The 70,076-nt window shown below is 39.1% G+C and overlaps 1 protein-coding gene across 1 annotated transcript; it reads left to right on the top strand.

The window, feature by feature from the left end:
- Positions 1-24,607: 24,607 nt before the first annotated feature.
- On the top strand, positions 24,608-69,396 carry CCN4 (cellular communication network factor 4). Its single transcript, XM_007488362.3, has 5 exons — positions 24,608-24,878; positions 51,445-51,724; positions 56,361-56,618; positions 63,180-63,373; positions 66,993-69,396. The coding sequence occupies exons 1-5, from the start codon at positions 24,804-24,806 to the stop codon at positions 67,290-67,292; spliced, it is 1,107 nt and encodes a 368-aa protein (XP_007488424.2). The 5' UTR covers positions 24,608-24,803; the 3' UTR covers positions 67,293-69,396.
- The last annotated feature ends 680 nt before the right edge of the window (positions 69,397-70,076 follow it).

Genomic DNA, 70,076 nt, shown 5'->3' with positions numbered 1-70,076 from the left:
TACCGATCATTCACTATTCCTGAAATCGATTCCTCATTGCTCCCTCAAAGCATCTTATATCCTGGGAGACTCAGCTAGAGGACCACCTTCCTCCTGAACCCTTTCTGCCACATACTGCTCACTCCCACGTCTTCCTTCTCTGAACTACAAGTTTCTTTCCATATCTCTGGCACAGTGCCTCCACAACACAAAAACCCACCTAAAATGTTTAGCCTTCCCTTTTTACACCAGAGAAGAAATCTGAGTATTTTCTTTTTTCTTTTATAAGGTGTTTACGATAAGACAAATTGTGCATGTTTGTGGTATTAAAAGACAAAATGTGTTGATATTATCTAATAGTTTGTATATATTTTATGCATTTCTGGATTTTCTAAAGTTTTCTATGTCATCTGCTGGTCTTTGAGTGTCATCTGAGATTTCCATAAAACTCCCCCCAAATTCCTTATTCCAACACACAACAAAATTGTAATGGGGAAAATTGTGATATGAAAAATATATATTTATATTTTAATTATTTTGTATATATTTATGGTGTTTTTTTCTTTTTTCTGTGTATCCTCAGTTAGCATGTTTGTGGGCACATGGGGGATGCAGTTTAAATGTTTGCTGATGATCTAGAGCTAGATGGTGCAATGGCTATGGCTATGGCTAGAGTAGTGGAATTAAATTCAGGACAACTTAAGTTCAAATCCTCCCTCAGTTTTATGACCCTGAGAAAACCCTTAACTTCTATTTTCCTCAGTTTCCTCTTCTCTAAAATGAGGAAAATAAAAGCACCTACCTTATAGCATCTACTGTGTTGTGAGGATAAAATGAAATAATATTCATAAAGGGTTTTGCAAACCTTAAAATGTTATGTAAATGCTATTATTATTATTATTATATGAGACAGCTAGGTGGCACAGTGGATAGAGTTTTAGGACTAGAGTCAGGAAGTTCTGAGTTCAAGTCCAGTCCCAGACATTTACTAGCTGTGTGATCCTGGACAACTCACTTAACCCTATTTGCCTCAGTTTCCTCATCTATAAAATGAGCCATAGTGGGACACAACCAAACAATTTATTACATGGGTTATTTCCCCTTTATAGAATGTGACCTCATTTAGAGCAGCAACTGTTTTATTTTGGTCTTTGTATCTCAGTTCCATATTATTGAAAACATATTATTATTGAATACATATTGTTAGGAATTGATCAATGTTTATATTGGTGACCTGACCATATTGGTTGATTTGGAGATTACTGCAGTTAAAATACATACATATATATATGTATATACATATATATATATGGAGAGAGAGAGAGAGAGAGAGAGAGAGAGAGAGAGAGAGAGAGAGAGAGAGAAACAGAAACAGAGAGAGACAGAGAGAGAGAGAGAGAGAGAGAGAGAGAGAGAGAGAGAGAGAGAGCACTGAGTTTTAAGCAATGGAATTAGAACTGATTGGATTGTATAGCATTGAATTGAATTGAATTTTTCAGGGTCTGAAGAAGCAAGCAGAAAGAATGTTCCAACAAAATTCCCCCAGGTTATGAGCCATTTTTAGATGTTCCAGACATATAAAATACAGAAATGCTCAAGAGAGATTAGCTTTCTTTGATTCCCTCATCGTCGCTCATGGTGAAAGCTGCTATTTTGACCAACTTCCCAAAGCACTGGGATGAAAATCTCAAGAAGACTTGAGGAAGGAGTGAAGCAAATTACCATTTTTTGCTTCCTTAGTTTCTCATGAAGACTGCTATGACTGTGCAGCAATTCACAGGGAGACCCCATCTACTTAGGACTCAGTAATGTCTTTGTATTTAATAGTCTCTGGAATTCTCCCTACATCTGGTTCTAGTCAAATAATAATAATTATTTGACTTTAATGTCCTGTCTTTTTCTCTTATCATCCCATCTCCCTCCTTCTCTTTGGGGTGTATTTATAACTTTGCAAGCATGTCTATCTGCAAAGGGAATGGTTGATCATTTCTCCTCAGGATGATGTCCAGGGCTTCCTACAGTCTGAGTCCAGAGACAGATTAACCCCAAGGATGATCAAAGGACTAACTAGAGAGATGGAGGGGATGGTTACCTCACCCTTAAGAAAGAAAATGCTATATAATTTCATTTGATTCCATCATTAGAGCTTGACTCCTAGGGATATTGAAGGTTTCCCTGGCTCTTAGAGTAACCTCTGGGAGGAATAAAATCACTAGTTATCTAGTAGGCATCCTAGTGGGAGGCAAATATGGTATAATAGGAAAAAAAGCAAGACCTGAAATAAGAGTCAGGAGAATTCAGTCCAATCCCATGTCTGCTTTAAACTTACTGTGTGACTTCCTGGCAAGTTATTTAACCTTTTGGGGTCTGTTCCACAGAATCCAGAGACAAGAAGAAAGGACTTCAGAAGTCAGCTAGCCCAACCTCCTTGCTTTATATTTGAGGAAATTGAGGCCTTGATAGGGAAGAGGAAGAATATAAGCATTTTTAAAGCACCTGCTACATGCCAGGGACCGGGCTAAGTGCTGTGGGAAAACATCATGGCATTGTTTGAACTTAGCCCCATGTGGCTGAGAAACTGGACCTTTTGCTTAGAGACCACATTCATTTAGTGCTTAACTCAAGACCCAGCTGATCAGAAGCCCAATCATTTCTGAAGACTGATGTAAGGAATGAAAGGAGTTTTCTCCTTTTATATAGCTCAAGCAACCCAGAAGTGTCTCATCTGGAAATTGTCTCCATGCTGGCCAATTAGCTACTGTTGAGGCTATTCTTCATGCCTTTGTTAAATCTTATATAGAACTGACACTCAGGAGTTGGGGACCACCCTTTTTTTCTGGTTCTCCCCTCTACTAGACAACTTAATCCTCTTCTTTCTTTTTTTTAAACCCTTACCTTCCTTCTCAGAATCAATACTGTCTATTGGTTCTAAGGCAGAAAAGTGGTAAGGGCTAGGCAATGGGGGTTAAGTGACTTGCCCAGGGTCACACAGCTGGGAAGTGTCTGAGGTGAGATTTGAACCTATGATCTCCCATCTTTGGGCTTAGCTCTCAATCCACTGTGCTATCTCCTAATAATCTTCTTTTTTAATTATTCTTGTTATGGATTTCTTTTTCAAATAAAAGTACTTTATACATGTTATCATATTTGATCCTGGCAGTGATATTAATTATCTAAGACCACACAGGTAGTAAGCAACAAAAGTGGAATTTGAACAGAGGTTCTCTGACTTTAGAATTGGTGTTCTTTCTAGTGTTTTAATGTTTGCTTCAAGTCATTTACCATGAAATAAATTTTTTAGGCTTTTATATGAATATGTTATCAAGTTTACTTTGAAACATCTTGCTTGATAAATTTAATTAGCATTTTCACACAAAGAACAGCAGAGTTTATTATCTATTTTTTCATTATCTATATTTATAAAAACAGTGGAGTAGATAATCTTGAAGTTAACTTCCGATTTTAAAATTTGTTATTATCTCAAGGTTTCGCTTAACGCCCAACAAATTGACAAAGATGATACCAGATGGGAGTGGTCTGTTGTTGGAGAGATTAGGGAAAGAGAAGCATACTAATGCATTTTATACATACATATATATATAAACATGACCTGTCAAAGTATCAATTCTAAGACAGAAGAGCAGCAAGGGCTAGGCAATTGGAGGTAAGGGACTTGTCCAGGGTCACACAACTAAGAAGTGTCTGTAGTCAGATTTGAGCCCAGGTCCTCTTGACTCCAGGCCTGATGCTCTATTCATTGTGCTACTGTGAGAATTTAATATTGTTATTTCTCTCGATACCCTAAAATCAACCTTGGATTTTTAAAGGGAAAGTTTCATATTGAATTTGAAAATAGCTTGTTCTCTGAATCCTATCCTTTGATTGAATTAAGAATGAAGGCTGATGCTTAAGACAAGGGTGAACTCTGAGGGGATGCCATTGAACTAGGGGGAAGATGCTTGCCTCTTGCCCCAGGTGACTTTTTGGGAAGACCAGCCTCTGATCCAGACTGAGGTAAGAGCACACCAAATCAGAGGGACTCCAAAAAGTGGAATCACTGCAAAATCTGGGTCCAGGAAGGAAGGAAGTCTCTTTGGCTAGCATTTTCAGAGCAAGACAGCAGCATTCTTGGGAACAGCTCCAGAGCCTAGTAGAGGTTTAGTAAGGGAACAGCCAGCCACACTGGCCAGAGGCTTTTTCTTTCTCTGACCAGTTCTTTTAATTTATTTAATAGATAATCATAAATTAAGATACAGTCCCCGGAGAATTTTAATCTTAAAACTATCTAGATGTCCTACATTAATGCATTCATACTGGAGCTGTGAATCAGTATAACTATTCTATAAAGCAATTTAAAATTATGTAAATAAAGTTAGTTAGCCAACAAACATTAATTAGGCACCTACTACGTGCCAGGCACTGTGCTAAGTGTTGAAGAAAACAAAAAAGAAGCAAAAGACTGTCTGTGATCTCAAAGAGATCACTATCTAATGAGGGAGACAAGAAGCAAACAAATATGTATAAATGAGCTATTGCAGGATTAATCAGATATAAATGAGAATAGGGAGGCATTCAAATTAAGAGGACTGGGAGAGGATTCTTGTAGAAGACAGAATTTTAGTTAGAAGCCAGGGAAGCCAGGAAATAGAGATGAAGAGGGAGAGCATTCCAGGCATATAGAACAGTTTGTTGCTCAGCAGTTTCAGTTATTTCTTACTCTTTGTGACCCCATTTGGGGGTTTCTTAGAAGAGATACTGGAATAATTTGCCATTTTCTTTTCTAGCTTGTTTGAGAGATGAGGAAACTGAGACAAACAGGATTAAGTGACTTGTCCAGAGTTGCACAGCTAGTAAGCATCTAAGACTAGATTTGAACTGGAGAAAATGAGTCTTTTTGGCTCTAGGACCCATGCCCTATGCTCTGTCCTTTGTGCCACCTAGCTGACTTAGGGGACAGTCAGTGAGTGTTTATTTTGAAGAACAACCAGAAGGCCACTGTCTCTGGATCTAAAAGTTCATGGTAAGGAGCAAGCCCTAAGAAGACTGGAAAAGTGGGGTTGAAAAAGGCTATGTCAGTGATGGTGAACCTTTTAGAGAATAATTGACTAAACTATCCCCTCATGTGGCATTTGAACCACAACCTTACCCTAAACGGGGGAGGGAGGAAATGCTCCCATTAGGCTTCTGGGCAGAGGAGTGGATGATACAAAAAAATGTCCTCAGGTGTGGTGGAGAGGGGGGAGGGAGCAGCCCCCTCCAGCAGGCATGTCATAGGTTCCCCAACAAGGGGATTGGTTGTGAAGGGCTTTGAATACAAAACAGAGGATTTCATATTTGATTCTTGGAACTGTAGAAAGTCATTAGAACATATTGATTTTGGGGAGGAGGGATGATATGGTTGCACCTACACTTTAGGAAAATTACTTTGTAGACTGAATGGAAGATGGAATGGAGTGGGAAAATACCTGAGGCATGTCTTAAAAAAATAAAAAAGAAAAGGAAAGGGAATGTACCCTGAAAGGAGATCTGGGCTTTTGGTATGGAGAGGGGGAAAGAGAACAGGGAGAAGAAATCCCTTCTCCACAAAGCGGGGTTCAAGGGAGACAATAGATGTAATGGGTTGGCTCAGAGAGAGGAGAGGGGGTTTGAAGATTTTTCCCCCTTCTGCCTTCCCTCCTTAGCTAAAGCTGCTCTCCCCAATCCATTCTTGTCCCTCTTGTCCCCCCTCCACTACTCAAGACCGAAAAGGTCTCCCCTTGATCTGTTCACTCACACTCCGTTTGGGGAACAGATAACTTTAATGTTAACTCAATCAGATAATACAAAAGGAATAATGGGCGGGGAAGAATGGGAAAAGGAAAGTGGGAAAAGGGGGTCCCTGTCTCTATCTAAACCCTTTTCCTCTCTCCTCAAGTTTGGGGGGAACTCAGACCTTGGCATCCTGAACCCCCTGAGAGAAAGTCAGGTTGACTCACCCCTGGGCAACAGGAGCTGAGGTAAAGGCTGCTCAGGTTTCTCTTCAGAAAGTCTCTTCAATTGGGAAATGTTGGGGGAAAGATCTCCAGTTACCAGCAGGAAAAGTGGGTAACCCTCAGGAGAAAGTCTTTATCCACCTTCTCTCTTTGATGTCTCAAGATGGAGAGAGGCTCACTACTTTCCTCACCAGAGTCTTCTCTCCTCAGGATATCCACTCCTGGGGTCCCTCCCCCGTCGAGTTGATCAATTTAATATACTCTTCAGTCTGGCACTTTTTCTTTAGTGCCAGCTTCTATCCCACCAGCAGACTCTTAAAATAGTCCAGGTGTAGGATCTGCACCAGAATGATGACAGTATCAAAAGAGATAATGAAATATATTTGAGAGATATTGCAAAGGAAAAAATCTTGGGTTTTAGTAACAAATTAGATTAGTGGGGAGAGATAATGAAGAGTCAAGAATGACACCTAGATTCAGAGGCTGAGGGATGGGAAGAAGATCATGCCCTCAATAGTAATAAGGAACTTAGTGAGAGTTTAGGGGAAGGATAATGAGTTATGATCTAGATGTGTTGTGTTTAAGATATTTACTGGACATCCATTTTATGATGTCTGAAAAGCAGTTGGAGATGTGAGATTGGAAGTCAGCAGAGACATGAGGACAGGATATGAAAAACATCAGCATAGAGATACTTAAATTCATGGGAATTGATGAGATCAGCAAGTACAGTAATATAAAGGGAGAAGAAGAGAGCCCCATGGAGCTTCTGTAGTTCACAAGACTGATCTGGATGAGTATCTAGCAAAAGAGATAAAGGTGGAGTGGTCAGATAGATAGAAGAAGAACCAGGAAAGAGGAGTATCTCAAAATCCTAGAGATGTGAGAGTATAAAGGAGAAGAGGGTGTCCAACAGTTCCAAAGGATAGAGAAGTTGAGAAGAATGAGGATTGCGAAAAGGCTTGTAAATTTAGCAATTAAGAGTTCATTGCTAACACTGGTAAATAAAGTGGCCAAGCTATACATCAGTTTTGAGGCAGAGATTTCATTTCTAGTCATATATTCCAAGGAGGAAAGTTGCTATACATGTGAAAATATTTATAGCCTGACTTTTTGTGGTAGCAAAGAATTGGAAACAAGTGGATGTCCATCAGTTAGGGGATGGCTAAATAAAGTGTGATACAAGAATGTAAACTTAATTTAAAATTTTTAATAAATTTCAATTTTTTGATTAATAAACAAAAAATAAGTAGGATGAATGCAGAAGTGTACATTCATCACATGAACTGATGAAAACTGAAGTGAACAGAGACAAAAAGAAAAAAATATATATGTACAATTATTAGAACATTGTAAATGGAAAGAGCAACCACCACAGAAGAACTGAAAGTTAATACTGCAGAATTAGGGAAAAAAAAAACAATCTTGGCTCCTTAGAAGAGATAAGGTATGACACCTTCCCCCATGATTTTGCAGAGGTGGAAGGTTCATGAGAGTCAAACAATGCATATGCTTTCAGATTTTTTTTCTATATATTGATAAATTTTGCTGTTTTTTTCTCTTCTTCCTGTTTTTCTTTTTTTTCCTTTCTCTCTCTCTCTCAAAAGAATACTTTTGCTCTCTGACATCACTCTCAGAGAAGGGGAAGAGGAAGACCAGAGGGTGGAAATTTAGGTGATGCAAATGTGAAATATAGCAATTAAATTTTATTTTTTTAATGGAAAGAACAACCACAAACCAATTGAAAATGAATGTTGCAAAAAATGCAAAGAACACTCTTGATTCCAAAAATGAAATGTGAGAAGATATCTACTTCTATTCCTTCATAGAGGCAGATAATCTAAGGGTTTAACATTACATATAATATGAAAAATATGCATTTATTAATGTACTAATTTTGTTTTCTTATAACCCTCTTTTTTTCTCTTAAAAATGTTCTTGGGGTGATTTTCTAAGAGAGAGGGACATCAAACTGATTTTAAAAGATATCAATTAAAATAAATTAGACAGATTGGATGGATGGATGGATGGATGGATGGATGGATGGATGGATGGATGGATAGACTGATTGATTGATTAGATAGATTAGATAGACCAGCAAACAAACAAATGGAATATTTTACAGGGTACAAAAAGGCAATAATGGACAATCACAGACCTCAAAATCCTCTGGTTCAAGTAGTATCTGAACAAAAACCTTCTTTACAATGTACCCAACAAGTTATTGATGCTTTATAATATGATGTCACTCTATTACTCCCTTCATATTTGTTCTGTTCCATTCAAATAAAATATAAAAATCCACAGGCATATTCCAATTATAAATTTAATTTCATCAAAGCCAATGTATAGCTATTAAATCACATTTTCCTCCTAGAATTAGGATTTCCTTTTCACCCTACTTATTACCTGTATTTTGTGTATAAACATAAGATCAAAGAGTAGATCTGGAAGATACATCAGAGGTTAAACTAATCCAATTCTCTCATTTTATAGATGAAGAAACTGAGAGTGAGGGATGAAGGAAATTGTTCAGGATAACTCAAATAGTAAATGGCATAGGTAGATTTTGAAATCGGGTCTTCTGATCCCCAATTCAATATTTTCCTACTTCATGTGCCTCTATTATCTGATGTATAAAAGTTCATTTTTTTTTTCTACCTGAATTTTGAGATTTTGTCTCTTGTGAATTCTTGGATTTTAAACTACCATTCTTTTTCCTATATTGTAACTACTATTCTATGTGGTATCTGATTTGGCAAACATACATAGATAATTTCCTTCCTCACCATTCTTTTTCAATTTAAATATTTATTGGTGATATGTATAAAACCATAAGAGAATATATTTTTATTAGCCCCCATCAGGGGCACTCTATCCCTATCCAAAAATCTATCATTTCAATATTCTAAGAGTGGACAAAAATGGAAATCCTATTCTCAGATACCATCTTAACCAAGGCACCTTGAGGGTAGAGACTATGTCATATTTACTTTTTTATCCTTTTTTATCAGCACTTTATACACCAAAGAACCGTAGAATATTAGAATTAGAAAAAAAATCTGCAATCATCAAGGCTATTTGTTGTGGTGGTTCAGTCGTTTTCAGTTCTGTCTGAACCTACATGACCCGATTTGAGGTATTCTTGTCAAAGATATTGGAGTGATTTGCCCTTTCCTTCTCCAGATCATTTTACAGATATGGAAACTGAGACAAACAGAGGAGGGGACTTGTCCAGGGTCACAGGGCTATTGTCTGAATCCATGTCTGAGTCATCTTTCTGATTCTAGACTCCGCACTCTATCCACTGTGCCACCTATCTGGCCCAAGGCATCAAGGCTAATCCCTAATGAAATAATGAATAATGAATTTCAGCATTTCAGCATTCCTTGAGCTACTTGAGCAACAGAGAATTTCCCATATCCCTAGGGATCTTCCATTTCTGAACAATTGTAGTTGTCAGAGAGTTCTCCCTTTTTTGTGTGGAAATTCATCTTTTTATTTTAAGCTACTACTATATCTTCTTATGATTAGGCTAAAAATTCCTAGTTCCTTGTACCATTCCTTGAATAGAATAATTTCCTGACTCCTCACTATCTAGTTTGCCTTTCTCTGGATACATTCCTCCTTTGTTAATATCCATTCTAGTCTATGTACTTGGTACTGAATACCATATTCCAGCTAAAGTCTGTTGTGGGCAGAACAAAGCAGGGTTCTTAAATCATCATCAGAGAAAAGGAACAAGCATTTTTAAGTACCTGCTCTGTGCCAGTTACTATGCTAAATACTTTACAAATATTATGCTATTTGTTCTTCACCATAATCCTGTGAGAGAAGTGATTTATTATCCCCATTTTCTAGTAGAGCAAACTGAGACAAGCAAAATTTAATGACTTGCCCTAGAGTCACAGACTAGTAAATGTCTAAGATTGGATTTGAACTCAGGTCTTCTGAACTCCATGCCTAGCACTCTGTTGAATGCACTACCTAACTGATGTTAATTTTATTTTGGTTGGACTTGAATATTTAAGTTTTTGGTCATCGGGGATTTAATTTTTAAAACCCAAAATGAATAACTAAAATAAAATGTAATTTATGGTAGTTTATTGACTATAGAGGGAAAATATTAAATAAGAGAGAAAAGGGGAGAGAGAGAGAGAGCTCTGCTTCCTCAGAGCCAGGTAGAAATTCTGAGCCCCATCCAGGGAAAAGGAGTCTCAAGACAATGGGCCTTTCCCAGAAGTTCACACCTCCAGAAAGGCAAGGAAACTAGGTCAGCCTTTCACTCACCAAGGTGACAGTCTAAAAGGAAAGCAGTCTGAGGACTCCTGCATGAGCTCCTCCAGGGGTCCAGTTCCACAGCCAAATGTCTTCACTCCAAGTCTGAGTGTCTGTCTTCCAGTCTTTCCTCAAGTGTCTGTCTTCCAGTCCAACTTCAAGTGACTTAATTCTTGATTGATCCTTGTGTGCCTCTGTTTCCTCTATTTAAAGACCTTTTTCTCCTGTGTCACCTCCCCTAAATTTTTACATCTACCAATCACAGCAGACCCTCCTCTCCAGGACTGCCCACTCAATGTATGAAATGGGTGTTTTGTAGTTAGATTGCGCCTTTTTGTAGTTAGTTCATACCTTTTGTGATTAAAATGGGTAGATCTACTTTAAATACTGGGTTAACACTTTGGGGATTAAAATCTAAAAACAGACTGGGGATTACAATTTAATCTTCACAATAAAGGAAGAGCTAAGTACCTTCATTGTTACAATCAGGAGATAGCTAAATCCAATCTTCACAACTCCCCCTTGATGATCATTGGGAGACTAGTCTCCCCATTGATCATTTAACAGAATCATCTTGTAGCCCTAAAAACTTCTAACTATAGATGTAAACAATAATTCACTTTCTAAGAGGAAATTACAATAGTTAGAGAGAAATTGAAAAGAGAGAAAGCAAAACCAATGTTTTGCTAGGTGCATTGACAAAAAAACAAATTAGGGAGCAGTCTCTTTTGGCATAAAGTGTATATTTACAATAAATGTCCATTCCCCTTTTGTTCAATCGATTGCACCCAAACGTTCATTCTGGATCTTCTTGATGAAGTGTAGGTTTCTGCAAGCATTTTTCTTCAAAGAGTTCATTCTCTAGATTCAAGGAATTATCAAACTTCTTTTCCTGAAATTCTTCTCAAACAAAATTTTAAATCTTGGAAATTTTTTAAATAAAAAATACAATCCCCCCTGAAGAGGGTGTTTATCAACACCCAAATCAACTCAAAGTGGTTGAGTTATGAGTGTATGAGTCAATTATCAAAATAAAAAAACATAAAAGAAAAATAGAGGAAAAAATTAAGCTTTTGAGAGCCATAAAAATTCAAAATCAGAATCCAAATATCAAAATCTATGTACATAAAATTTCTGAATAAAAGAATATTCATAACAGTCTTTTGTATTAGGGTCCAATTAAAGTAAATTTCTGTCCTACAAATCTATAGGGGAAATAATTGCAGTCATGTTGTATTTACCCATTATAAGTCAGGACTACAGGAAGTTGCCATATCTTAAGAGAGAGAAAAAAAGAAACTAGATTTTCATGTAAAAAATCATTTCCTGGTCTGATATCTCATCATTTATCAGGGATAGGGGAACCAGACTAGCCAATTGTTAGGTACTTTCATAGAAAATATTTTTAAAAGAGTGTGGTTCAAGGAGTCCTGTATCTTAACATATGTCAAGTGCCACAACCTCAAATCTCACACTAGTTTCAAGTCCTTTCATATTGGCATAGAAGTTCATCAATCCCACATGGATTGGTTTCATTTTGACCTGTGTGCTCTTTTGACACTTTTTCAGGTTAAATCTGTGCTTCTATGGCACTATGTACATAAAGTATGTGCTCCTTTTATTAAAATACCATTTCCTAAAATCAGACACAATCATAAATCACAGTTCCATAATATTTATCAATAAATGGCAGGTTTCCATAATCTAAAGCTTTTTGTGCATGCATTTTTCTTCTAAGCAAATGGATATCTTAGCTTATTGCAAAAATCAAAAATAGTTAAAAGAAAAACTTTTCAATACAATTGCATGTGCTTAAATGCAAAAAAATAATGAAAGAAAAATTCTGTATGGCACAAATAAAGTACAATGAAATAGTACAGATCCATCAATAAGGAAGTCTTATCATAATAAATAGTTAAATACAACCAATATAATCAATTATTCATTATCAACAGAAGATATAATCTGTCACAGATGCATTGTATTCAAAAAATTCATTTCTTCTTTGCTACTATTTTGAGGGGAGACAAAACTAAAAAGGGTTAGTAATAACAAAATCAATCAAGTCTAAGAGGCACCACCTTCTGCCCCATGTGGAGGGGTAATAGCACCCTGAGTATTTTTTGGATGAGCTCCACTTAAGTTATACTGTTGTGGAGTTAGTTGGTTTGAGTTATCATTTTCCCAATTTCTATTTCTATAATTTTGATTTCTATAATTTTGATTCCTATAGTCATTATAGTTATTTCTATCAGTTCTAAAGTTGTGATTTATATGATCATTATTATAGTCATTTCTATAATTATTATTTCTAAAGTTATTATTTTTTCCCTTAGCCAGTTCTTACAGACCATCATTACATGACCTCTTTTTCCTCAGTAAAGGCATGTTATTTATCTATGGACTTATCTATGGATTCCTGTAAAGGGGTTATAGTATCTCCCTGATTTTTCAGTTTTCTTTTTAACATTTCAATTTCTTTCTGGAGTCTTCCACTGATTTACTGTTTTCCTCACATCTTTTTGTATGGCCCTTAAATGTAGACTGCTACTCTCTTCAATTCTTCAAGGTCCATAGTTTGGGTCCCAGTTTGGGCAGCTAGATTTAATGTAATCTTTTACCATTGAACAACAATTCTTAATGAATTGTCTATGTAGTTGTCTAATATCTCTTTTGCTTTAAAAAATCCTTGTTTATTAATTCAATGAGTTTTTTGTTTCAATTTCATTAATATCTTCTTTGATTTTCAGTATTTCTATTTGGATATTAATTGGGGCTTTTTAATTTGTTGATTTTCTAGTATTTTTAGTTGCAATTTGAATTCATTGACCTGTTCTTTCAATCTTTTGTTAGCAATAGTTTTTAATGATATAACTTTCCCCCCATGAGATCTGCTTTGGTGGCTTCTCAAAAATTTTGTTGTCTTTATATTTAATTATTGTTAAATAGAAAATATAAAAATAATTGTCATATTTAATGAAATTATCTTTTCTATGATTTCTTCCTTGATCCACAAAATCTTTTACTTAATGCAATTTTATTGCATTGTGGTGATTAAAGGATGTGTGTAGTACTACAACTTTTTTTTACATATTTTTGAGATACATGATCAAAAAATGTATAATCCTTTCTGTTTGATTTAATAATTACCAGGAGATTCTCAATACTATTTTTTCTAAAATTCTTTTCAGATCTTTAACAGTATTCTTAATTATTTTTATTAGATCTGTATGGGGATGATGGAGATAAACAGAGATTCTCTAAAATTCTAATTTCACTAATTCTCCTTATAATTAATTTAGCTTTTTTCCTTTAAGTATTAAGAAACTATACCATTTGACAGATATACAAGTATTAAAATTATTGTCTACCATATCTTTTAGAAAATTGCAGTTTCCCTCTTTATCTCTTTTAATTTTAAAGTTTATTTTTGTTGTTGCCTTGTCTGAAGTCAAAACTGTTTCTGCTGCTTTTTTGTGTTCAATTGAAGTCTAACAGATCGTCTAACTACTTAGTTCTGTATGAAATTTTATGTTTTGAGTATATTTATCAAAAAAATGGGATTTTTCCTTCTAATCTGTTCTACTGACTTCTTCCATTTTATGAGTGAATTTATCCCAGTTACATTCATAGTTATGATAGTTAATTATTTCTTTTCCCTCTGTTTTACTTTTTTGCATCTTTTTCTATATTTGATTCCTGTTTATTTCAAGTTACCCTTTTGTCTCCTTTTAATCTTTTCTCCAGTATCCCCTCACCAAACTTGAACTTTAAAACAAGTTTTAATTATGAATAATTCCTTCCTTATACTATCTTTTGTTCTTTTACTGTTCCTTTTTGTATCTCTGTGGATTATAATGTATTCCTACACCAATCTGTTTATGCATTTTGCCCTCTAACCATTTTAGATGAAAGTAAAACTCAAGTGATACCCACTCCCTGAACTTCTTCCATGTTCGTATATAGTTCAAGTATATATACTTGTACACTCAATTATGTGTGTTAATAACTTCCCTCATATTTCTTTCCATTTTCCCCTAATGCATGCTCCCCCTATCTCTCTTATTTTTGTTTTCAGTATCTTCAAAAATAACAGATTTACAAAGCTTTAGTGACAATTGACTACCTATAGGACTCATTATAGTATAAGGATTCTTAAATAAACCTTTTAACATTCCCCTTCCACTAGAGCATAAGCAGTTTATTCTTCAAAGTCCCTTTTGATATTTTATTTGTATTTATCTGTTTGTTCTTCCTCTTTTCAGCTTCAATTTTTTCATCAAGAATATTTGAAATTTTTTCATATTTCACTGGATGTCCACCTAGTTTAAATCAAATACCTCATTTGAACCTCACAATGATACTGTTAAATACATATTATTGATTTATTGTTCCATTTCACAGATGGGGATGCTCAGCTCAGAGAAGTTACATGACTTGCCCATCACCAAAAGTAGAATTTGAACCTATGTCCTTTTGATTTTAATAAGCCCTTTATCCACCACCTCTTAAATTCCAAGCACCCTCTGGGCTACTTACCCCATTAGTATCTCTGATCTTCTACTACTACTACTACTGCTCCTACTATTACTATTACTACTACTACTATTACTACTACTACTACTACTACTACTGCTACTACATACACACACACACACACACACACACACACACACACACACACACATTACTTTTCTGGATCTTCTTTACTGCTGGGCCTCTGATTAATTGTTCTTTCTTTTCTCCAACATTGCTTTGGTCCAGACAGAATGCTGGGCTCAGCAAGATTCTTAAAGAAGTGGCTGACAGCTGGTTTTCTACTCAAGGGAGACTTTGGGATTCCCTTCTCCAGTAAGAGATAATTACTACCAAGAGCTGAAATGGAAAACTTGCATTTTTCTTTGAGTAGAGTAATGGTTGAATGCTCTCCAAAACTCTACATGACCCAGAGCTGTATATGAGATTCATTAACTTCTCTGAAAAAAAAACTGAAGGAATATATTTTTTTTTGAGGATTGAAAAGAAGAAAGACATTACACCATTTTACGATGTTGTGAGACAGTGACTTTATTTGGAGGACCATGATTTGACCCAGAACTTTCACAAACATGTGGAATAATTGAAATAATGCACATTTCTAGTGCTTTATAGTTTACAAAGTACTTTTCATTCAGCGACTTATGAAAATAGACAGTATCAGTCCTGTTACATTCCAATTTTATAGATGAGGAATCTGAGTTTGAGAAGGGAAGTGATGCCAAAGAGGTGAGATTAAAAGTTTTCTGATGTCCTTTTAAATAATTATATTGTCGTTCAGTTGTTTCAGACATGGTTCACTCTGCATGACCCCATTCTGGGTTTTCTTGGCAGAAATATTGGAATGCTTTCCTATTTCCTTTTCTAGCTCACTTTACAGATGAGGGAACTGAGGCAAACAGGATGAAGTGACTTTCCCAGTCTAGTAAGTGTCTAAAACCACATTTGAACTAACCCTAACCCTTCTAAAGACCAGTTTTTAACTATAATATAATCATGAATAGAAGAAGCCACAATTTGATAAAGTACACTGGCATCCTTGTGAACCATAGTCAGGTCTTTCTGACTCCAGGTCTACCACTTTATCCCCTGAGCCATCTAGCTGCCCCAAATAACACTAATACATTTCATTTGCATAATCTTTAAGGTGAAAATCTTATAGCTTTCAAAATGCCTTCCCATCCATTTGGTCTTTGCAATAACCCCAAGAGATGAGTAAGGCATTTCCCATTTGATTGATGCAGTAGTCTGGCATAATGGACTTGGACTCAGAAAGATCTAGATTTGAATCCTACCCTTGGGACCGCCTATGTAACCTGGGCAAGTCATAACCTCCCTGAGACTCAGGTCCTTCTCCTACTAAATGAAAGGGTTGGATTAGCTCTCTCCTAAGATCCCTTTCTAGCTCTCAACCCATAATTCTATAACTGGATAGCCATGAGTGGCTGTGGAGTCTTTTACAAACAGGAGATTCTTCTATCTGTCTTGAAGTCTGAGGGATTGAGGAAAGGTTCTCTCATTACCCCATCTCTGAGAATTTCAGTCAATTCTCACTGGTCTCTCCTATTCTTAGCAGCTTGTGTTTCTACAAACCCAAAGTTGTCCTCAAAACAGCTCTGGACGCTTCGCAACTATTCCAATTTGACAAGAAAAGAGAAGCACCACTCAGAGTGCATAAGTGATTTGCCCACAGTCCCACAGCAATAAATAGTAGAGCCAGAACTATGGAGGCTCTTGCCTTAAATTCTGGAGTTCTTCAAGCTCTCTCCAAATAGAGAAGTAAGATTATTTCACCAAATGTCATCATGATGCTGGATAACCTTTCTTTGAAGGTGAGTTTTCTCTTTGCCCCACAACAAAAACAACAAAAAAACAAAAACCAATATGGCCCGGTCATAAAGCACTGAGCTTTGTTAGACAGCCTTGAAAGAGCCTCTGTTCACAACCCCAGTGAGCCAGTAATAGAGGTACCTGCTCTCATGGAGCCCACAAATGCTTCCCCACCTCTGTCTTCTTCAAACTATTTTGTGCCAGTGTTCACTAGGGAAGATTTGCTGTACGATCATAAGATCATAAGAAGATCATAAGATCATAAGAAGAAAGATCATAAGAAGAAAAATCTTCAAGAAAGGAAATTCATCTCATTCTTTGTATCACAGACATTTCTCTTCCCTCTTTTTGTCAGGGACCAGTCTTTTTTAATCTTTGTATCCTTCATAGATGGTCAGCAGGTAGAATGCCCAACTTGAAGTCAGGTAGACTCTTCTTCCTGAGTTCAAATTCTGCCTCAGACACATACTAGCTGTGTGCCTCTAGGTAAGTCTCTTGCCTCTATTTTATTTGTCTTGGTTTCTTCAACTGTAAAATAAGGAAGAGAAGAAAATGGCAAACTGCTCCAGCATCCTTGTTGAGAAAACCCCAAGGGGTGGGGGAGCAGTTGAGTGGCTCAGGGAATTGATAGCCAGGTCTAGAGACAGGAGGTCCTGGGTTCAAATCTAACCTCAGACACTTCCTAGCTATGTGACCCTGGGCAAGTCACTTAACCCCCAATTGCCTAGCCCTTACCACTCTTCTGCCTTGGAGTCAATACACAAGATGGAAGATAAGGGTTTGAAAGAAAAAAAAGAAAACCCCAAGATATGATAAGGGATGTAGACTCTAAACAATCACTCTCGGGAAATTATTAATAATATGGAAATAGGGATTGATCAATGACACATGTAAAACACAGTGGAATTGCTCATCAGCTATAGGGGGAGGGGAGGAAAAGAACATGAATCATGGAACCATGGAAAAAACATACTTAAATAATTTTTTTTCAATTAAAAAAAAAAACTCAAATGGGGCCACAAAGAGTCAGACATAACTGAAGAATGAGTCAACAAAAACATGGTAAGTGTCTGAGACTGAATTTGAACTCAGGTCTTCCTAACTCCAGGCTCTGTGCTCCATCTATGTGGTTATAATATATTATAATAAATAATAACTTTAAATGCTAATTATTATTATTATAATTAGGACATTTCCTGTCGACTGTGGGTATGCAAAGGTGGGTAAGTGTCTGTATGAATACCTATGTGTGAGTATATATTTAGATACATATTAAGGCTTAATGACTTAAGATTGCACTAAGACATTTGGGGCACCTTGCATAGACATGACAAAATCTCTGAATGTTCCTTTTGAAAGAAACCTTAGACATGGTCTAGAAGAAGCATTCATTTTACAGAAAGAGAAACTAAAGTCTAGGGAGGCCAATGAGTGGTAGAGTAGGGATTTGAACTCAGATCTTCTAACTTTATTAGAATGGCTCTTTCCACTCTTTGTTCATGTTAGTACTATTGGGTTTCTTGGTGTAATAAAGCAAGTTCATGATAATAAGTTTATGTATATAACTAGCTATACACACACACATATGTACAAATATATGTACACACATATGTGCATCTGTATAAACCAAGTAAAATATATTGAAATTTCTAAATAATACTCTAAAATTAATCATCAAAGTTAGTAACATTCAAAAAACCAAGCCCTGCCATTTTGTTGTTCAATGGTTTTCAATCTTGTCTGGCTCTTTGTGGTCCCACAGGGTTCCACTGGCCAAGATGCTAGAGTGGTTTACCATTTCCTTCTCAAGCTCATTTGACATATGAGGACACTGAGGCAGAATTAAGTGACTTGCTCAGGGTCATACAGTTAATGTCCGAGACCAGATTTAAACTCAGGGAAATGAGTTCTATCTGTTGCTCCACTGGTTGTATGGTCCTGGACAAATCATTTCATTTCTATTTGCCTCACATTCCTCATCTGTGAAATGGTGAAATCTTAACAGCTACCTCCCATAGTTCTTGTGAGGATCAAATGAGATGATAATTGTAAAGTGCTTTACACAGTGGCTTGCACATAGAAAGCATTTTATAAATATTATCCTCATCTCTGAATACAGGTGGCAGCAGTTGTAATTTAGGAAATAACATAGCTGTACTATTGTAAAGACACCTGATTTAAGGTAGTGTTGTTTCCATTACAAGAAAGACTGAAATGAAGAGAAACTATGAACAAATCTCATCAATCAGGATCCACAGAGGCAGCCTTCTGCCATGGGCAAAGGGGGCAACCATCCTGGTGACATTGCTGCAAAATGAAGAGGAAGGACTCCTTAGCTGCTTGCTTTCTGATGCTTCTTTTAAACTGGGATTGAGCTTTCTCCTGGAGAAAAGGATAAATGGAAAAATTCCTCAGAGAGCCCCAGGCTCAGAATTAGAGCACCTGGGCCCTAGTTTCTGGCATCAAGGCATACTTACATGGAGTGAGGCAGTCCACCTCCATGAAGACTCAATTTCCTGATCTGTAAAATGGGAATAAAGATAGTAATACCACTTACCTACCTCATGGGGTTGCTGTAAAAAATTAAATGATATATTGAATGTGAAAGGATTTGGTATACTATTAAGTACTCCATAAATGTATAAAAATGATTAGTATTAGACAAGCACTACCATCTAGTGGAAAGAGCAGTAGATTGAGGAGCCAAAGACCTAGTTTTGAGTATGTGGTTACTTACTAGAAGGTTAACAGACAAGTCATTTTAAACCTCTCTAAATTCAATTTCTATTTCAAAGTGATACAGGAGAAAGAGTATTGGATGGGGAGAGAAGGGTTCTGGATTCAAATTCTCTGCTCCTTACTCCCTGCATGGCTTTAGATTGGACCTTTTGCCTCTCAAGGCCACCATTTCCTCAATTAGGTGCTAAGGCACTGAAGGCAAATCTTTTAGATACCTTGTGTTGTTCCCCCTCCCCACAAGACCACATGCCATGCCCTGCCCTACCATCAACTGCATGCCTTTCCCTGCTCCTTACCCCAGACAGGGGAGGGGTGAAGTCCTCCCTTCAGGCTGCTGAGCAGAGAGGTGGGTGAAGCAAAACACTATCCTCATGCATGGTGGAGAGGGGGAGGGGAGCAGGTCCCCCAAGTTCTTTCTTCTCCCCCAGAAGAACACTTCCCTCAAGGCTTTTTAGTAACAAACTCTAGTGGGCAACAGTGTCTGTGCCAAGGGTCCTGCATGTCCTCTCTGTCATGTGTGCCATAGGTTCATCACCATGGCGCTAAGTTTAACACTAGATGTTAATTTTGAAAATATGAACTATTCCTAGTCAGTGTCTAGAAAACAGGAGTCAAAAGTCAACTAGATAACAAGCATATATTAAACTCTTTTGACCAGTCAGCACTTTGGTAATCTCAGGAATATAAATACAAGCTGTAAACCTCAAAATTTCTTAGACTTATAAATGTTGGAAATTTCCCCATTGGGAAATTTCATACTTGAAAAATTTCCTATTGATAGTGGGTCTTGGCTATTGGAATGTGAACCCCATTGGCATGGGAGGTTCCTTCTCCTCCCTTCTTAAGATTACTTTAGGACAGAAACCTTTTGCTGAACAATGGAAAGGACTTTGACCTATGCTTAAGCATAGAACAGGAATTTCTTTGAGTCATGATTGATTTTAGAATTGATACAATGGAGATACTTGGAATCAATCTCCACCCTATTCAGTCCTAACAGGATTGAGTAAGGGCTGCAGCCTAGATCAAAATTTAATTATTCCAATCTCTACCCTACTCAGGTTAACAGGATTTAGAAAGGGCTGTAGCAAAGGATCAAAGATTTAATTATTTGAAAATATGACCTTCAACAGACATGTGCAAAGCCAGAGACATCTGGGCGGTCCTGGGTTAAGCTAGAGCCTCCATTGGCACAGGGAAATTGATGGACAGGTGATTGGTAGATGTGAGGACTGAGGGGAGGGAACTTGGAGGGTTTCCTTAAGGATAGGGGGGTCTGAAGACTCAGGAGGGTTGAGGGGTTGGTCGGAGTGGTTGCGGTGTGCTCTGAGAAGCTTGCGCTGAAGGAAGCTGAAGGTGGGGGCCCCGGAGACTGTTTCTCCATTTTTGGTCACGTGAGTAATAGGGACTGATCTCCTTTCATTGCCCCAGCTATCTAAGGGCTTGGGCCTTTTGGCCCAGCCTAAACAGAAGGGGTATTTAAGCCCTATTCCCTTCTCTCCCCTTTCTCTCTCCCTCTATCTCTCTATCTCTAATTCCTTTCTTCCTCCTGTTTGTAATTAAAACTCCATAAAAGGTTGACGGCTGACTTGAGTTTTCATTAAGGAATTACATAGCTGAATTCCTTGGCGACCTTAAATTAATATATATCAGTCTTTTAAAAGTGATTTCCTTGTCACAAAGCCCAAAGAGAGACAATCCCTGTGCTCCAGGATCTTACATTCTAATGGGAAAAATGACATATTAAAAAAAAAAAAGATATTAGGGGTGGGGTCAGCAGAGCACCAGATATGGTAGAGGAAATCTTTGGTGCAGCCTAGAGTTTCTTCCAGCTCTAAATCTTTTGGAATTAATAAAACAGGGATAACTTATCCTTGTCATGAGGAGGAAATCTTACAAAATATGGGTAGACCAGAGCTCCAACTAGCATAGGACAACCTAGGATTTTGTTAGATTTAAAATAGTTTTGAGCGTTAAATAGTTGTAGACAAGAGAGTGGGAGCCATAAAATGTGATAATTAAAATGTTTGGAAGCAAGGGAAATATATAACAATTATGACTGCTGAAATATGTTTTCTACTGTGTCTTGGTTTTATATAAATATAAGATGGTCGCCAGGGAATATATTCCCAATTTATGAATATGCCCAAGCCAACTGGGTTTTATAGAGAAATTTAATTTATAATATACTGATTAATGAATAGAAAAAGAGAGAAAGGAAGAAAGGAATAAGAATGAAGGGCCTCAAGCCAATAAGGCCTAGACCTCAGTCCTAAGAGATAAATCAGTCAGTTGGTTTTATCACTCACCCAAGATCTCTCTAGGTAAGGCTTCTCATGCCAACCTCAGGCTCCACCTTCAAGAGAGCCTCCTTTCAAGAAATGTTTCCAGAGAATTCTCCTCCTGACTCCTCCTGAGTTCTCCTTCCACAGCCTCCTTCAAGACCTCTTCAGGAGCTCTCCCTCCAGGACCTCTCTCCTCTCAGACCTCCTTCAGAGCATCAACCTCTCTCAGTACTCAGACTCCACTATCTTTAAGCCAAAAATCTAAGTTCCCTCCCCTCAGTTCTCCCATCTACCAATCACTGTCGATCTCTCCCCTCTGCCAATGGTGGCTCTAGCTTAACCCAGGACCACCCAGAGGTCTGTCCCCTTTGCACATGTCTGTTGAAGGTCATATTCTCAAATAATTAAATCTTGATCTTTGCTGCAGCCCTTCCTAAATCCTGTTACTCTGAGTAGGGTGGAGATTGTAGTTTCCAAGACCTGGTTCTGTCATTCCAAGTATCTCTATTGTATCAATTCTAAAATCAATCATGACTCAAAGAACTTCCTGTTCTATGCTTAAGCATAGCTCAAAGCCCTTTCCATTGTTTAGCAAAAGGTTTCTGTCCTAAAGTAGTCTTAAGTAGGGAGGAGAAGGATCCTCCCATGCCAAGGGGTTTCATATTCCAATAGAGTTCTTACTATCAGTAGGAAATTTGTTCAAGTATGAAATTTCCCAATGGGGAAATTTCCAACATTCATAAGTCTAAGAAATTTTAAGGTTTACAATTTGTCCCAGTTTAGCCACTGAGGCAGAGTACTGAATCTTCTCAGCAGTACTGAATCATATCAGAGTACTGATATGATGGACCATATCAGAGCAATGGAAGATCTTGAGCTTTAGAATCATATCAACCAGGGGTAACCAAGTGCCTCAGTGGAGAGAGAGCTAGGTTTGTAGATGGGAAGTCTTGGGTTTCAATCTGACCTCACATACTTCCTGGTTCTGACATTGTACTTAACCCCAGTTTCCTAGCCCTAACTGCTCTTCTGCCTTGGAATCAATACTTAGTATGGATTTTAAAAAAGAATTCTGCAAGAGTTAAAAAAAATTCAACCCCATATGTTAGCTATCTTGTGGGCTGGAGTTGGGAAGAAAGAACTGCAAGATCCCTTCTTCTGCCCAACCCAAAACACATACAGCTGATTTATTTCCCCCAACTGCTGGAATTCTCATTTATGGCTGGCATGTAGTGCTTTATGAGATTTTTTAAGTGATATATAGTATACATAAAAGTTAAATGAATAGTATTTTCTTTTAAGAGGATAAGTTTTAATAGTGAAGAGGAAACAAGTTGGATGGAAATAGGATTGGCTCAAACCCTACACCTGTAATTGCACCATGGAGTGCTTTCCAGTGCTTGGGATAGTGCCTGACACATAGTAGGTACTTAATAAATGTTTATTGAAGGGCAACTTTCTCTGTGAACCTAAAGTGTGGCAATAAAAACCAAATTGGAGCCAGGTTTCATTGTCAAGGTGTTCTAGATTCTTCGTAGGGGAGACATTTTCTGGATATCAGACATTTTTTGTAGTCATTGAAAATTTACAAAGAGAAGCTTTGTAGAGTAGAGGATAAAGGACTAATCTGGGATTCAGGACAACCTGGATTCTTAGGATCATTCATTTAGAACTCAAAGGGGATCTTAAAAGCCACCAAGTCCAACTTTACAATTAAGGAAATCAGATTTGCCAAAGGTCACTTCAACCCAGGTCTTTCTGACTCCACAATAATCTTCTCTCCCCAATCCCTCTTCTGACACTTGCTTAGCTTCCTGACCCTGAGCAAATCACTAAACACCTCAGTGTCCCAAGCCACTCTCTAAAACCATAATTTGCAAAGCAATTAGCTATTGATCAGTATTGATAAATGGTATTTCCTCAAATAGAGTTCCCTGAAATGATGAAATTAGAAGATCCAATAAAGAAAAAAAAAGGAGTATCTGAGTCTCAATTTAAACTCAGGTCTTACTGACTCCAGGGCTAGTGCACTGCAATGTTTTTTGCACTTAAAATGTTTTACAAAATGGCTCCAGTAGATGTTAACAAGTTTATTATACTTTTTTCTTTTTTACATATTCTATATTCTGCCAAGTTAACATATTTGCTGCTCCCTGTGCATTATATTCAATAGGAGGAGGTGTAGGAGGAGGACTAGGGAGAGGGAGGAGGAAGGAAAGAAGGAAGAAATGAGGGAGGGAAGGAAGAAAAGAGGGAGGAAGGGAGGGAGGGAGAGAGGTAAGAAGAGAGGAAAGGAAGGAGGGAGGGAGGGAAGAAAAGAGAAGAAAAAGTTTGTAAAGTACTTTCCTCACAACTACTCTGTGAGATAGATAATACAAATATGATTGTCCCCATTTTACAAATGAGCAAACTGGGACTTAAGGAGGGACAGTGACAATGTCACATAGCTAGTAGAATGTGGAAGCCAAGACATGAAATTAGGTATCTTACTGGCTTCAGGTCTAGCATTTTCCAAGACCGGTTCAGTCTCTCCTGAATCCTGGTTGCCCTAAGCTGTTTCTCTGCTCTAGGGAATTCCTGTCATTTTCTTTGTTGGTGGGAAAGGTCTGTTTCATTCTCTCTCAAAGGCTATGCAGAATGAAGGATGACAAATGAAAACCAGAAGTGGGAAAAGATCTAAGGAATGAGGACGATTTCATTCGCTAACAAGGAGCTATTTGAAATGATTCCTGGCAATCCTATCTTCTATCTCCTCCCCCTCTCCATGGTTGCTCTTGTCACCTTGTTGGCAAGACCCAGAATCAAGAGATGAGGGAATCTCCTTTCCTGGGCATTTAAGCCCAAACTGTAAAATTATAGCCCTGTAACTTTCCCTTTAAGAACTGTCAGGCCAAAAAGGGGGAGTTAAGGAGGAGGGGACAGAAAGAGAGGGAGGGAAAAAGAGAGAGAGAGAGAGAAAGAAGGCAGGAAAAGTTTCTTCAGAGGAAAATGCGGGGCTTGTCCTTCACCCTGACGTCAGATCTGTCTTTAATAAAAACCCCCAAAGGGCCAGGGGGAAAAGGCATATCTGGCTATGTGTATCCGCCAGTCCAAGACTGGTCCCAACTTCCCCAAGAGGTGTTTCTCTTCGGAGCTGGGCTCAGAGTCTGGGTTCAATCAATGTATCTAATTCTGGCTTTCAGGGATGAGGTGGCTTCTGCCCTGGTTTATAGCGGCAGCAGCGGTGGTGACGGCGGCGGCAGGGAGCAACCTCTCCAAGGTGAGTGGGAGGCTGGGAGCAGGAGGGGAGGCAGTCAAAGCTAGAGGGAGCCTCGGATTCCAGGCTCTGAGCCGCCAAGTTCAACTGCAGGGGTGATGTGAGGGACGAGCTAGGAAGAGGTAGAGGAGAGGCCACCAGGGGTGAGGTGTGAAGAAAGATGGAGAGGGGCTGGGGCAGGTTGGAGGTGGAAACAAAACAAAAGGATCTGGACTGGAATCCCACCTCTAATGATTTCCAGCTACTATATTATAAATCATTTTATTTCTCTTTGCTTCCACTGTAAATAGGAGGATGGGGAAAAAAAAGAAATAAAGTCATTGTTTGAAGAAAAATACTTTGGGCACCTTTGAATTCAGTAGAAATGTTAGGGAGAAGTGAAAAAAGGAAGAAAAGGGGAAAGGGTATTTGAGGGGGAAGGAAATCAAGTTGCTTAAATGTTCTGAGCCTCAGTGTCCCCATTTGTAAAACAAAAATGCCTCTACATTGCACTAGAAGGAATTTGGTGTAATGAAAATCAGACTTCCCTGGGAATCAGAAGACCTGAATTTGGTACTTAAGAGATATGGGGGCCAAGTTGTTTAAATGTTCTAAGCCTCAGTTTCCTCAAACACCAACTAGTTTGCACTAGAAGAAACTTGGTGTAATGAAAATAAGACTGCTGTGGGAGTCGGAAGACCTGTATTCAAGTTTGGCTCTGATGCTAATTAGTTGTGTGACCTTGGACAAGTTCAATAAACTTGAAGTCTCAGTTTCCTCAATTGTAGGAACATTTCCAGGAATGTGTTTTGTAAATTTTAAAGTGCTATAGAAAATTTGAGCCCAAACTATTACCCATCTCTCAGAGGAAAATACTTTTGAAAATGCTAAAAAATGTGAATTATGATTATCATGGTCCAGGTTGAAGAGAGACTAAAATATGGAAAGGGATATAGGAGAAGAGATGGGAAGTAAGTCTAAAGTAGGAATAATAATATACTCACCACCTACCTCACTGGGCAATCGCAACCTAGGAATCTGATGAAATACTGCCTTGTTGTGTGAACTTGTATGCCAGATCCTTCCTTCATGGCAACATAGGTCTACAGCTGGATAGGACATTCACTAAATGCCATCTAGTCCAACCCTCTCATTTGACATATGAGAAAACAGGCTCAGGAGTTAAGGGACTTAGCTAAGATCACATAGGTAATAGGCATCAGAGGTAGGCTTTGAACCAAGGTCTTCTGATTCCAGAGTTCTTCCCACTTTACCTTTCTTAGCCTTGAACTTATTTTCTTCAACAGTAAACATGATTTCTCCTAGTCGTAATAGCTCCCATTCCAGGCATGATGGATGGCAATGAGGCTGGAAGCCAGGGACATGGGACAGCAATGCAAAAATAAAATGCAAACTTTTCCATTCAGCCTTTTTGCATTTAGAGGGTCTTCTCTAATTTAGTTAGGAAAGCTTCCTAAGGAAAAGGCACTGAGGATACATGGTAGAACAGAAAAGCTTAAGGGAAATCCTACTGGGAAAACATCCAAAGTCAAATACTAAAGGATACATTAAGATAAGGTGGATACACGTGGCAGGGGTTCATCAGTCACTTTACAGCAAAGGGAAGTCCTGGATAGGAAGGCAGTGAAATGGGAAAAGTCAGCAACAGACAGCCTGTGGTTCTGCCCATCTCTCCTTGGCAGGGAAAAGAGCCTGAATGAGCAAGGAGGCTTAAAGATACAATATCAAATGGAAATGAAAGGAGGAATAGGAGAAACAAAAGGAGAGGGAGAGGGAAGGAGGGAGGAGGGGAGGATAGAAGAACAAGGGAGAAAAGAAGGGGAAGAACCTTGGGCAAGGAGGGGAAGGGAGGGACCCATCACAAGATTAAGAGATAAAGACAAGAGAAAGACAGGCAAACAGAGACAAAACACAGAGAGAAAAAAGGGAGAGGGAAGAAAGAAAGAAAGAGAGAGAGAGAGAGAGAGAGAGCGAGAGAGAGAGAGAGAGAGAGAGAGAGAGAGAGAGAGAAAGAAAGAAAGAAAGAAAGAAAGAAAGAAAGAAAGAAAGAAAGAAAGAAAGAAAGAAAGAAAGAAAGAAAGAAAGAAAGAAAGAAAGAAAGAAAGAAAGAAAGAAAGAAAGAAAGAAAGAAAGAAAGAAAGAAAGAAAGAAAGAAAGAAAGAAAGAAGGAAGGAAGGAAGGAAGGAAGGAAAGAAAGAAGGAAGGAAAGAAGGAAGGAAAGAAAGAAAGAGAGAGAGGAAGGAAGGAAGGAAGGAAGGAAGGAAGGAAGGAAGGAAGGAAGGAAGGAAGGAAGGAAGGAAGGAAGGAAGGAAGGAAGGAAGGAAGAGAGACAGAGAAAGAAAGAAGAGAAAAAGAAAAGAAGGATCTGGGTGAACTCTCATTTTACAGATAGAAGAACTTAGGCTCAGCATAGTAAAGTGACCTGACCAGTTCACACAACTTGTGAGCCACAGGGAATCCCAGCCCAATTTCTCAGACTGCATATCCAAAGCACTTTTTCTCACATCACACTAGAATGAAGGTCTTTCCCTGGGGTCCCAGCTGAACTGGAGCTAAAGAAGGCAGTTTGAGACAGCTGAAAGGAAGTCTGTCTTTATATTTCACAGCTTGGGACTAAGTTTTCATTGACTCACGTAGGCTGCCAGCAAGAGGTCAATGTTGGGGGAGAAGAAGGGTGAATTAGGTGTGAGAAGAAGGGGAAAGGAGCAGGAATACCATCTCCCTTCAAGGAAAAAGAACAGGGTAGGCTCCAGGCTGCTGAGAGTCTCCCTGTCTTCTTTAAAAAAAAAAAAAGTAAAAAGGAATCTATTAAACTCCAGCAAAATCTAGAGAGAAGATCAAGGATCTGTTAGGACAGCACTGTGAGATGCTATGCTTAGAGTAAAGGATGGGAAGCATGCTGGACAGGGAAAGTCTGCACCCTTCCTCTTGCTGAGTCCCTCACTACCCTCTTCCTGGAAAGATGGAAGCATAGACCTCTGATTTCGTTTTATCCTCCCAACAATTCAGCAAAGTAGGCCGGACAGATTTTTTTCTCCATTATATAAATGAAGAATCTGACCTCAGAGAGATGAAGTCCTCAAGGACACCCCTAGGCTTTCCGACTCAAAGGTCTACGGAGCTCTACTTCTCCCACTGTTTGTATCTTGTATCTTTAAGGCTCTCCACTGGAGTGTGCACAGCATACAGCCCTTTGCCACAATTGGGCTGTGGAGGAGAGTTCCCCACTTGGGGTGAGAAGACTTGAGAGCAACTTATCCTGTCTAAAGATTGTTTGTACATAGTTCTTTGCATATTGATTCCCCCATTAGTCTGAGTTCCTTGAGAGTGGAGACTTTTCCCCCCTTTCTTTATATCCTCCAGTGCTTGGCCCAATGCCTAGCACATAGTAGGAGCTTAATAAATATTTGACAACTGACTGTGTTCAAGCTTATCAACTGTGAGACCTTTGGCAATACTATTATTATTATTAATGTTTATATAGTGCCTATTATGTGCCAGAGATATCCTCCTCATTTTACAAATGAGGATGCTAAGGCCAGAGATGTGACTTGTCTAAGATCATACAGGTAACTGAATTCACAGCTGAGATTTAAACCCAGGTCTTCTGACTCCAAATCAAGCATTCTTTTTCTGTCACATTTGTTATTTAGTTTTCAGTTATGTCTACTCTTCATGATTTCCTTTGGGGTTTTCTTGGCCCAGATATTGGAATGGTTTTCCATTTCCTACTCCAGCTCCTTTTACAGATCAGGTAATTGAAGCCAACAGGATGAAGTGACTTATTCAGGGTCACATAGCTAGTAAGTGTTTGATGGTGGATTTGAACTCAGGACATGATTCTTCCTGGCTCCAAACAAGGCAGTCTATCTATTGTGCCAGCTAACCACTAAATTGCCTCTAAGATGATTTGTAAATTCCCTTCCACAGCTGCTATTCTGTGACTTTGATGATAAAGCAATGGCAGCGATTCTAAAAGTTCCCCAAAATATTCATTTTATTGCTCTAGGGTCACATCATGAAACCTAACTGTGCCAGAAGCTGAAGTGGAACCAGACCAAAGGGTGCATGCCCTAGGTGCTTCCTTCCCTTGTCTCTGCCCCTTCTCCCCTTAGCTCTTCCCTTGATAGAACACCTGCCCTAGAGTCCCCCTTAGAAAGGGCCCCTTTCTCCAATGTTGGCATAACTGTTTTCTTGTTCACACTGTCCCCTGCATACCTCCACTCCACCCCCAAACCTAAAGAAATTCGCCTCGTGCACTTTCCAGGTTCTTTATTATTCTGTGATTTTTCCCTTGGAGGGATAACCAAGATAAGAGGGCAAGGGAGGAAGTGTCTGTTCTTCTTTGTATACGTCATGGGTAGAAGGGGAGAAAGTGTCTGTTCCACCATGTATACATATACATGTATACATGCATGAATGTGTCCACACACATGTTTTAGAAATCATTGTCTCTGGCTCACTCATGGGCCAATATGGATTCTGGTATGTAGTGAAACATCTGATATTTTATTCTTTGATGGATTTTCAATAACAATAGCAATAGCTGCTTATTCAATACTAATAATAGTTTGGGGGAAGGTTTATAGGTAGCACAATAGATAGCACTCCAAGCCTGGAGTCAGGAGGACCTGGTTTCAAATTGACTTCACAAACTTCCTCACTGTGTGACCTTGAGCAAGTCACTTAGCCTTAGCTGCTCTTCTGTCTTAGAATTGTGCCTAAGATAGAAGGTAAGAGTTTACAATAATAATGATGATGATGATAGCTTTTATTCTTTGAGAGATGTATAAATAAGAGGAATAATAACAGCTTCTTTTTAGTCCTGGATGTATTATAGTACTAATAATAGGTTGTTGTTTTTTTTAATTCCTTGATGGATGTATGCATCTAGGTGGTAGAGTGGATGGATGCACTGTGCCTCGAGTCCGAAAGACCTGATTTTAAATCTAGCTCAGACACTTATTGCATAACTCTAGACAAGCCATTTAATTCTTTTTGCCTCAGTTTCCTCATCTATAAAATGAGCTGGAAAAGGAAATGGCCAACCACTGCAGTATCTTTGCCAAGAAAACTCCAAATGAGGTCATGAAAAGTCACACACAACTGAAACAGCTGAACGGCTATCTTCAAAGATAGGTTAAGGACTTCCATGATCTCCATGGGGGAAGTGACTGTCTTTTACCTCACTGTATCCCCAGTACTTAAGACACAGTGCCATGTATTTAGTGGGCACTTAACAAATGTTTATTGATTTATTGATTGGTGTAATGAGTTTCACATCAATGAAATCATAGGACTTTGAAGTATTATTATACTAAAGGGTGATTCTTCACAACACAAAGTAATTGACTTTAGAAAGTGTTGCATTTGTAGCCAGCTGGGTGGCTCAGTGAATAGAGAGCCAGGCCTGGACATGGGAGGTCCTGGGTTCAAATTTGAACTCATAGCCTTCCTAGCCATGTGACCCTAGGCAACCCATTTAACATTATCTACCTACCGTTTAACCCTCTTCTGCCTTGATTGATTAATAAGACAGAAGGTAAGTGGGGGGGGAGGGGTTGAAGTATTGGTTTTTGGAGTCAGAGGACCTTGAATCAAATCCTTGGTGACTTTGGGCAAATTATTTAACCTCTGTGAGCCTTAGTTTACACATCTGTCCAGGTAAGAAATTGAACTAGATCACCTTTAAGGTCCTTCCAAGTCAGTGTCTACAATGCTTTCATTCCCCAGTGGATTTGAATTAGTATTCATTTTAGATAATTTGATTGGCAAACATATGTTTCCTAAATTGAAGGGATGCTTCTATTATAAAACTTGAACAAATAAATTCAAGTTAATGAGCAAATTCCAAGCACCTACTATGCACTAGGCTTGAATATACTAGGCAGAATTGATTGTTGGTTAATTTAGGAGACACCTGGCTTCCAAAGTCAGGGACTTCCTGGAGATGCCCACCCCATGGACAAAGAAGAGTCACGAAATCTTGGAGATGGAAAATATCTCTGAACTTTTCTGGTCATTGATTCATCTAAATATCAAAGTATAACAGGGCCAGAGAGGAGATGGGACTTGCTTAAAGTGTTGCAATGAAGTAGTGGCAAAAGAACTAAAACTTTGTCTTAGGATCCTGAATGTGAGATGAAGGGATCCAAACTCTTTCTACCTTGTCCCTTCATAGTTCTTTCGTAAAGTTCCCTAGTTTATTACCTTTCAGATCTCACAGGGGTGTTGTGAGGAAATTGTTTTATTGGTTGTAAGTTAAAATGAGAGTGTCTTGCTGTCTACTTGAATACCTCTGAAATGATGGGGAACTCACTGCCTCAAAGCCAGTCCATTCCATTGCTAAGTGCTTCTAAAGTATTTGAAAGGTGTTTTTTTTTTTAACTTCTAAGGACATATAGGTGATAGATGATCTCTTAGATCTCTTTTAGATGCAAAGTTCTATGAATTTGTTATTCTATTATTGAATATTAGGGAAAGTTTGAAATGTCTGGAACTAAATTCTTAATCTTTGAAATTAATTTGAGTTAAAGATTCTGGAGGCAGAGTCCTGAGTTAGAGAGGTCATAGAAAACATTTGACATTTGGGATGTTTTGCTTTTATTAATGGTTACTTTAACAATTTCAGTACAGTAAGATATTGTTTTATGCAATCAACATTTTCCTAGACCCTTTGGGTAAGCTGAAAATTATACATAATAGTGAACCCCATTATTTAATATTTCTTATACAAACATGCCTAGGCACTTTATGACTTTTCTTAGGCTCATCAGATCTACCAACATCACCATTCTTGTACTCCAGGGTCATTATTAATAATTAAATAGTATTAATGAAAAAAGAGAAGCACCGCTCTGACTCAGACACAACTTGTTACGAGCCAGAACTCGGGACAAAGACTAATGTGGGAACTAATGTTGGATGCAAAACAATGTAATGACACACTAATACTTCTCTCTCAGAGTGAGAATGAGCAGAATTGGGAGAACTGCTGTGAGACTTGGGAAAATAGTGTGTATTTAGAGCATAATTAATTTTTTTTATTTTACATGTTTTTCTGCCATTTCCAATCACATATACCTGAATTCATGTGTGTTGAGTTTGTGTAAAAAGAGATCCTACAATAAATAGAGAGATAGAGAGATAGATGAATGAATAAATAGATAATTGGATGGATAAACAAATAAACAAATGACTAGAGAGACAGACAGACAGATGAAAAATCTTCTGCTATATGGAACTTAGAGCTATCTTTAGGGTATAGTGGCTCTGAGCAATCATCCCACATATCAGAGTTAGGGGAATCTCTGAAATGTTATAGGGACTGGATAATGGAATTGCCCAGTGACTGGGATAGGTATCCAATGAGATGAAGAGAAGGAAGAAAGACTATCAATGGTAACAGGAAAGAGGGATCAGAGGTAGGGAGAAGAAGTAGCTACCTAAGTGACACAGTTGATAGAGTACTGGATTTGGAGTGGAAGATGTGAGTTCAAATCCAAGCTCAGACATTTATTAGTAGTAACCCTGGGAAATTCACTAAACCTTTGTCTTCCTCAGTTTCCTTGTCTATAAAAGGAGGCTAATGATAGCACCTACCTCCCACCATTTCTGTGAGGCTCAAATGAAATAAAATTTGTAAAGTGTTTTACAGACTTTAAAGTGCTATATAAATGTTAATTTTTAGTATCTAAAAATCACTGAATTTTAAAATATTTAAATTGGAAGTGACCTTAGAATGTAGACTTTATTTTGCTAAAGTATGTGATATAAATTATTAGTTATAAGGGACATTTGAATAGAGAATATAATATTGAATGCCAGCACTAGTAGGGACCTTGGAGAATATCTAGATTAGTTTTACAAGAGAAATAACAAAGCCCAAAGATAGAAAGAACATTTCATAGTTGGGAAGTATAAGAACGCAGGACTAGAGCTCATCTTTAGACTGCTGATCCAATATTCTTTCTGAGTTTCCTCTCTACATCTTCTTGAGACAAATGAGACAAATTTTTCATAAAATTCCACTCCCCATCCAACCTTTTCACATCATCAGGACTGAATCAGACCATTCACCAAAAATAACACTTTTATCTCCACCCTTCCTTCCATGTATAACCCTGAGGTTGTCTTCTTGCCTTCTGGAGTATCTCTTTCCCTTCTCGTAAGTCAACTCAATATTATTCTGAAGACATTTACTAAATTACTCCCTACATGCAAGGAATGGTGCTTGACCTGAGAATACAAAGATAGATCTGACACAAACTTGCTCTCAAAGACCTTACAATGTAATTGGAAGGAAGATGTGTGAGCACAAATCACTATGGTATAAGCAATGATGTCTCTGGGAAATTGTTACAATAAAACACCCAGTGTACACCTCTAGGAGAGATTTAAGAAATTAAAGATCAGTTTTAGTTGAAGTGCAATTTCCCTAAAAGATTTGATTTTATAGATTGGGGGGAAACCTGAAGTATGTCTTAGGTTATATTTATTGTTGAGTTGTTTCAACTATGCCCAATTCTTGGTGACCCTATTTAGGGTTTTCTAATCAAAGATACTAGAGTGGTTTTGTCATTTCCTTCTCCAATTCATTTTACTGATGAGGAAACTGAGGCAAACAGGGTTGGGTGATTTGACCAGGATCCCATACTTAGCAAATGTCTGAGACTGCATGTGAACTCAAGAAGATGAGTCTTCCTGATTCCAAGCCCAGGACTCTATCCTCTTCCTCACCTAGCTCCTCAGAGGCTACATTGTGGGAGTTGGGGTGCAGTATCCCTATGATTTGGAAAAATGTATGTAAAATTTTTTTGTTCCTCCTTTTGTACCAGAGAAGAAATTTGAATTTTTTTCTTTTTCTTTTTGGTATATTTACAGTAAAAGAAATTTACAAAATATATTGATATTATACAATCATATATATATATACATATATATATACACACACACATATATATAATGCACTTCTGAGTTACACAACTTTTTCTGTGTTGTCTGTTGACCTTAGCATGTTGTCTTCAGCTTCCACAAAACTTCCAAAAAGTTCCTATTTAATTTCTCATGCCAGCCCACGCTACGGCGAAACCACGATGGAGAAAGTCACACTGCACTGCATTTGGCAAAGCTGCTCCTCTAATTCCATTCTTTTGATCTCAAATCGAAGGTCCCTCCCTAAAGCTCTCTACAAAATCAAAGATACTCCAAAGCCTAGGATTAAAAACAGGACCCTAGCATGAATTATGGCCCATTCTCCTCTCATCAAAGCCTCAGTATTATGGTGTATTATCCACCTAAGAAGCAGGTTGGCCAGTATCTCTACAGGGGGAAAAAAAAAAAACTGGGCCCATAGGTCCTGTCCATTTTTTCATTCACAGATGCTAAGATCAGTGAATCAGTTTTTCTAATAAAAAGAGAAGGGGGGAAAATAACAAGAAGACCAGACCATTCTTTCAGGGATTTTTTCATTTATTCAACACCTAGTAGGTGCAGACTACCATGCTAGACATGGAGGGAGCTTCAAGGTTGGAAAGGACATGTTCAAGACATTTACATGCAACCATGAGAATTTTACAGAGGCCACAGAGGACTCTAAATGGCAGCATTTTAGAAACTTAAGGGTCTTCATCTCACAGGTGAGACCAGGGGGCCCTTGGAGGTTAAGGAATTTGTTTCAGATCACAGGAAGGAAAACCAGGAATAGTGAGCTCAACTCCTGTTTCAGGGTTCTGACCACTATTATAAAGCTGTCAGATAAGAAGTAGTCAAAGCTATCCCTGGCAAGGTGACAGACCAGAAGCGGCATTGGATTCATTGTCCAGTGTCCTGCAGTTTGCTTCCTGCTCAGCTATTGGTTTGCATTAAAATTGGGATAACTGCCCTGCCTGTTCTGCCAGCCAGTATTCTAATCTGGGTTCTGTTACCAATAACAATAACAGCAGTAATAACCACAGCTAGTATTGATTAAGATATAAAGGTACATGTAAATAATATAGTTATAAATATAAGATATTTATATACTATATACATATATCATTCTAACATAATTTAATATTTATAATTATAATATGATTATACTTATATATTATATATACAATTATCATATAGAATCTATTTCTATTATAGAACTTATTTATACATAATATACACATATAATATATTTGTAAATTTAAAAATAAATAAGTTCTATATAAAGGTATAACATTTAAGGTATAAGTAAAGCACTTTAAATATGTTATTACATTTTATCCATAAATTTACTCTGAGGGAGGAGCCCCATTTTACAGAGAAGGAAGCTAAGGAACAGACAGGTTAGCAACTTGCCCAGGAGATACTGCTCATCTGTTCCCAAAGGAGAATTTGAATGCACTAAATCACAACATAGTTTTTCATTACTCAGGCAGCTACTTTCACAAGTCACTCCCTCTTTCTAGGCCTCAATTTCCTCATCTGAAAAATGGAAGAGTTGGAATACAAAGGTATTTAACCTTGTGTGTGTGTGTGTTTCATGGACCCTTTGCAAATCTGGTGAAGCCTACAGTTGACTGCTTTGGGTTAAATGCTAAAGCCAGGCACTGAAGCTTTTGAGACATAAATGCTCTCAAGGGACTCACAGTCTAATTGGGGAGACAACATATATTAATGTTCTTTGTTATTCTTCTCAGAGAAAAAAAGTTTTAAACTAATTGAATATGTCAACTTTTCAGATAGAGGTTAGTGAAAAGAATTATTTTTTCCCCATCCAAGTTCATGGACCCCTGAAATTCCACAAGCTAGGGCTCCTGGACTGGTATGTAAAGTTCTTTATGGAGCATTCTTTGTTCTATGGTTCCTTCCAATTCATGCAGTCTGCTCCGTATTCTAACATTTGTGTTCTAAGATTCCTTCTGACTCTTAAATTCTACTTCCTCGGTCCCTTCCAGCTCTAATGTCTATGACCTGCCTTTCTTTCCAGCCCTAACATTCATTCATTCCAACTCTCCTTCCCAGGGTCACTGGGAGGACCAAATGAGCTAATGTATGCGGAAAACACTTTAAAAGCAAAAGGAACCATATGGTTTAGAAAGAAAACACGGGCAATGCATTTCTTTATAGGAAAGATTCCCCCATGTCTCATCTTATAACCACACGAGATTACATTTTTGCGAGTTTAAGTAGTGGAAATTTGGTTTGGAGGGGGAGAAAATTCACATTCCATTATTTCAAACCTGGCCAATCCCTGAGCAGTCACAGGGCTGCAGATCCCTGGAAATAATACATCTGCTGGCGATGGCTTGGAATACAAAGAGGCCATCCCCCTCATGGTAAGGAAAAACCTGGACAAACTCTTACTTTTGGCAGCTTTTGTCTGCAAAGGGATGAAACTAAGTGCTTTGCAATAAGGCACTTAAAGGAGGAAATGATTCTCAAGATTCTAAGTGAAAGCGGCAACATCCTTTCTCCTTCTCAGTCCCCCAAGGCAGGACTGACCCCAGCCCCAGGCCTCCCTCCTCTGCATTCTCCTGGGTGCTTCTAGTTAAAAACCAGATTTAGGAAAGATGAATTAAACAAATGGCTGTAGGCTTGGTGGGCTGGGGCCATGGCTGTCCATTTCTCACCCCAATCCTGCCCCCTTGTGGCGAGCAGGTCACAAACGCAGAGAACTCAGAGAAGACGGGATTCCTTCTGAAATGAAGAAGTGTAAGGAGTGCAAGGCTAGAAAGGGTTTTAGAAGTCATCCCTAGTCCCACTTCCTTCATGTGACAGGTGGAGACTCTGAAGTCCCAAATGACAGAATTGAGATATGTACTCGGACAGGACTTCCAGACCCACACTGTCCCATCAGCCAGTGGTCATCCAATACAGCTATGGGAACTCACTAACTTGGGACATAGCTCATTGCTTTGGGACAAGCTTTTGTTAGGAAACTAGCCCTGCAATATCTGGTCAAGGAGATAGCTACAGAGTTAATATATTGACAGGAAAGGAAGGGAGGGAAGAAAGGAGGGAGGAAGGGAAGATGAAAAGAAGGGAGGAAGGAAGGAAAGGAAGGGAGGGAGGGAGGGAGGAAGGAAGGAAGCAAGAAAGCAAGGAAAGGAGGAAGGAAAGAAGGAAGAAAGGGAAGGAGGAAGGAAAGAAGGAAGAAAGGGAAGGAGGGAGGAGAAATAGAAGGAAGGGAGGAGGGGAGGGATGGAGTGAAGCATTTGGAAAGGATCTACTATGTGGCATGCACTGTGCTAATCACTTTGCAAATATTATCTCATTTAATCTTCATAACAACCCTGAAAGTTAGGTGCTATTATTTCCCCATTTTACAGTTGAGGAAACTGAGGCAGCAGTCTAATGACTTGCCATGGGTGGCACATATAGTAATTGTCTGAGGCCAGATTAGAATTTAGGTCTTCCTGACTCTCAATCCAGAGTTCTACCCCCCTGCTCCACCTTGCTGCCTCTGTGACTCAGAGTGACTAAAGAATATAGAATATCAAATCACAAAAGGACCTTCAAATTTAGGTAAGAATATAAATTTCTAAGGAAGGGAACTTAAAATATGGAATGTAAAATACAGAAGAAACCTTAGAGCATTTGAATTTAGAATCATCTAGTCTAGCTTCCTCCTTTGTACCTGTTTTCTTGTCCAGTTCTGATGCTCCCAAATTTTCCCCCTCCTTTCCATCACCAGGGAACAGGACACCTTCTCCTTCTGTTAGACCCCTTTCCATTTCTAACTATAGATCCTGCACCCCAGGGTGCAGCACACTGTTAAGCAGTGGCCAATTAAATCCACAAAGACACAAACCTAATTCCCACATGTCAGATAAAACTCCAACCTGCCTGGTGTGTGTCTCCAAGTCCCTCAGCTTGAGGCAGGAATGCCAAAGGTCAGTTCATCTTGAAGCAGCAGGCTTAAAGCCAGTCAGGTTTGGGAGAGAGTAATTTAATTGAATTCATTTTAACACACATACTTTAAGTTCCTACTATTTGCAGAGCTCTGTGATGGGAGCTGGAGGAGATAGAAAGACAAATAAGACACCGTCTCCATGGAGCTGCGATCTAACAGGGAAGTGCTACACACAAATAGCTATAATACAAAATAAAATTCAAAAGTCAGAAGGGACAGATGTCATGCTATGAGTGATCTGAAGAAGGAAGGATTTTTTTTTTTACTTACAGGGTTAGACATGTAATTTTTTTAGGTGTTTGTTTAATTAAATGTTTTATCGGGTGGGGGTGGTTCCAAAATATATAATAAAACTAAATAATGTTTTTTAATTGAAAGACATATTATACATAGTAAAAAAGGATCAGGGTACTGTAATAGATGATATTTGATGGTTACTAGATAACTAATGGATCAGGTAGTTAGTTATCTTCTTTTGCCTACCCTCCTCCCTCTATGCTTCCAGTTTTCCTCCCTCTTCAGAAGCCTTTCAGCCTCCCCTCCTCTCTTCTTCAGTCTCCCTCAAGTCACTTGGTGTGAGCTGTGAGGTTTTAATTAAATAGTTCTTAATCTTCTTTGTCAACCAAGGGGTTTATTTGGGGAAGACAGGACAAGGGTGGAGGATAAGGTAAGAGGGCTAGAGGTTTCCCTATTATCTACAGTGAATCTTAGGTTGGAGGATATTGAGAAAAATGGCAATTCAGTCACTAGCATGAAACAGAGCCAGTCAGAGAGAGATACATGGACTATCGTCCTTTTCTTCTGTCTTCAAGTCAGCCAGGTCACCTCCAACTTGATCATCCCAAGTCCCAGAAATAAACCCAGCTTCTTCCTTCACATCAGCCAGAAAGCTCCAAAAGCCTTCAAATCCAGTCAAACGGTTGGCTCTCTCCTCCAACCGTTTCCCAGTCACATTCCAAATGGAATCTTCATTTGACTGTCAGATGATCAATCTCCAGCTTCTTGTCTTGCTCCATTTTCTTGTAATTTCTCTCTTCTCCACAGTAGATTTCAAAGAGGAGTTCAATCAACAGGCATTTAAATGAGCACCTACCATGTGCCAGGCACTGTGCTAGGCACTGAATAATGAAAAGATAAAGGATGAAACAACATTTACTCTCAAGAATCTTTTGAACTGAGCCTTAAAGGATAGATAGGGCTCTGCTAGGCAGAGATTGGGAAGGGGAAGGAGTAAAACTTCAGAGGCTAGGCAAATTTCATGAACAAAGACATGGGCCCATCAAGGGAGGGATGAGATTTTAGTTTGGCACATGGAAGCAAGCAGTAACAGATAAGATTGCAAATCAGCATTTATTAAATGTCTCCATGATATGTGCTAGGCAGTATGTTAGGTGCTCCAGCATCTCCAGATATAAAGATGGGGAAAAAAAAAATAGACCAGTCCCTGACATCAAGAACTTTTTAAATTCTAGGCAAATGCAAAATAATGCCAGAGTATACAGGACCATGAATACTAAGCTAAAAATAAGGCACCTGGGGCAACTAAGTGTCTCAGTAGATAGAGTCAGGCCCAGAGATGAGAAGTCCCAAATTCAAATTTGACCTCAGACTCTTCTTAGCTGTGTGACCCTGGGCAAGTCAGTTAAGTCAGTTCCCCGGCCCTTACCATTCTTCTGCCATTGAACTAATACTTATGGAGTCTAAGATGGAAGGTAAGGGTTTTATTTTAAAATTTTTTTTAATAAAAATAAGATACCTTTTCCCTTTTCTGTGCCTTTTCTCTAACCTTTAAGGCTTTCCCCCCAGGGAATCATGGCCCATAATATCTCCTATTTATCCAGGGTCATACTTTATCTGTCCTCAAACACACATCTGAATTCAGTAAGAACAGCTAAAATCTCTGTTACTATCTTGTCATTTGAATTTCAGGTCCCTGAATGTCATTTTTCTGTTTCTAAACTTTCAAAGCTAAAGACCATTCTCTTTGATAGAAAAAAACAGATAGTCCTGTCTTCTATCATTCATTATTTTTTTAATCCTTTTTTAATCCTTGTTTAGTCCCCAGTATAGCTTATCAGGGCAGCTAGGTGGCATAGCAGGTAGAGTGCTAGGCCTGAAATCAGGAAGACTCTTCTTCCTGAGTTCAAATCCAGCCTCAGATACTTACTAGCTGTGTGACCCTGGGCAAGTCACTTCACCCTGTTTGCCTCAGTTTCTTTATCTATAAAATGAACTGGAGAAGGAAATGGCAAACCAAGACAATATCTTTACTAACAAAACCCCAAATAATGTCACAAAGAGTCAGACACAACTGAAATGACTGAACAAAGACAAAACCAGAAGATTGTTCAAATTCCCCGTCATTACCATATCATCATACATCTGTGGCAGCTTTTTGACATATTTCTGGAACTCATCACCCATTTCCTCCTCCTTCTGGTCAGACATCTGTCTGGTCAGACAGACTATGACTACCACATTGTTTCTATTTCCACTTCCACTAATGATGCTGATAATAAAAACAACAACACACCATACACAGTATATTTTTTTTGAAACTGATGATTCGCACCTAAATGACCTCCCAACCAGCGGATTTTCACCCAGCAGTAGGTGAGTACTACTCTGCTCTATCACCCCATTTCATATAAACTTTTGCCTTTCCAACATCCCTATTCTCCTGATAATTCCTTATGACATAGTTCTCAAAGGATATTCCAAAAATGTGAAGGAATGACTGGTCCTACCATCTAGCGAATCTTCAAATATAAGTCCTAGTTCATATTGTGTATATAAATTAATTTTTCAGTCATAGTAACTATGGAAAGTTGTCTACCAAATGGTAGAACAATTAAGATCTGTGTTAATGGGAATTGCTATCAATAGAGTGCCACTCTTTGAGGACCTGGGTTCAAGTCTGAACTCAGACACTTCCTAGCTATGTGACCCTGGTCAAGTCACTTAATGCCTAATTGTCCAGACCTTCCTGCTTTTGTCTCAGAATTGCTCCTAAGGCAGAAGGTAAAGAATTTAAAAAATAAATAAAAATAAATAAATAAAAAATAGAAGTTCCTCCAAAATACTCTATATTGAAATGAATGTCTAAAACCACAGCAATGCCAATACAGCAAAGAGAGGAAAGGATGTAGCTGACTGGACAGCATCACTGATAGCATTTGTATAATGTTTTTGCAAAGCACTTTACATTTGTTATCTCATTTGATCCTCATAACCACACTGGCAGGTAGGTACCACTGTTGTCCCCATTTTATAGATGAGAAAGCCAAGGCCAAAAGATTAAGTGAATTGCTCAGGGTTAAACAGCAAATAAGTGTCTATGGCTGGGCTGGAACTCTGGTATTCTGGACCAGAGGTTTGGCACTCTATCTACTATACCATGTTGCTGTTCCATAATTAAATAATTATTGCTATGTGCTAGACACTGCCCTTTACACTATTATCTCATTTGATTCTCACACCAACCCTGGGAGGTAGATGCCATTATTATCCCCATTTTCCAGATGAGGAAACTGAGGCAAACAGAAAGTAAATGACTTGCCCATGACTCCACAGTCAGAATAGCAGAGTCAAGTCTCAAACCCAGGTCAATTTGGAGAACAGATGGATCTTATAGTCTCTTTTTCCCAGGGTGTATAGTCAGGCCAAACTAGGGAGATAGTATCAAGAGATGACTGGGAAGCACCAGGCAGAAGTGCATAAAAGTCCCCTAAATTTAACATATATTATGTACCTTCTCTGTGTACGATCTGTGTTACAGGGGATCTGGTGGACGGTGACTAGATGAATGTAATTCAATAGACAAATCCAACAGAGATAGAAAGCCTCGTGAGATAGTGAGTGCTTCATCCCTGGAGAGATTCAAGAAAAGACTCAATGGCCATTTGTCAGGGCTGTCATTGAAGGGAGTCAGAGGTGGGAACAGATGACCTCTGATGCCCATTTCCTCTCTGAAAAATGCTATGATTCTATAATGCTAGGAACAGATAATGAGCAGATGAACAGCATGATAAAGACTGACCTGATCTAGACTTGAGTTAAGGAAACCCACTGTGCAAATATAGGATGGGAGAAGCATAGATCAATGTTAGTTCTTGGGGGAAATTAAAAAAAAAAAACTATCTTGTTTGAGTGGACGGCAAGTTCAGTGTGAGTCAACAGTGTGTCCAACAGTCACTCCCTCCCACCACCACCAAAAGTGAAAACAATAGCATGGCAGACTGTAGCCACCCCCTTTCCAACAAAAACAAAACACAAAAATAAACAACTGTAATCTGAAGCTCTGTTTAGGGCTATGTAGCATGCAGAGGAGGACAGGGTACAGTGCTGCTCTGCCTTCACCTTCAGCTGACCCTAAGTATGGAATATTTGAAGTTCTGTTTGGACATTTTAGTAAGACCGCCAACAAGCTGCTATACAGTGTTGGGTAACCACGCTTTGGGAAGATTGTTGTTCAGTCATTTTGTTGTCTCTGACTCTTTGTTCGTTTGTTTGTTTTAATTTTTTTATTAAAACCCTTACCTTCCATCTTGGAATCAATAAAAGTGTTATGGGGGAATCACAGGAATGCAAAATATCAGATTTTGATGCAAAACTTCTAATTTTTCCTACTTCTAATTTTTTCAGAACTATTTAAAAAATGGAATAGACTGGAGAGGGGGGCAGCTGGGTGGCTCAGTGGACCAGAGATGGGAGGTTCTGGGTTCAAATCTGACCTCAGATACTTCCTAGCTATGTGGCCCTGGGCAAGTCACTTAACCCCAGCTACCTAGCCCTTACCACTCTTCTGTCTTAAAATCAATGCACAGTATTAATTCCAAGATGGAAGGTAAGGGTTTAAAAAAAGAAAGAAATGGAATGGACTGCCTTGAAAAGTAGTAAGTTCCCCATCCCCTGGAGATTAAGTAAAGCCTTACTGGAAATATTGGAGAAGGGATGTTTGTTCAGGCAGAGGTTGGACTAGGTGGAGAGGTCACCTCCAATCTCGGGACTCTATTATTCTATTCAGGTTCATTTTCTCTCTGCTTGATACATTGTAATAGGCATACTGCCAGATCCACCCTATGAAAGTTCAAAAAAAGATTATCTTTTGTTCAACCATGACCATGGGGCACAGATAGGAACAAGGTCTTCCAAATCCTACACTCTGGTGGTTGTCTAGTTGGCAAAGAAGATGTGTCACTAATAACGTGTCACCAAAATCCACAGGCTGTCAGGATTGCAATGGACCTCAATGATCATCTAGTCCAACCCATAACTAAAACCGTATCCCCTCCATGACACCCACCCTTTTCCTGAAGCACCTCAAATGAGGGAGAGCCCATTATGTCCCAAGGTCCACTATTCCATTTGGAGGACTCACTCTATCATTAGGAAGTTTTTATTTACATGGAGCATGAATAAATCTAAACAAATTTAAGAAATCTAAACAGTTCTATCCACCTAACTGGCCCTAGGTGCCACCTAGCTACCCCATCCCCCCCCCAATTTAACCAATCCTCTTATGGCATGATCTTTAATCAATTTAGCATCCTTATTGCCCTCCAATGGATATTTACCATAATGATGGTAAAACTTAGCTTCTAGAAATGAACATGATACTCCAAATTTCTCCTGACCAGGGAGGACACATAACTCTCCTCTGCCTGGACATTGAGCCATTTACAATACAACCCATGATTGCATTCATTTTTTTGGTGGCTGATTTACACTGAACTTCTAGTCTACTAAAAGTCCATCTGTCAATAGATATTTATTGAGCATCTATTATGTACCAGTTATGGAAGGACATGGCAAACCATTTCAGTATCTCTGCCAAGAAAACATCAAATGGGATCATGAAGAGTAAGGCATGACCAAAATGACTGAACAACAATTATGTGCCAAGCACTGTGCTAAGCACTGGGGGTACAAAGAAAGACAAAGGAATCAGGGAGAGAGGGAGGGAGAGAGAAGGAGAGGAAGGAAGGAGGTAAGGGTAGGGAGAGAGAGATATCTAAATGCCAATATCCCAGAGGGGAGTGGAGGCAAGGATGTCATACTCTGAACTTTTATCAGGTGTTGACACCTCAATGTGAATGAAGGATCTCAGAGCAATTAACTAGTATCTTTGTTTTTAAGGAAAATGGAGGGGGAGCTGGACCACACTAGAAGTTTGTAAAAGGGGTCATTTTTCTCTTCTCAGATGCAAGTGACCAATCCCATCTCTTCATATCTCTTTGCTCAGAACTCTTCTTTGTATTTGTATCAGTGTTATTTGTGTATTCATTTCCCCCATCATACTGCTGTCTCAAATTCTTCATTTTACCAGTATAAAAAAAGTCTCAGTCAACTTTAAGCAACTAGTATTTTGGAAAGAACATTGATAGAGCAGCTAGGTGGCTCAATGGATAAGAATATCAGTCCTGGAGTTCAGAGGACCTGTATTCAAATTTGGCCTCAGATACGTCCTTGATGTGCAGCTCTGGACAAGTCACTTAACCCTGATTGCCTGACCTTTGCCACTCTTACTCTTAGAACTGATAACTAAGGCAGAAGGTTAGGGAGGGAGGAGAGGGGAAAGGGGAGGAGGGAGGAAGGGAGGGAGGGAGGGAGGGAGGGAAGATAGAAGAACAAAGGGGAAAGGAAGGAGGAAGAACCTTGAGCAAGGAGGGAGGGGCAGGGACACATCACCAGATTCAAATGAAAGAAGAGAAGACCTGAGCAAGAGAGCAGACACTCCAGATTAGAGATAAAAATAAAGAAGAAAGACAGAGACAGAAATAATAAAGAAAGAAAGAAAGAAAGAAAGAAAGAAAGAAAGAAAGAAAGAAAGAAAGAAAGAAAGAAAGAAAGAAAGAAAGAAAGAAAGAAAGAAAGAAAGAAAGAAAGAAAGAAAGAAAGAAAGAAAGAAAGAAAGAAAGAAAGAAAGAAAGAAAGAAAGAAAGAAAGAAAGAAAGAAAGAAAGAAAGAAAGAAAGAAAGAAAGAAAGAAAGAAAGAAAGAAAGAAAGAAAGAAAGAAAGAGAGAGAGAAAGAAAGAAAGAAAGAGAGAAAGAAAGAAAGAAAGAGAGAGAGAGAGAGAGAGAGAGAGAAAGAGAGAGAGAGAAAGAGAGAGAGGAAGGAAGGAAGGAAGGAAGGAAGGAAGGAAGGAAGGAAGGAAGGAAGGAAGGAAGGAAGGAAGGAAGGAAGGAAGGAAGGAAGGAAGGAAGGAAGGAAGGAAGGAAGGAAGGAAGGAAGGAAGGATTAAAAGGGTCCCCCAAGTGGCAAAGACAGAATTTAAAATTAGGTTTTCTTATTACAAATCCAATGCTATTTTCTACCAAGAAGTTATTAGTATTTCAACACAAGATGCACAAATTCAAAACCCATTTGAATGGGTTTGTGATGATGTTTTGTGTTCCCTCAGGTCCCCACACATCCCATTCCTTACACCTCTTATTCCTCCCCTGGGTTAGCAAGGCCTTGTAGGTCAGTAAAACAATAGAGGAGATTCTCTTAAAGGTAAGTGACCAGAGGTTCCCTTGAATTCTATGTCCATACAAACTCCCCTTTTCAGGAAGCATACTCAGGAAATATTGTTCAGAGGAGGGAACAGACCTAGAGGACATCCTTCCCTTGCTAAGCTCCAAGCCAGAACAGGCCCCTCCAATTCCCTGAAGTCACTGAGAAGGACTGTGGAGTTTCTGTCTGAAGGAACAGCTGTAGATTGCTTCATGACTCCATTAACCCAAAATCTGTGATCTGCAAAACCCCATTGATATCACTAGGTAGACACAACTGAAATGATTAAACAACAAATTTTAATTTCAGCTAGTAAAATGCCATCTACCTATCAATGAATTAGTTAGATGAAATTATCTTAACTATTTCTTCTTTCCACTCTAGGATTTTTGTGATCTCATACATGGTTCAGAGGAAAGAGCAGGGGATTTGTAGTCAGAGTTCTTGTGTTCAAATCTCAACTGTGCTTCTTACTACCTATGTGACCATGGACAAGTCAGTTTAACATCTCAAGACTTTAGGGACTTCCGTTATAAAATTTTGGGCCATGTCCAGAAGGTCCCTGCCAGCTCAAAATATATGACCCCTAGGATTCTTTATGTTAAGATTCCTGCAAGTACTTGAACCCTTGAACCCAATAGACTAGGGTAAAGTTGATGAACTAGGAACTGAATCGCCAAAGGTTGCCAGCATGGATGTTACTAAATGAGAGAGGAAATTCCCTTCCATCTGTAACATCCTACAGGACTATAATGAATGTCAGCTGTCTCTAAACTGAGGATAATAAGAGTATCTACCTCACAGTGTTGTGAAGATGGGGGACACAATGAACAAATAAATTTTAAAAAGCATTTATTAAGCACTTACTGTATGTGAAACACTGAGTATTGCGGATGTGAATAGAGAAATTGAGTCAATTCCTGTTCTTAGTATTCATAATGTAATTCAGGGGGACAGTACTTTTTTTTAATCAATTGCAAGGTAGATGGAAAGGCCCAAAGTCTAAAGAGTTCATCAATGACAAAACTGCAGAGTCCTTAGGTTACATAAGTAAGCCAGATAACAATGCCAAGGAAACACAGGTTATGAAGGCAGAGAAGATGGGAAAGCCCACTGGTCCTCCATCTCATCAAAGGAAATGGAACTGTTGACTCCTAACTCACCCAAGCCCTGTGAGCAGTCAAGCAGCCTGAGCAAAGGAAGAAGGCTAGAAGGGGGGATGCCAAATGAAGCAATGTATTTAGCAAACTTTAAAATAAGTGTTGATCTTGGTTGTTGCCCTCTAGGGAAAAAAAAAAGGTAGGGGAAGCCTTAACTTTAAAGTACTGATAAACAACTTATGGCAAATCCAGGACTCATTCCCCAACGCACTCCTTTGCCCAGTACATCTTGTATCAGGCTCATGGTTGCATGTATCCTGTATCCCAGTGTAATTTAAAGAGTTAATAGTTACACATTCAAGTTTGTAAAGTGTTTTCCTCAAAATCACTGCCCTATGAGGTAGATTGTCCAAATTCTCTTATCCCTATTTTGTAGATGAAGTGATTTGCCCATTTTTGCCCAACTAACAAATATCTGAAGTAGGATTGGAACTCAGGACTTGATCTCCAGATCTATTGCTCATTCTGCTTATACCAGGCTACCTCTAATTGGATGAGGAACTCTTCAAGGGCAAAGTCTCTGGCACTTTTCCTATTTAGATCATATTTATATCCATATCCCTAGCACCCAGCCCAGAACTTGCTCATAGCAGAAATCTAATAAATGAGTGGATTTAAGCAGACTAAAAGGAAAACTCTCCTGAAACAGTAGCTAAGGGTCTCGCTCCTTCCCATCCAAGTGTATGAGACCCTTCCATGTATTACTTGAGGATGGGCAGGAGTCCTGGGGCACAAGTAGATGGCAGCGCTCACCACTAGGTGGCACCAGCAGAGAAGGTCTTGTTCACTTAGAGCCTTGTGGGAAGTTTTTGGGGGCAGGTTGCAAAGTCCCTCTTTCTCTTGAGGATTTTTCGACTCTCTCTTTGGCATGGGGCCACCTCCTTCCTCAGGACCTCAATTTCCCATCTATGAAATGAGAGACTAAAGTATTTGGGGGATTTCTAGCTGGAAATCCTGTAATCTGCCCAGAATCTGAGAGAGGATGAACCAAGCTCCAGGGATGCTTCCCATGCCACAGTCTGACATGGTATGATGGAAGGAAGAGTCTTGGGCTTTAGGGCCACTTCTGGCATTCACTGGCTATGTGACCTTGAGCAAATGGCTAGGAAGTCACCTGATATTCAGGTTTTCCATTTGCAAAATAATTGTAATAATATTTATATTATGTCCTTCAAAGGAGATGTGAGGGACAGATGGAATGAAAATAATTATCATTTTATATTAAACTTTTAAAAGGAAATAATGCTTGTATAGGGCTTTGAATACTTCTTTACAGTCATTATTTCCTTTTAAATTTTTTCTCAGATGAATAATTTAATTTTTAATAATTGTTTTCTGACTTTCACGATTCCAGGTTCTCTCCCTCCCAACCCTTCTCCTTTCCCCAAAATGGCAGGTAATCCGATAAAGGTTATACATGTGTCATTGTACAATACCTAGTTCCATGATCATCATATTATGAAAGAAGATACATTTCTCTTACACTAGAAAAAATTTCATGGAGAAAATAAAGTGGAAAATGGACCACTTCAATCTGCATTCTGCCTGGGTCAGTTTCTTTTTGTGGCGGTGGATAGCCTTTTTTGTCCCGAGTCCTTTGGGTCCTTGCATTGCTGATAATAGCTAAGTCATTCACAGTTGATCATCCTACCTTATTTTTTTAAGCCCTTACCTTCTGTCTTAGAATCAATTCTAAGGGTCGATTCTAAGGCAGAAGAGTGGTAAGGGCTAGGCAAATGGAGTTGAGTTTCTTTCCCAGGGTGACACATCTCAAAAGTGTCTGAGATCAGATTCAAACCCAGGACCTCCCATCTCTAGGCTTGGCTTTCAATCCACTAAGCCACCCAGCTGCCCAGATCACCATACATTATTGCCATTACTGGTACGATACATGCGATATCTCCTTTGATCCTCGCAATAATTCTCTCAGATTAGTAGAACAGTTCCTCGTCCTCCTCCTCCTCATTATTTTACAAATAGGAAGCCAAAGCTTAGAAAGGTTAAGGGACTTGCCAGATCACCCTGATAATAGGTTTCTGGGGCAGGATTTAAATCCAGACCTTTCTGATTCCCATTCTGGGGTTCTGGCCAGTTCCCCATTGCTTCTCATGTCTGGGTGCATGAGGATTGTCACCACCAAATTCTATAAAAATGCCAGCTATTATGATAATTATTCTATTCAATAAGCATTTACTTATGTGCCCAGCACTGAGTAAGGTGATGTGAGGGCAAATGTTTAAAACCTAGTTCTTCTATCTCTTATTCAACCCCATCCAATCAATATTTATTAAATGCCTACTATGTGCCAGCCAAACTAGGTGGTACAGTGGATATAGCTCCTGACCTGGAGTCACAAAGATTCATCTCATTGAGTTCCAATCTGGCCTGAGTACAACCTACCGCAGTGACCCTGGGCAAGTCACTTTACCTTGTTTGCCTTCATTTTCTCACCTGAAAAATGAGCTAAAGAAGGAAATGGCAAACCATTACACTATCTTTGCCAAGAAAATTTCACATGAGGTCACGAAGAATTGGGCTGGACTGAAACTCCTGGACAACCACAAAATACTAAGTGCCAGGCTCTGTGCTAAGCACTTTGGGTCATGGCTCTGCTATTAATCAGCCCTGTGACAAAAGATAAATTACTTTACTTTTTTGGGTCCTCGGGTCCTTAAGGATAAAATAAAAGGGATGCTGGACTCCTTTAAAATGTTAGTTCCATGCTAATACTTCAGGATCTGTAACAAATTTTTAAGGGATGTTGCTGCTGTTGCTGCAGCTGGTAAAGTTCAGGGAAGGGGCAGAGGGGATGTATTCAGGGGCTGAAGAAATGGATTTATGGTGTTTAGGCAGGAAAATAAAAAACAAAAAAACAGGTAATACCTCCCAGGTGAACTCTGGCCTAGTATGTCAAATGAGCTGAGCTCCCTCAGCCAGCTCAGCTTTCCAAAGAACATAGTATAGACGAGTCTGCTCAGGCCCTGGAGGACTGGAAAGGCAATCTCCATTTTTCCAACAAAGCTTCACCTTTATGGAAAGGGAAATGCGGTGAGCTCCCAGAGCTGACTTTATCACTGATTAATTGGGTGACCTTAGGGAGGTCATTCTCCCCTCTTTGGGCCTCTGGGAAACAAAATGAATAGGATAGCTGGATAGTCAGGTCCTCTCAGAGGTTTCAGTTGTGTCTAACTCTTTGTGACATCATTTGGAGTTTTCTTGGCAAAAATGTACAAGTGGTTTGCCATTTTCTTCTCCAACTCATTTTACAGATGACAAAAGTAAAGAAAGGGTGGAGTGACCTGCCTTACAGATAGGAAGTGTCTGAAGCCAGATTTGAACTCAGGAAGATGAGTCTTCTTGACTTCAGACTTAGCACTCTAACCACTGTGTCACCTATTTGTTCTAGAATTTGTCCTTTGTTCAGTTGTTTTCAGTTGTGTCTGACTCTTCATGACCCCTTTTGGGGGGTTCTCTTGTCAAAGATACCAGAATGATTTGTCATTTCCTTGTCCAGTTCATTTTACAGATAAGGAAACTGAGGCAAACAAGATTAATGACTTACTGAAGGACACATAGCTAGTAAGTGCCTAAGGCCAGATTTTAACTCCCTGACTCCTACTCTTGACTAGGGACTTCACCTAGCTCCACATAATAACAAAATCAAATCATACCTTTTCCTAAATTTTGTATTCAAAGGCTTGAATATATATATATATATATATATATATATATATATAATTTGGCTTGAATATTACTTTCTAGTCTTATCACCCTTTTACGCAATCTACATTCCAAATAAACTGGACTCCTTGCCAACCACAAAGCTTGTCCTTTCCTGCCTTTGTACCTTAGCTCATCCTGTCTCCCTCCTCCAGCATGGTCTTTCCACTCCCTATCCCTCTCATTATTTGCTCAAATCCTCCCTTTCTTTCAAGGTCCAGCTCCAGTGGAACACAATCCATGAAGACCTTCGCTGATCTCCCCATCTATAAATGATCTTTCCTTCCTCAAATTATGCATTATCACATTATGATTCCTATTATAATCATTTAGATCTGTGAAATTAGCATCTACTCCCCAGGACTCTCCCTCCCAGCATTCCATGTTCCTTCTCACATACTTGGAGTTATTGCATATTAATTTTAAATCTTACAGATCTATCACCCTCTACTAACTGACTGGACCATAAACTCCACAAGGGCAGACACAGGGTAGATTCTCCTCTTTGGTTCCCAGGTATCCAGAACAACATTGTGCATATTATAGGTGCCTGATAAATACAGAATGGAATGGGATGTGACAGAGTGGGATGCAGTGGGATGCTGTGGAATCCAATGGGATCCAATGGAATACAGTGAGATGTGGAGTAAAATGGAATGCACTGGAATGCAATGGAATACAATGAGATGCACTGGGGTGCAATGGAACACAATGGAATGCACTGAGGTACAATGGAATACAATGGAATGCACTGGGGTGCAATGGAACACAATGGAATGCACTGAGGTACAATGGAATACAATGGAATGCACTGAGGTACAATGGAATACAATGGAATGCACTGAGGTGCAATGGAATACAATGAGATGAACTGGGGTACAATGGAATACAATGGAATGCACTGGGGTGCAATGAAATATAATGAGATGCACTGGGGTGCAATGGAATACAATGGAATGCACTGGGGTGCAATGGAATACAATGAGATGAACTGGGGTACAATGGAATACATTGGGATATTGTATATCAAATTATTTTGATGCAAGTGAATAGAATAGAAATAGCCCTAAAAGAGTTGGGCAGTGCCACTACCACCACCATAATCCTGGAATGATAGAAAAAACACTGGACTAGGATTCAGAAGACCTGGATTTTAATCTTAACTCTACTATCTAACCTTAGACAAGTCAATGCCCTTCACTTGGCCTCAGTTTTCTCTTCTGCAAAATAAGATTATACTAAAATAATCACTAGCATCCTGTTGGAATCTAAAGCTTTTCCCTACCCTCCTTTTTTCTTTCTCTCCAGGCCCTGATCCAAAATTCCACTGTCATGCCCCCAACTTCAGTCCCTGCGGAGGACACCTCATCACGCCCTCAGTTCTGTAAGTGGCCATGTGAGTGCCCCCCAACCGCACCCCGATGCCCTCCTGGCATCAGCCTGATCACTGATGGCTGTGAGTGCTGCAAGGTGTGTGCCCAGCAGCTTGGGGACAATTGCACAGAGGCGGCCACTTGTGACCCTCACCGGGGCTTGTACTGTGACTACAGTGGGGACGGCCCGAGGTACGCAATAGGAGTGTGTGCACGTAAGTGACATCCCTACAGTAAGCTGCCAGCCTTAGCTTCCTTGTGCATAGACCCTAACCATGGCACAACAGCAATGGCTCAAATGCCTGGCTGGCATTTGAGGCCCGCCACAGTCTGGTGCCATCTCACCTTTCTAGCCTCTGCTTCCTGAACTCTGAGCCCCTGTCACAATGGAATCATTCTGGCCCTCCAGTACCCCACGCTTTTCTGTTCTATACATGCTGGTCTCTGCATAAGGAATGTCTGCCTTGCCCTTGCTCCACTAAATGTCTACATCTGTATCTGCTGAAGACTTACTCATGAGCTTTTCACACACCCCACCCTCCAGAAGGACTCCTCTACACCCCATCCAATCAGCAGCAACCTCTCATCTCAGACTTCACCTAGTACTTGCTCCCTCTTGTGACCCCCCAATATATTTTATTATAATTATCTATGCATATGATATATTCCTCACCATACTGTGAAGCACATAGTAGGCACTTAAGAAAAGTGCTAAAAAAGGAGGTAAAACAAATTCAAAATCAAAACAAAATCAAATTGCTTACTGAATTGGGTAATGGAAAATAATAGGAAGGGAAAAGCAATTCCCTAAGTTTATCCCATGAAGATAAATAAGATAGTTTCTGCCCTCAATGAAATTATTATAGCCTAGATGAGGAAATGGATCCTATGATAAAATTACTATAATACTAGTTCAAAAAAGAATACAAAGTACTTTGAAATTTAGGATGAGGAAAGACCTTTTCTAGTGAAGGAATCTTCTTACAGAAGATGAAGCTGAGGCCCCAGAAAGGGGTAGTGACTACCCTAAGGTCACATAGCTAATCTCATGGCACTTTAATGCCTTCCTCCCATTACACAAATTCCTCCTCTTCCATTTTCTTTTTTTTTTTAAACTCTTACCTTCAGTCTTGGAGTCAATACTGTGTATTGGCTCCAAGGCAGAAGAGTGGTGGTAAGGGCTAGGCAATGGGGGTCAAGTGACTTGCCCAGGATCACACAGCTGGGAAGTGGCTGAGGCCAGATTTGAACCTAGGACCTCCCATCTCTAGGCCTGGCTCTCAATCCACTGAGCTACCCAGCTGCCCCTCCTCTTCCATTTTCTTATCTTATCAATGCTAGTGAGGAAGAGGGAGTGGAAGTCCCAGAAGAATTACCTTGGTAGGAAGGAGATAGGCTGGACTATAACAATAGAGGATAGCCAAAGATTATGACTAAACAAAAACATAGGCCTCCATTGTTATAGTCTAGTCTATCTGATTCTTTGTGACTCCATTTGGATGATTTTCTTGGCAAAGATAATGGAGTGGTTTGCCATTTTCTTGCCTAGATTATTTTATAGAGGAAGAAACTGAGGCCAATGGAATTAAGTGACTTGCCCAGAGTCACACAGCTGTTAAGTGTCAGAAGCCAGATTTGAACTCATGAAGGAGTCTTCCTTGACTCCTAGCCCAGTACTCCAGCTATGGCATCACCTCACTGCTCAATATGGTTAATAGCTAGAGCGATATTCTTCTCCAGCAGAAAGTTCTGGGAGTTCTCCAGCCTCAGCCCTCTACCCCTCAAGGCTAAGTAAACCCAAGATTTAAAGTATGCATGTAAAATTTCCATTTTCCATGGGAATTCTCAGTTGTTCCTATCCACCCTTCTGATTTCTCCCCTTTCCCTACCACCTACTTCCCCACCCCCCAGCACTGAATTCCTATTTGGCTAACCCCCCTTTATATAGACTACTCCTCCCAAATCCATGGTCTTCTCTTACTCCTTCCCCTCTCTACCCGATCCCCACCACCTTGCTATTATTCCTCTAGCAGGACCCATTTTTCTAGTACTGATAGGCAAATCGAAGAGATTTGAAGGAGATGACCTTCAAGCATCCCCAAGGGAAAATCCTTCCCTAACTGATATCTAGAAGTCCATCATTTGTGATTCATTCTTTTGGTGGGAGCTCTGGGCTCTGAAATCATTGAAAAGGAGAATGAGCTGAGGGATCAGAAAGGCAGGCTGAGAGAGAGAAAGAAGGAAATTGATAGGAAGAAAATGTGGTAGTGGTTAGAGCACTAAATTCATTGTCAGGAAGACCCAGGTTCAAATTTTTGCCACCAATCTCTATGAGCTTGGGCTAGCTACCTAACCCCCTGTGCCTTAGTTTCACCGTCTAGTAAGCTAGATAGAGGTTTAGACTCAGTGGCTTCTATGGCCCCTACTGATCTTGAATCTATGACCATATAGCATCACCAGGCTCACAGTTTTGTCAAGCACCAGACTGACTGCTCTGAAAATGGAGTGAGGTGGAAAAAGTGTGAGATTTAACATCAGTATTTGAGTTCACAATCTATCTCCAGCTGGCTATGGCAACTCACTTTAGAGCTGTGAACCTCACTTTCCTCACCTGTAAACTGAGGATATTAATGCTGGCATTACCCACTTTCCCAGATTGATACAAGATGATTTTTAAAAACTTTAGATGTTCCAGAAATATAAGCTATTCTTATTTTAATATACATATATAGTTTTATATTCTTGTATATATTACATGTTTATCATATATATTTGGAGGAATGGATAGAATGGATTGCTTTTAAACAGAAGTAGTGGGAGGTGAGAAAATAAGTATTTATATAATACTTACTATGTGGCAGTCAGTATACTAAGCACTTTTATAAATATCTCATTTGATCCTTACAACAATCCTGTGAGAAAGATACTGTTATTATCCCCATTTTACAGATGAGGAAACTGAGGCATACAGAGGGCTAGAGACTTTCTCAGGGTCATACAACTATTAAGTATCTGAAGCTAGATTTGAACTCAAGTCTTCCTGACTCCATGCCCAGCTGTGCCACCTACTTACAAAGAGGCGAATTTAGATTGATTAAAGAGAACTTGCAAACAATTTAATAAAATGAATTAGAGTTTTAAAGGCAACTATGCATCCATTCATATCTGGATGGCACTATGATCTCAAAGATGCTTTGGATATTAACTTAATAAAAGGTATGAAGGGGAAAAGGAATGAAAATTTATTAAGTACCTACTATGTGCCAGGCATTGTGCTAAGTGCTTTACAAATATTATCACAACCACCATGGGAGGGAAGTGCTTTATAATCTCCATTTCATAGATGAGGAAACTGAGGTATATTGCAGTTAGGAGATCTGCCCAGGATTATATAGCTAGTAAATGGCTGAATCTGGCTTTGAACTCAGATCTTTCTGACTCCAGGTCTGACCCTCTATCCCTATCATCTAAATACCTCATTTGAACCAGATGATATCTAATGTTTTTCTAACTCGAAATACTCTGATTCTGGGAGCAACTATGTGGCTCAGTGGATTGAGACCTAGGTCTAGAGACAGAAGGTCCTGGCCTCAAACACTTCCTAGCAGTGTGACCCTGGGTAAGTCACTTAACCCCCATTGCCTAGCCCTTACCACTCTTCTACCTTGCAACCAATACACAGTATTGATTCCAAGTCGGAAGGTAAAGGTTAAAAAAAAAATCAGGGTCTCCTAACTTCAAGTGTAGTGCCCTATCTATTCACTAACCAAACTATAACCAATCATGTAATCATGCAAACAAGAGGACACAGGGAAAGGGGTGCTGGGAAAATATTAAAAGGAATTCTGGGGAATGTAGTCCTGGGGTTGAAGATTTTCCAACTATTCACTATGTCACTCAGCTAATCACTTAATCTCACTAAACCTCAGTTTCTTTAGCTTTAAAATGGGAATAATACTACTTACAACATCTACTTTACAGTACTTTTTGGAAAGTCCTACAAAAAAATGCTATTTTCTTTTGTTAGGATACAGATTAAACTAGTTGACTTTCCAGGTCTTTTCCATTGCTAAAATTCTATGATTTTAGGGAGATAGTATAAATATTTGCATCTCTATTTTATACAACTGAGGAAATTGATATTTGGAGAAGTAAAGGGATTTGTCAGAGGTCACATAGCAAGTTAATGGCAATTTAGGAATTGAACCCAGGTTTCCTGCTTCCAGAGTCACAATTAGATTGAGGTCAATGGAACTTTGCCACAAAGCAGAAGATTCATAGTATCCATAGCATCCTGGAGGTGCTTCTCTCCCCTCAGTAGCTTAGAACTGTCCTAATTTCCCAGGATTCAATGATAGAGAACCTTTTAGAGACTGAGTACCCAAACTGCAACCCTCACATTTCATGTGAGTCACCTGCCTTACCCCAGACAGGGGAGGGAGGAAGTGCTCCCATTGGGCTGCTGAGCAGAGGGATGGGTGATGGGAGAAATGGTCTTAGGTGAGTGTGAAGAGGGGGAAGGGAGCAGCCCCTCTGGCGCACTCTGGCACACATGCCATAAGATTGACAACATGGTCCTATGATATGATCCCCTGACTCCCCACTCCTTGACTCACACCACCTAGTCACTTCCACATCTACCACTGTCATTTGTTCTAGGTACAAAAATTGTTGATTCTCTCTGCCTAACCCCTGGTCAGATATTCTTTTCACCTCTTAAAGACCAAAGACACTCTCTGGTACCTTCTGCCCTAATCTGATGAGTCTAACTTGTTTCATGTCGCCATTGTGACCTCCCTGATAACAACCTTGCCCCATCACTGGTGGTGGTTCCTATCTGTGTGTTTGCAGAAATGGTTGGTGTAGGCTGTGTCCTAGATGGGGTAAGGTACAGGAATGGTCAATCCTTCCAGCCCAACTGCAAGTTCAACTGTACTTGCATCAATGGGGCTGTGGGCTGCATCCCACTCTGCACCAACTCTCGCCCACCACGTCTCTGGTGCCCCAACCCTAAGAAGATTAAGATGGCTGGCCGATGCTGTGAGCAATGGATCTGCGATGATTCCAGGAAACCTCGCAAGACTTTGCCACGACATATCTCTCCTGCAGGTAAGGGCAGGGGAAAGGAGAAGATCCTTATCCTGGATGTACACATTGGGAAGAATTTGGGCTTCTGTTCTAACCCTAACAATGAGTTTATGCATTGGTCACAGTGTTTGCTAGGCAGCCAGTTACTCAATAAAGTAGGACCATGGGACAGCTAGGTGTCTCAGTGGACAGAGAGCCAAGCCTGGAGTAAGGAGGACCTGGGTTCAAATTTGCCCTCAACTACTTCCTAGCTATGTAACCCTGGACAACTCACTTAACCCCCAATTGCCTAGTCCTTACTGTTCTTCTGTCTTGGAACCAATACTTGTATGGATGTGAAGACAGAAGGTAAGGATTATAAAATAAATAAATAAATAAATAAATAATAAAGTAGCACAGTAATTGAGGACCTGTCATGTGATTGTACCCATCCATGCTATAGGGGATACAAAGAAAATTAAAGCAAGATTGCTACCTTCCCAAATTTTACAATATATTAGAGAAAATAAGATAGAATGTTGAGAAACCCCAAGACACAGAGCTGACCTTGAAAGCAAGAGGGACAGAGGTCAAGTCCTTTCTCTAATACTAATTAGCTATGAGATCATCACAGTCTCTCAGTGCCTCGGGCAGCTTTCAAAAAGTACAAATTATGGATGAGTCTTGGATCAACATTAGTGGAAGGAATTTCCATGCCTAGAATTCCCCATGTAGATGAACACATGAGTGTATAACTGCTCCCTGATACAGAAATATTATAATGCTGTTAGTACTAGAAGGGGGATTAGAGGTCAGCTAGTCTAACTCCTTATTTTACTGATAAAAAAAAAATTATTACCATGGAAATTAAATAGCCTGTTGAAGGACTCACCAATAATTTAACTGTTAAGTGGCACCATGGATAGAGTCCTGTGCCTGGATTCAGGAAGACTCATCTTTTTTTATAAATCCAGCCTCACACATTTACCAGCTGAGTCACCCTGGACAAATTGTTTAACCTTGCTTCCCTCAGTTTCTACATCTGTGAAATGAGCTGGAAAGGGGAATGGCAAATCACTCCAATAACTTTGCCAAAAAAAACTCCAAAATCAGGTCAGGAAGAGTTGGACATGCATGAAACGACTGAACAAGAAATGTGTCAAGCATTGTGCTAAGGGCTGGGATACAAAAAGGGCAAAAAAAGAAAAGCAGTCCATGCCCTCAAGGAGCTCATAATCTAATGGGGGGTGATACAGCATGCAAACAAATGTAGATAAGATAAATAGGAAATAATTAATAGAAGGAAGGCACTGGAATTAAGTGGGGCTGAGTAAGGCTTTCAGTAGGAGGTAGTACTTTAATTTATTTAATTTATCTTAATAGTAATTTAAAAGAAGCCATTTAAGTCCGAGTGGAGGAAGGAGAGTATTCCAGGCACATGGGGACTACCAGAGACAATACCCAGGGCCAAGAGTTTGAGAGTCTTGTTTGTGGAATAGCCAAGAGGTCAAAGCCACTGGATGGAAGATTCTGGTAAAGATACCAGGCAGTACAATGATAATAGTTCATGTTTCAAAATGAATTAAGCAGTAAACCAAGTATTTATTGTTTACTAGTGCCAGGCACAAAGAAAGAACTAACTCTTACAATCAACTTATTCTAAAGTCACTTTAAGGTTTATAAAATGCTTTCCCTAAAAACCCTAGAAGTTCTTACCTCCATTTTTATAGATATGGAATCAGAGTCTTTACTGAGTATAGATATGGAATCAGAGTCTTTACTGAGTAGGAAAAGGACTTTCTCATCACCACATAACTGTGCCCTGACTACCCAATATAGCAGCATCAAACCTTTCCTCAGTAGCTACTCCTCAGGGTAAGTATAGATGAGTCAATCAGGGCCTGTTCCTGTCACAAATAAACCCAAAAAAGACTACTATCTACTATACACAAGCCAGGTAAGACAGACAAGCTGCAACAGCTCTCTGCTAAGGCCATGGTGCCATGATGGGGGGAGGCTGCCCCTAGGACAGGCTAGATAATCAACAGCATGTGCCTTCATGGCAGCCACTTGGTTATTGCAGATCCCAGGAGGAGGTGACCTAGAAACAAAAGAAAAGTCGATGTTGTATTCATGAATCAAACCTCTCTCCCTCTATTGCCCCTTATCCCCGCCCCTAAACCAATTGTTCAGGCTTTATCATAGAGCTGGGCTCTTGGAATCAGGCCAGGGCTATTGAACTCAGTTGTTCTCTAATCTCTCCCTCTCCCTCTCCTTTTATTTCTCTCTTTCTCCTTTGTTCTCTCTCTCTCTGTGTCTCTCCTTTTATCTCTCTCACACTCTCTTCTCTGTCCTTTCTCTCTCCTCCTCTCTCTTCTTTCCTTCACTCTTTGCCTCTTTCTCTCCCATTCCCTCCTTCCCTGTCTCTCTCCCTCTCTTTCACTCTCTTCTGTCTCCTTCTCCCCCTCTCTCCTCTCTTCTTTCCCTCTCTCTTCTCCTCCCTCACTCTTTCTCTATCCATGTATCTCCTTCTCTTTTCTCCCTCTCTTCTCTTTTCTTTTTCTCCCTCTGATTCTGTCTCCATTTCTTTTCTCTCTGCTTTTCACACACATATCCATCCCTTTTTATTTCTCATGCTTATCCTTATTATATTTTTCCTTTCATCCTTCAAAAAAAGTATACTATCCTCAGAAATATGATCAACAAGCCCAACCCTACCATTTCATAGATGAAGCAACTGAGACCTAAAGAAATGAAGTAGATTTACTATTTGTAGGCTCTGCAGTTCATGCTTGGTTCCTCTTAGAAAATACCCCAGAGAGTAGAAACACAGAAGAAAAACAATTGCTTGGTCACATGGCTTGATGGGGATATGATTGGGGACATAGACTCTAAGTGATCACCCTAATGCAAATATTAACAATATGGAAATAGGTCTTGAACAATGACACAAGTAAAACCCAGTGGAATTGTGCATCAGCTATAGGAGCAGGGTGTGGGGAAGGGAGGGAAAGAACATGAATCTTGTAACCATAGAAAAATATTCTAAATTAATTAAATAAATTTTTCTAAATAAGAAAGAAAATACCCCCAGGTGGGGCAGCTGGATGGCTCAGTGGATTGAGAGCCAAGCCTAGAGATGGGAGGTTCTGAGTTCAAATTTTACCTCAGACACACCCTAGCTGTGTGACCCTAGGCAAGTCACTTAACCCCCATTGCCTAGCCCTTGTCACTCTTCTGCTTTGGAACCAATATATAGTATTGTATATAGTATTAATTCCAAGACCTTAGGTAAGGGTTTTAAAAAAAAGTACCCCAGATTTAATGTTCTTTCTTAATCAACACTCACCACACAAAACTTACAACTCGAGTTCTAGTTCATGTGTTTACTTTTTTTATTCAAAGATAATAATTTTCAACATACGTTTTCCAAAATTATAAGAAATTCCAAAATTCCAAAATTATAATTTCCAAATTGGCTCCCTTCCTTTCTCCTCTATCCCGCCCCCCATTGTAAGCAATTTGATCTGGATTATACAAGTATTATCATGTAAAACATACTTCCATATTGATCATTGATATAAAAGAATATTCATATGAAACCAAAATAGACTAATGTGAAAGACAGTGTGCTTTGATCTGCATCTGGACTCCAGCAGTTCTTTCTCTGGAGGTGGATAGCATTCTTCATCTGAAGTCTTTCAGCATTGTATTATGTATTTACTTTTACCTGCCAGCCACAAGTTTGAACATTAGTTCAAACAAAAGATATTTAATCAAGCAGCAGAGCAGATAAAGTGCCTATAGTTGGCCATATGTGGGAGGGGAGGTTAGGGCACAACCATAGAAAACCATAGAATGTGATCAGAAACAATCACAGAGAGTACACTTAGAGGGAAAATGGGAGACCAGGGAACATATACAGAAAGATATGCATGTAACCAGGGCTCATGTGCATGATGGTCAGAGCATTTACATGGCAAGGTCAACTTGTAACTGTGATTCCATGAATATTCTCCTGATGTCAAATCCAGCTTTAGCTACGTAGGGCAAAATCACTTTAAACTTCTGTTAGCCTCTGTTCCTTCATCTGTAAAATGGGTATAATAATAGCAACCCACCTCCCAGCATTGTTGTGGGGATAAAATGAAGTAAGAGTTGTAAAACTCTTTACAAACTTTAAAATACTAAAAGCTATCTCTCATGATGATGATAACAACAATGGCAATGATAGCGATGTCATTGATCTGTTCTCTGCTAGAGACAATATCTCTTTTCTTCCCTGGAAAGAGTTTACTTTTACTGGTCTGGTGGTCAGTACTGGGCAAGTTATATCTCTGCTGAACATAATTCCTTCGTTGTAATCAGCCCTTAGCATTGCTTCCTGCTACTAACTTCAGAAGGAGCAGTAAGGTGGCACAGTGGATAGAGCTCCCCAGGATTGGAGACAGGAAGATCTGAGTTCTAATTCAGTCTCAGAAACTTACTAGCTGTGTGACCCTTACTAGCTGATTTAACCCTGTTGATCTCAGTTTCCTCATCTGTAAAATGAGCTGGAGAAGGAAATGACAAACCATTCTAGTATCTTTTCCAAAACAGAAAAAAAAAACAACCCTCCAAATACGGTCATGAAGAGTTGGATAGGATTAAAGCAATTGAATGACTAGACCTCTAAGATACATCTCTGCAGGATGACCAGTTAGGAAATCAGGCTTCTGTCTTCTAGTACATGGTGAGTAGAATGCCTCTCCTTTATAAAGTCAGGAGGGCAATTCCTAGCTCAAAACTATGAACCCATCATACCCTTCCAAATGGGCTTCCTAACAAAGCCGGGTAAAGAGGATCAGTAGTTAAAATGAGGTCTTTTCTTTAAACTTAGAGTCTGGATTGAGCTATAATAAATCTCTTTTAATTAAGGGGTAGAAATTTCTTATAATTCCCATTTTAACCCCTTATTGGGAGCCTATGCCTTAAAATCCACTTGGGGAGTCTATGCCTAAGAAACCCCAGAAGGGCTGTGTGGAAGCTAGATGATGAAGCTCCTTTCTAGATTCCTATTTGGGTTGAAATTAATCCAAGCAAGCACAAAAGCTAAGGAAGACAGAAAGATCATTATCCTGACCCACATTCCTATCTTTATTATCTGGATCTATCAACAGTAAAACCTCTGACTTTCCTGCTGTATTTTGGCCCATGAAAAATATCACTGGTTCCCAGAAAAGTAAATGGTAAAGCCAAAATCTCGGGACTCCAAGTACAATGCCTTTTTTTCTTTCTAGTTTTCTACCTAGCAGGTCATCTCTCCCCATTGCCCTCTCTTTGTCTCTTAGAGATTCAAAGGAAGATACACGCATATTTCATGCAGTTCCTAAGCCAAAGGTCTCCAGACACCTGATCTGTTAAGTCATGCTTTCCTCTCTTCCAAAATACTGTCCCATCTCTTATCTCATTGATGCCTGCAAAAAATATATGGTGTAGGCAGGGGATGTATATGTTATCCACTAAAGAGAGCTGAGTTCCAGAGAGGGCTTGCCTGGGGCCACATAGCTAGTGAGTCATAACCAAGACTAGATGATGGAATATTAGAACTAGATGGAACCTTAGAAATCATCTAGACATGCCCACCCATTTTATAGATGAGGAACCTGAAGCCTAGTTAGTTTAGCCAGTTAGTGGCAGGGATGGGACTTTAGTCTATTGTTCTTCTTACTAAAGTTCTGCTATTTCCCCAATTTTCAGATCAGTAATCATGACACTTGCTCAGTGCTGCTTACTAGCTTTCAAGTTCATACTTGCGGACTAATTAATATTTCTGGGAAGATCAGGCCAATTCGTATTTGTCTGCTAAAATGGGAAAGAGGGCATCCTTGGAGGGGGGAGGAGGAGGAAGAAGAAGAGTAGGGGGGAGGAAGAGGAGGGAGAAGAGGATGGGTAGGAGGGAGAAGGAGAAGGAGAAGAAGGAGAAGGAGAAAAAAGAGAAGGAGAAGGAGAAGGAGAAGGAGAAGAAGAAGAAGAAGAAGAAGAAGAAGAAGAAGAAGAAGAAGAAGAAGAAGAAGAAGAAGAAGAAGAAGAAGAAGAAGAAGAAGAAGAAGAGAAGAAGAAGAAGAAGAAGAAGAAGAAGAAGAAGAAGAAGAAGAAGAAGAAGAAGAAGAAGAAGAAGAGGAAGAGGAAGAGGAAGAGGAAGAAGAAGAAGAAGAAGAAGAGGAAGAGGAAGAGGAAGAAGAGGAAGAGGAAGAGGAGGAGGAGGAGAGCTCAATGAAATACATTAAAAAAACAGTAGAGGGAAGTTTAGAAGAAAGCTGACAAGCAGGGCATTTTTGTCATGCACATGAAATCTATTTAACAGACCATGTGCTAACAGTGATATATGTAAACTTTCCTTGTTCTTTGCATATTGAATTGTTCTTGTTTATTATGTTCATAATAAAAGAGAATATTGAGATAACTGGAGGATAGCTAGCTAGAGATGATGGAGATAATTGATAAGAGAGACACATCGATACATAGATAAAATAAAGTGTAAAGTGAGACAACTGGCCAAGTTGGTTTCTAAGGTCCATTCCATCTCTAAATCTATGCTCCAAATCTTCTTGTCATTCACAGCTTCTGAAGGAGACACTGAGTCATGGCAGAAGAATTGTATTGTGCACACATCTTCATGGAGCCCCTGCTCTAGAAGTTGTGGGATGGGAATCTCTACCAGAATCTCCAACAACAATGCTCAATGCCAACTGTCAAAGGAGAGACGCTTGTGCAACCTGAGACCCTGTGAGGTGGATATCACCCAGCACATCAAGGTAGGACCTACTCCCCATCACAACGGAAGGTTCCCTCAGCATGTGGTCTGTCTGTTTTGCAAAATTTTTAAAGTTCAAACTAACTCTACAGATCATATATTTTCTGATTGAATATCTGAAGTATCAGGAAACTCAATACCTCACAAGAAATCCCATTCTATTATTAGATGACTCTGCTTGTTAGAAAAAGCATACCATAGCTCATAGCACATAGTTTTCATTCATTCTTTAGAAATCTATTTTTTATTTTGAACTGAACTGTGTAACTCATCCCTCTCCCCCTTCCCTCCTTTGTGTAATCAATCAATCAATCAATCAATCAATATTCATTAAGCATACAGTATGAGTCTAACACTGTGCTAAGCACTGAGAATATAAAAAGAGGCCAAAGACAGTGCTTACCATCAAGCAGTTTAGTTTTGCCCTTTGTGATCAAATCTTGGCTCTACTACTTACTAGTTATCTGACTTCAGGCAAACCACTTCACTTCTGTGGGACTCAGTTTCCTCTTCACAAACTTGTGATCTATAATGTTCCTTTACATGAACAAGAGAACAACTGGATAGTTTGCCATCACCAGGTCTCACCTAGCCCTTTCCTTTATCTCTGTCTTTACTTTACTAATCCTTCATTCCTAGGAATGGACATCCCTGTCCTCCTCCCTCTGCTGTTAAACATCTCTCCCTGCCTTCAAGTGCCATTGTCTTCATGAACTCTTGCATTAACATTCCACTGAAAGAGTAAAAATTAACTCTCCATCCTTAATTTTCTTGTAGCACTTTGATTAAACATCTCTACCTTAATAGCATTCTCTTTGGGATAAAAGAAGTGTGCTGGTAAATGTTTAATATCAAGGGGGAGAAAGGTATGCAATAACACACATTTAATATGCATCATTAACATTTTATCCATTGCTTTCCTAAATATAGATAATCAACAAAACAATAAGGCCTAATTTGTACCCTTTATTAATTTCTGAAGTATAAATATTCACACTGAAAATCTGATAATCAGCTCAAACCACAGAATCTGAATCAGTCAGTTTTGTCTGATCCTCACTTCTCCCCTAGTCTCTCCATCTTGGTATTCTTGATGTCTCTTACAATGCCAACTGCTAAAGTTTCTGCCTTTCCCCATCACTTTGCCACCATCTCTGTGAATTCAGAAAGAGATCTCACAATGCTAAATTCCTTTTTATATTTTTCTTTGTTTAATGGTCCACCAGGGTTAATACATAAATACATACATATATACACCCATATATATATATATATATATATAATTTAAATATAATAACAAAGAAAAACAAATACTTTGGATAATTGGTGATATATATATAATTAAATACATTTATTTACTTATTTGTATATGAAGTTGTAATCTATTCCTCCCATTGCTACCCCCTTTAGAAAGAAAGAGAGAGAGAGTGAATGAGAGAGAGGGAGAGGAAAGATAAGGAGAGAGGGAGGAAGGAAGAAAGAAGAAAGAAAGAAAGAAAGAAAGAAAGAAAGAAAGAAAGAAAGAAAGAAAGAAAGAAAGAAAGAAAGAAAGAAAGAAAGAAAGAAAGAAAGAAAGAAAGAAAGAAAGAAAGAAAGAAAGAAAGAAAGAAAGAAAGAAAGAAAGAAAGAAAGAAAGAAAGAAAGAAAGAAAGAAAGAAAGAAAGAAAGAAAGAAAGAAAGAAAGAAAGAAAGAAAGAAAGAAAGAAAGAAAGAAAGAAAGAAAGAAAGAAAGAAAGAAAGAAAGAAAGAAAGAAAGAAAGAAAGAAAGAAAGAAAGAAAGAAAGAAAGAAAGAAAGAAAGAAAGAAAGAAAGAAAGAAAGAAAGAAACGAAGGGAGGGAGGAAGGGAGGGAGGAAGGGAGGGAGGGAGGGAGGAAGGAAGGAAGGAAGGAAGGAAGGAAGGAAGGAAGGAAGGAAGGAAGGAAGGAAGGAAGGAAGGAAGGAAGGAAGATAGTTCTCATCATAAACATTCATAGTCAAGCAAAATAGATTGCCCATGTCTATTGTCCATGACCAAAAATGTATGTTATTCTCTTATCATTTCAAGTTCATCACCTTCCTAGCTGGAGGTGAGTTGACTAGCTTGCTAAGTATTTCTCTACTTAGCTGGTCTAGTCTTCAGAATATAATAACTTTGGTAGAACTCTTAAGAGCTTGCATTCTATGGGAATAGCCTTGGAGAATAAAAGATCAATATTCCCCACCCATTCAGATTCTTCCTACACAGACACTCTGTGTGAGGCCTTAACTCATAATCCTTTTGATAAATAAAATATCACTTAATACAAGTATTAAACTTTCCTAGCTGTTTGAACTTGGGCAAGTCATTTAATCCTAATTGCCTAGCCCTTGTTGCTCTTCTGTCTCAGAAATGACACTAAGATAGATGATAAGGGTTTAAAAAATAAAATTAAAAAATACATGTGTTAAACTGAATAGAATGATTCCATTGAGTAAGTTCTCTGGTCCCTGCAGGCCAGCTTTATGTCTCTGATGAGGGTATCAAAGGATATGTTACTGGAGAAGATTGGAGTGCTGCTTTCTCAGGAGGTCTTTGAACACCTTCTTTAGTTCACCTTTGTGCCATGCTTGTAAGGATGACTTGTTGTACAACAGAGGAATAGATATGGATCTGGATTTTTATCTGCACTATGATTGTAAAAGACCAAAGTAAAGGAAAAAAGACAATAAAATAAAATAAAAGGATGATATATGCAAAAGGGATGAGAGAGAGCCAAGAAATCTGGCTTTCAGGGTTGAATCAAGAATTATTAATTCACTCTATGTTCTTCAGCATATCATGTCCCACTTCTATCAGTTATTCAATAAAAGCTTTTATTAACACATTCCAAACACTGCAGTTAATACTGTGGATAGAAAGGATAACCAAAAAATAGTCTCTTCTCAAGGAGCTCACATCATTCTAATGGGAGAGACAATGTTAATAACTGGTTATATAAAAGATGTAGAGAGATTAGATGGAGAGCAATCTGAGAAGGGAAGGCATTTAGCAGCTGGCAGGGAGAAGGCAGTCAGTTTCTTCTTCTGTAAAATAAGGAAAGATGGACTAACATGATCCCAGATGTTCATTTTGGATTTACCATTCTAGAATTCTTACTCCAACATTCTTTGTCCTAAGGATGCTTTCAGTTCTAATATTCTATGTCCTAATCTTCTTTGTTCTAAGATCAATTTTCACTATGTTCCAGAATTCTGAGTTCTAACATTTACAAGTTCTAAAGTCTTTATGCTCCAAAATTGTGTTCTCATTGTCTTTGTTCTAAGGTTACTTCCAGCTATAAAGCTCTGAGTTCTAGCATTCTATGTTTAAACATTACAAGTTCTAAGAAGAATTCTGGCCCTAACACTTTGTGTCCTAATGTTCTATGTTGTAAAATTTCAAGTTCTAAAACTTCTTTTGACTCTATCAATCTGTTCTGAGGCCCTTCTCAGTTCTAACATTCTGTATACTAGAGTTGCTCTTGTTCTTAGAGTCTATGATTCCAAGGTGAGAAGGATCACTTAAGTTGAAATAAAGTGGCCAAAGGCTTAGATAAAAGATAGGAAGCCAAAGAGTACTCTGAAGACCAAACTAAATGAATCTTGCTTTCTTCTCCTCTAGCCAGGGAAGAAATGTTTGGCTGTGTATCAAGCAGAGCTTCCAATGAACTTAACTATCTCTGGCTGTGTGAGCACCAACAGCTACAGACCCAAGTACTGTGGAATCTGCACAGATAATAGGTGCTGCACCCCATACAAGTCCAAGACCATTGTTGTGAATTTCCAGTGTCCTGATGGCCCAGGCTTCTCCTGGAAACTTATGTGGATCAATGCTTGCTTTTGCAACTTGAGCTGTAGGAACCCCAATGACATCTTTGCAGACCTAGAACAATACCATGATTATGCAGAAATAGCCAACTAGGCAGGGAAAAAGTGAAGATGATCTCAAGATCCAGGAGGATCATATTTCATGGAGACAAAGACATCATTCCCTTTCACATGGACAGATTCCAAGCCCTTTAGAGGTTGCTACAAGACATCTGTTGATCGACAAGGGTTGAGTTCTCTCCTCTCGATCCTATCTGAATATTACCTTCTGCCTGAATTCTTAAGTCTCTTCATTGAGATTTGGTGCTATTTGAAGAAAAGGTTCAAATACCTTAAATAAGCAAACCTTAAGACATTATCAAAAAATGCTAGCTATCACAATGTGGTTATTGTTTATTTCATGTCTACCTAACAACCAAGTCACTCCTAACAGGCTTTGCCTTCCACTTCCAAAGTGCTCAGGAGGTACATAGGGAAAAGATAATACATGTTATTTTTCTACTTCTGTTTTGTTCCCTATAAAAACCTCCTCCTGATAGCTTTATATTTCATTTTCTCTTTGCCTATGACTCAACGAGGGCACGGATAGGTCTGCCCTTCAAAAAACCTAACTGGCAAAAACCCAAACATGTTCAAGTAATCAATTAAAGGCATTTTTCATCTCATAGGTAAACTCATGGCAGGGTTCCCTTAACCAGTTCTCCCAGTTCATTATGTCTTCTGCAGATAGTTGAGGGTCTGATGGAGAGTGTAGCCTGATAGTAAAGGCAAGTCTAAGGACAAAGGATTAGAAGTTCCAAGACCTGGGGTCAAGTTCTTTCCCTTACTAACTGTATGACCTTGGACAAGTTGCAAATTCTCTGAGCCATAGTTCCATCTGTAAAATGGAGATTATAGTCCCTGCCCTGTCTATCTAATAGAATTTTTGTCCAGATCAAACATAATCACAATAAAGCTGCAAGGTGCTACATAACTGCGAGCTGTTATCAGTAATAATAACCAAAGGAGACATATTCTGTTGCATAGGCTATGTCTTAGATAAACTGGCATACAGTGCATTATCAGCTCTTCCCAGCACAGAGAGTTGGAGAAACTCATGGAGGATGCTTCCAGGCCACTCCACATATTGCTCTCATACTTTCCTCCCACATACTTTCCTCATGGCTCTCCTTATAACTCCTCATTGGGAGCCAAATGGAAATGAAACTCTACTGACCATAATGAAAGCCTCTAGAAGGCAGCAGGGGGCAGTGAGGCATCTGTTGTCTGCTAACTAATGGGTACAGATGTCATTCGATTCTATCAGAAATATACAATTAGATTCAGAACTTAAATAAAAGGCTACATTCAAACCTGCTGACAGCATGAAGAAGGCTAATATAATTGGTCACTCTCGATTAAAAGCTGGGTAGTACCATACCCTGATCTTATGGAGGCAGAAGCCTGGTGCTGGTTAGAAATGGTAATGTGATATCTGTGGTCCAAATCCATAGGATTTCAAATGTAACTCAAAGTGATGTCATGTTGGGTACCATTATTAGATTTCTGTAAGTCACGTGACTCACTTTGGCTTCTGTCTGGGCATAAATCTCTTCTCTGTGTATGGAGGAGAGCAAGGACCTCTGGCGAGCCACCATTAGTCTTGTGTCTGAGTTGCGGCAAGAGGCTGAGTGGGATGCCAGGCAAAAGCAAAAGAAACTAGATTCCTTTGGTCTTGCCATTTATAATCTTATTAATTTCATCAATTCTGTTACTCTGTATCTATGTGGTAAGAAAAGCATTATAGCTCAGAAATATTATATCTGATTTTTCTAAAGGTTTCTAGTTGAACAAAAATGTGTAAACAATGTCTTGCTGAATTATTCGTGAGAATCATTTAACTAATGTAATGGCTGATCACATATTTCTGTCTATATGTATGTATGTGTGTATATATATAAATATATATAATTTTCAAACTGTGACTTAATATTTAAGTAATCTTACAGAGGTATTTTTGTAAAGGATATTTTAAAAGGATAGAGAAATTTATCAGAATTTACAAATGGTGGGCAAAATGAGGTCAAAATACCCATGTTTCATGATGTTGCTCATTGCTTATCATTGCATGATCCTTATTTACCCAAACTGGAAATTTGTATTTCTGTTCTGCATTTGTGATTTTTCTCATGAAAAATAATAAATCACCAGCAAAATGACCAGTGGACCAGGACAAAGTGTTTCATTTGGACTCCTGGAGTCAAAAATAAAATAAAAATCTCAAACTTAATATTAAACTAGGACATAAAAATTTACCAAGTATTACTTAACATGGAGATCTGCTTTTTAGTGATTTCCTTGACTCTTCATTGTCTTTTACCCACCATATTCAATCTGTTCCCAAAGCCCTTCTATTTCTCCTTTCTCGTATCTCTCCAATATTCCCCCTTCTTTCTAATGATGTGTCTGCTACCTTAGTACAGGCCCTCATCACCTCAAAACTGAACCACTGCAATAGCCTGTTGGTGGGTCTGCCTACCTATAATCCATCCTCCATTCAGGCAACAAAGTGATTTTCCTAAGGTCCAGGTCTGATATGTCAACCTCCCACGCCCTACTCAATAAACTCCACTGGCTCATTCTCATCTCCAGGATCAACTATAGAAGTCTCGGTTTGGCATTCCAAGTCTTTCATAACCTCTCCCCTCCCCTTTCCCATCTTCTTACAACTTATCTTCCATCCCTGTACTTTTTGATCCATAGACTCTGACCTCATTGCTGCTCTTCAAACAAGACACTCAGTCTCTCATGCCTGGATATTTTCTCTGGCTGTTCCCCATTCCTGGAAAAATCTCCCTCCTCATCTCTGCCTCCTGGCTTTCCTGACTTCTTTCAAGAT

Source organism: Monodelphis domestica, chromosome 3, assembly GCF_027887165.1.
Source record: "Monodelphis domestica isolate mMonDom1 chromosome 3, mMonDom1.pri, whole genome shotgun sequence".
NCBI classification, from domain to species: domain Eukaryota; kingdom Metazoa; phylum Chordata; class Mammalia; order Didelphimorphia; family Didelphidae; genus Monodelphis; species Monodelphis domestica.
Note: the sequence above shows the minus strand (reverse complement) of the source record. Positions and strands in the feature narration are given on the sequence as shown.

What these genes read in the sequence shown, in the direction of transcription:
- CCN4 (XM_007488362.3), top strand. Translation starts at nt 24,804, where the DNA reads ATGAGGTGGCTTCTGCCCTGGTTTATAGCGGCAGCAGCGGTGGTGACG. An exon ending in CAGGGAGCAACCTCTCCAAG is followed by an intron (nt 24,879 to 51,444) that starts GTGAGTGGGAGG and finishes CTTTCTCTCCAG; the next exon opens with GCCCTGATCCAAAATTCCAC. An exon ending in ACGACATATCTCTCCTGCAG is followed by an intron (nt 56,619 to 63,179) that starts GTAAGGGCAGGG and finishes TGTCATTCACAG; the next exon opens with CTTCTGAAGGAGACACTGAG.